Raw genomic sequence first — 70661 nt, 5'->3', positions numbered from 1 at the left:
GGCACAGAGGAACCAGATGAAGTTCAACAAGGACAAGTGCAGAGTCCTGCATCTGGGGAGGAATAATAAACTGCACTAGTACAGACTGGGAGGTGATCTGCTGGAGAGCAGCCCTGTGGAGAGGGACCTGGGGGTCCTGGTGGATACCAAGTTAACCATGGCACAGCAATGTGCCCTTGTGGCCAAGAAGGCCAATGGGATCCTGGGCTGTATTAGGAGCAGTGTGTTGAGCAGATCAAGGAAGGTTCTCCTCCCCCTCTACTCTGCTCTGGTAAGACCTCATCTTGAATACTGTGTTCAGTTTTGGGCTGCCCAGTTGAAGAGGGACAGGGATCTGCTGGAGAGGGTCCAGCAGAGGGCTATGAGGGTGATGAGGGGACTGGAGGGTATGGATGATGAGGAGGGGCAGAGGGACCTGGGTCTGTTTAGTCTGGAGAAGAGAAGACTTAGAGGGGGTTTGATAAATGTTTATAACTATGTGCAGGGTGGCCAGGAGTGCGGGGACAGGCTCTGCTCACTGCTCCCTGGGATAGGTCAAGGAGCAATGGGTGTAAGTTGCAGCACAAGAGGTTCCACCTCAACACAAGGGGAAACTTCTTTACTGTGAGGGTCACAGAGCACTGGAACAGCCTCCCCAGCAAGGTTCTGGAATCTCCTTCTCTGGAGACTTTCAGTGTTAGTGTGATCTGTGTTAGATAGTATTGTCCTGCTCTGGCAGGGGGGTTGGACTGGATCATCTCTTTGAGTTCCTTCTAACCCCTAACATCCTGTGAGCCTGTGAGCCTATGATTCTATGATCTTTTCTTGTGCAATACTTAGCAAGGTTAAATTTCATCTTCCCTTCCAATCCTTTTTACCTTCCCTCATCAAAGATGAAGTTTTGAAAACTTAGAAAAAGGAGAATCTAAATAAATAGGAAAACTCCCAGAGGGAGAGAATTATGTCTGTGATTGGAGTCCAGCAGTGCTGGCACCACCTCCATGGGACCTGAATGAAGACTGAGATGTTCTTTGTTTCCATCAGCTGATGAATACTACACTTCCATGAAAACATGGTTTTGCTTTTCCCTGGTCAACCATAGTTTGAAGGAAGATGTGGATTATTATGCATGGCTCCTAAGATCATTAAACCCTTCAGCTCCTGGCTAATGGTCATGCCAACACCCTCTGAACATAAGGAGTTTCCTGACTGACAAAGCCTTTGAAGATGTTCAAAGCTTTGAAGCTGCTTGGAGCTGGGATTCTTTAGCCTGGAGAAGAGGAGGCTCAGGGCAGACCTCTTTCCTGTCTACAACTACCTGAAGGGAGGCTGTAGCCAGGTGGGATTGGTCTCTTCTGCCAGGCAACCAGCAACAGAAGAAGGGGACACAGTCTCAAGTTGTCCAGGGGAGGTCTAGGCTGGATGTTAGGAGGAAGTTGTTGTCAGAGAGAGTGATTGGCATTGGAATGGGCTGCCCAGGTTGGTGGTGGAGTCACCATCCCTGGAGGTGTTCAAGCAAAGCCTGGATGAGGCACTTAGTGCCATGGTCTAGTTGACTGGACACGGCTGGGTGCTAGGCTGGCCTGGCTGATCTTGAAGGTCTTTTCCAACCTGGTTGATTCTCTGAGAATAAAGAACCATTTTTTAGCATCAGCATTAGGCACTAATCATCCCAGCACAGTCCTTGATCTGTCACACTCTTCCATGATAGTCTTGCCATGTCTCTGTTTTGGGCTTTTCCTGCAGGATTTTCTGTCAGAGTGCTGGGAAACCTTCTGACCCACAGTGGGGTCACTGGGAATAAGTATTTGATGCACACCTTTGAGCTCAGCTTATTTGTTCTGTGGCCTGTGGCTTGTAGAGGACTCATCTTGATGCTGAAGGTGACCTTTTCCAATCCCACACCACATTTTAAAGCACAACTTCTACTTCTCTTGTTTACAAAGTACTGTCCCCATTAATAAGGTTTTATAATACTTCCTTGGTGCCAAATATTGTGCAACGCATCACTGTGTAAGCAATCCCCAAAACACATTTTGCTTTCTTTAGGTCTTCAGCTAAAAGACTTTTATAACATTTGGGTTTTTTCTGATAACTCTGTTTCTTCACTTCAAAAAGCAACTTGGTTTACTCTACTGCCAGATTTCTTAATTCCCTCTCGTGCCAACTGAGATGATGCAGCATCTCTGGGCCAGTACCATGCTGCAGCCTGTCAAAATGTGATGGAAGATGGCCCCGAAGTCTTCCTTGACTTAAACTGCAGCTGTCATTTTCCATCAGTGCCCACTGTTGTAGCTTAGCTCCCGCTGGCACAGCACCCTACGCAGAGTTTAAGCTGTGCTTTTCGCTGCAGGTCTCCACTTTTCATGCAACTGACACTTTTAGCTCTCCCCCTACCACCCTTTCCCCCTCAAAAAAGCTTCCTCTTGCTCCTCTGACTTTTCTTCTCTGGCCCTGTTTCTTCTGTACCTAAGCACCCACAGAGTTCTCTCACCTCACTCACATTTTACTATCCATGCTTTCATTGCAGTATTAAGCCATCATGTGTGGGAGCAGAAAACAGAAGGATTCAGACAAACCTCTTCCTAGGCTCTCAGTATCAGATGAGGGTTATTTGCAACAGGGCAGGACAGCAGCAGCAGCTCCACACCACAAGCCCCCACTTTTAGGATGACACTTCTACAGTGACTGTGTAGCATCATCCCCAGAGATGTTCTTCTCCCCTTCTACTCTGTGCTAGTGAGACTACACCTGGAATAGTGTCCAATTTTGGGCTCCCCAGTTCAGGAGAGACAGGGACCTGCTGGAGAGAGGCCAGTGGAGAGCCATAAGGATGACTGGGGGACTTGAGCATCTCCCCTATGGAAAGAGACTGAGAGCCCTGGGGCTGTTTAGTCTGGAGAAGAGAAGACTGAGAGGGGATTTGATAAATGTGTACAGATATCTGAGGGATGGGTGCCAAGTGGATGGGGCCAACCTCTTTTTGGTGGTCAGCAGCAATATGACAAGAAGCAACAGCTACAAACTGGAACACAGAAGATTTCACCTCAACATGAGGGGAAACTTCTTTACAGTGAGAGTGACAGAGCCCTGGAACAGGCTGCCCAGAGAGGTTGTGGAGTCACCTCTGGAGACTTTCAAAACTTGCCTGGATGTGTTCCTGAGTGAACTACCCTAGGGGATCCTGCCTTGGCAGGGAGGTTTGACTCAATGATCTCTGGAGGTCCCTTTCAACCTCTATAGTTTTGTGAGTCTGTGATCCTGAATGGGGCTGGTAATCACAATCCAGGCTGCCATTATGGTGCAGGCCACACATGTAGCAGTACAATTGGAGGAAGCAGGTGGGACTGAACTGAAGGGCAGGGACCCCAGGGAAAAAAATTGGATGTTACCATTGAGTGTGCTAAGTGGTAAGCACAGGACACCAGATGCATTGCTGCTGCCAAGTTTCTGTAGGGATTGAGGAGGAGAAGAGCAGCATGGAGAAGTCTGGGTGTGATGGTTTGGGTGTTAGCCACTCACACACACTTTGGAAAATCACTCAGGCTAGACTCAGTGACTCTGGGAATTGAATGAAGCTTTATATTTACAGCTTAGCACAATAGACAAGCAGATATTTACAATATAGACAGCTATAGACAGAAATGTGCAAGTTAAAAAGTAATGCAGAAACACAGCAGCCCTCCCAGAAACCAGAGTCCCCAGGAGGGGCTCCCAAACACCCTTCCACCTTCTTCCCACCCCTCTACCTTACCCAAGATCTTGCCTTACATTTAAGGTAGTTTTGAGGATCGGCCAGGGAGGTTAGGAAGCAGATGGATTAGTCACACAGATAGCAGGTTAGAGAGAGAGAGAAGTTTAGCCCACAAAGCCCAGAGAGCAACTCTGTTATCTATTTTTATGTTCTTGTTCTTATACATCTCAAAAAGCCTATGAGTGCAGCAGACAGCACTGCTGTTTCCCTTCCACAACCTGTAATCTAATTCTTCCCACCAAAACATTCTAGCTAGCTTCAAACTAGCACACTGGGGGAAGATGAAGAGGTTCTAATACATTTTGGAGGGATCACTTTAGCTATGTAAAGCCCAGCAGAGGAGAAAGTGTGTGTTCATTGCAAAGAGCCAAGAGTGGACAAGTCGTGCCCCCCTCTACTGTACTACTTACCCCTCTACACTTCTTCTCATACCTTGCAGTTACATGTCCTGATCTCACTGCTAGGGTGAAAACAGGGAATAACTTTTCCAGAGCAAAACCTGCCACTCTGGCTTTGTGCCAGTCTTTGTGAGAGCTGCTTCAGAGTATTACTCTTTTTTTTTCCCCCCCCCAGCTGACTGCAAAATAAATATCTCTCAAATATGACTCTTCCACACAGGGCTGTAATGCACATAGAACCACACCAACACAGCAATGTGCCCTGTCAGGCTGAGATTTGCCCACGACTGGCTTCACTGGCTTAAGCTGTTAAAAATCATGTCAGATTTTTCACTCTGCCTTTCTATCTGCTCTAAGTACTTTGCATAACAGGTAAAGACCATGGAAGCTTTCCCATATTTCTCCTCACAGGTCTCTTTCTGCAAGGCAGGTGGACCACAGGTCTAAAACAACAGGGCTGACCTAAGAGAAGGTGGAGCTGAACCTTGTGTCCTTGCTGGCTACACATGGATGTGTGTCCCCAGGTGCATGGCACTGCACAAACACAAACCCACAGCGTGCTCTTTCCCCAACAACCTTGCAATACTACACTTAAGACAAAGGACAAGTGAAGTAAAGCAGGAAAAAATGGCACACAGCTGAGCCAGTTCAGACCAAAGATCCACCTAGCCCTGTACTTTCACTCCTGTTATTCCTAAATTTATTTTTATTGCCCTCCCCACCCTGGTTTGTTTTTTTTTTTTTTTTTTAATCCTGTTCTGGTATCAATCCTAAGTTTGGTGCTTCCCCCTGCCTCCCACCATGCTCACACCAGAGCCCACCACTGGCAGTGTCCCAAGCAGCTGTGACACAGGGATCTCTCAGGGAGGCTGAGCAGAACTGGGCATAACCCTTCTACCCTCCCTTGTCCATCTGTCTGCATATTCCTCCCCCAGTGCTAAGCCCACACTGCTTTCCTCAGCACACACAAATGTCCAAGCTGGCAAAGCCCCTTGCCAGAAGGGGCAAAGGGTGGCAAACTCTGTGCCAAACCCATCATGGTGCACTCTGGCTTTTCCCTTCACTCCTCAAGTAAGCCTCCTGCATTTTGCTTGGGGTGAGCCAGGCAGAGAACTATCCTTGGTGCCACTTTTTTTTTTTTTTTTTCATGTGTGTGGAAGAATTGCTTCAAGAATGGGGAAAAAAAAAAAAACATGGAAACAGGAAAAGCAAACAAATGTGCCCAGGGTCTGCAGGCAAAACACAGGGATGTAAGGAAACATGGAGGAGATGCAAGAACAGGACAAGTGGACATTATATTTCCCCATGTATGCTGCCATTTCCATCCCACTCAGGAGACAATGGCAGTCAGTGTGCCCAGCTGGGCCCAGCATCCTCTGCCTGCTGAACAGCTGGCAAAATCTACTGAATCGAACCCCAGAGCGTGCCTGGCATGGACATACATGGAGAGAACTCTGCCTGCTTTCCTGGTAGACAGAGAGAAGCTCTGTGATTTGCAAGTGTCAAAGACAGAACTATCCAGGAAGCTCTGACCCTCTCTTGAGCACTGACCACTCGAAACAGGGGCAACATCTGAGCTAAGCCTCAGACAGAAGTGTAAGCATTAGGCTGTGAGACAGCATTTCCCTTCCTGTCACATGAAAGATGAGTTCATTATAGAACATTCTCCCTCAAGCCTGTAGGGAAAAGCTTGGAGGCTCACAGATAAAACAGACTAAGTTATGTCTTCCCTCACTTTCAGTGAGTACAAGTACAAGGATTTTTATTGTTAGCAACATTGCACCGCCCAAAAGACCTTGTTCATTTATCAGCCTCCTTAAAAATCTTTTGTTCACAAGCTTGCCTGTGTGTGAACACAGAAGGGGAAAAAAATCAACTCTCTAGTATCAGCCTGCAGCTGTTCAGTGGCAGAAGGACTCAAAAGCTACGGATATGAACATGGGAAAATCCACCCAAAGCAGAAGGAAGATACAGCAAGCAACAGCTGCATGACAAGAATATGCTGTTTCTCTAGTTGGGAGGGAGGGGGTAAGGAAAGCTACAGTTACAGTAAGCATCAGAAAGTTGTCAGCAAATATTGTAATTCAGTTCAGAAGAGAAGAAAAATTACTTCTTCTCATTTTCTCTAGGTATCTGATGCTCTTCTAAATGACATGTTCTGAGCCAGGAGCTGGGCGGCGCATTGAAGCATCTTCTATGCAGTGGAGTCCACAGACCTGGATCTCTCCCTGACTTCAACAGGAAAAGCATAAAATGAGCAAAAAAGAAAATAAAAACCAACCCACAGTCCTCTAAACCTGCTAAATCCTTTCAAAACTCAACACACAATATTCTTATTACGCATAATAGAGTTGTGTTTGGGTCACAGCATGCTGGACCCACATGCTTTTTAGGCTTTCTTAAATCAAACAGACTCCAGACACATTAGATTTCTAAGCATGTTCTCAGGTCCTCCCTCCAGTACCTCTCTCTGAGCCCCCACAGCTGGAACTGCAGTCTAACACTAGCTTTCCCAGCTCTCCAGGAGTTTCAGCTTCTATTTCTGCACCCAACTCTTGTAGGCCTTCTGCCTTTACAATGTGCCACCTCAGGGCTAAACAGATGTTAAATGGCAGATCAACTGTGCAGTGTTTGCAAACGGTAACCACTACTTGAGACGTGAAAGCAAACACAATGCACTTCCCTGCATCTTCATCATCCTTTGTCAGCCCCTTTCCAGGTCCTCTCAAGAAGACTTTCTTTCACACAGGAGTGAAAGACACTGCCACATCCAATTGAAGCTTTTCTTCTGCTGCTCCCATTCACAGAATCACAGAGTCACAGAATCACAGTCACAGAATCACAGCCACAAAGTCACTGAATCACAGAGTCACAAAGTTACAGAATCAGTCACAGAGTCACTGAACCAGAGTCACAAGTCACAAAGTCCCAGAATCACACAGTCACTGAATCACGGAGTCGCAAACTCACAGAATCAGAGAGTCAGAGTCACAGAATCACGGAGCCACAGAGTGGCAGAAAACTAGGGGTTGGAAGGGAGCACGGAAAGCTAGGGGTTGGAAAGGACCTCCAGAGAACATGGAGTCCAACCCCCCTGTCAAGTACTGTCTCATTATAATAGACTTCTTTTTGCAGATGTTCTCTCTTGCTTTCTCCTCTTCCCAGGCTTTCTTTGCCTACAGCTTCTTAGCCCTGCTTCTAAAGGGATGCTTGTGCCTCAATCCTAGCCTGCTTCAGAGAAGATGGGTAGCCTGACCTTCTCCAGAATAGAGCAATTCCTTTGTTATCTGAAGATAACGAGCTCGTTCAGGTTTCTAATAGTCCCTCTATTCATAGACAGAGAAATCAGCTCCACTCCCTTTTTCCCTTGTGCAACGTTTATTTAGAGGTAAGGGTGCAGAAGATTACAGTAATAGAACATAAGGGTGGATTCTTTAAGAGCATTACCTGTCCTATCTTCTCTGATGAAGGAGATGTTTCTCTTCGGGTAGTGCTCTGCCATCACAAAGGCAGCACTGGTCCAAGATATATCGAGAAACTCGTGTAGGAGGTTGCTGCACATCACAGAATCATAGAATCAACCAGGTTGGAAGATACCTAGCATCCAGCCCTATCCAGTCAACTAGACCATGGCACTAAGTGCCTCATCCACCACTTCTCCGGGCAGCCCATTCCAATGCCAATCACTCTCTGTGAAGAACTTGCTCCTAACATTCAGCCTCAGCTTCTCATTTGTAAACCAGAACTTAGGCTTTCCTCATCTGTCAGTCATTGCAAAGCATCAGTTCTGAGGATGGCAGTTGCCACCAATGAACGTCATAAATAAAAATCTGAAACCCAAGAGTGGAGGAGCTCAAGTATGGGCATCAGAACAGCTTCTCAGTCAAAAGGTCCCCTAGCCCAGTGCCCTGACTGCCACAGGACACTATCTAGGGAAGAGTTGAAGATCAGGATGAGGAGTGGGCAACCTTGCCTGAGGAACTAACTCCTTCTTCAGAGCCTACTGCCACCTCAGGATGAGGTGAACACACAGGAGAGAGTTTAACACACAGAGAAACGAGGCAGAAGCACAAAGGAATTATTCCAGGGGTGCAGATTTGCAACATAAAGGATGAAGAAAGAGTCTACAACTCACAACCAGGAGTGGAGTCAAGGGAGGAGATGGTAGGGGATATCTGGAGGCTTTAATGAAAGTGAGCAGTGTGGGACATGTGCTAGCAATTTTCTTAGTTAATCATAGAATCATAGAATCATAGAATCAACCAGGTTGGAAGAGACCTCCAAGATCATGGAGTCCAACCTATCACCCAGCCCTAGCCAGTCAACTAGACCATGGCACTAAGTACCTCATCCAGTCTTTTCTTGAAGACCCCCAGGGACGGTGCCTCCACCACCTCCCTGGGCAGCCCATTCCAATGGGAAATCACTCTCTCTGTGAAGAACTTCTTCCTAACATCCAGCCTATACCTACCCTGGCACAACTTGAGACTGTGTCCCCTTGTTTTATTGCTGGTTACCTGGGAGAAGAGGCCACCCCCCACCTGGCTACAATGCCCCTTCAGGTAGTTGTAGACAGTAATAAGATCACCCCTGAGCCTCCTCTTCTCCAGGCTAAACAGGCCCAGTTCCCTCAACCTCTCCTCATAGGATTTGTGTTCCAGGCCCCTCACCAGCTTCGTTGCCCTTCTCTGGACATGTTCCAGCACCTCAACATCTTTCTTGAATTGAGGAGCCCAGAACTGGACACAGCACTCAAGGTGTGGCCTGACCAGTACTGAGTACAGGGGCAGAATAACCTCCCTTGTCCTACTGGCCACACTGTTCCTGATGCAGGCCAGGATGCCATTGGCTCTCTTGGCCACCTGGGCACACTGCTGGCTCATCTTCAGCTTACTGTCTATCAGTACCCCCAGGTCCCTTTCCTCCTGGCTGCTCTCCAGCCACTCAGTCCCCAGCCTGTAGCACTGCTTGGGGTTATTGTGGCCGAAGTGCAGAACCCTGCACTTGGCCTTGTTCAATCTCATCCCATTGGCCTCTGCCCACCCATCCAGCCTGTCCAGGTCCCTCTGCAGGGCTCTCCTACCTTCCAACAGATCAACACCCGCTCCTAGCTTGGTGTCATCTGCAAACTTACTGATGCTGGACTCAATGCCCTCGTCCAGATCATCAATAAAGATATTGAACAGGACTGGGCCCAGCACTGATCCTTGGGGAACACCACTTGTGACTGGCTGCCAACTGGATGTGGCACCATTCACCACCACTCTCTGAGCTCTGCCATCCAGCCAGTTCTTGATCCAGCACAGAGTGAATCAGTCCAAGCCATGAGCTGCCAGCTTGGCTAGGAGCTTCTTGTGGCAGGCAGTGTCAAAGGCTTTGCTGAAGTCCAAGTAGACTACATCCACAGCCTTCCCCACATTCACCAGGCGGGTAACCTGATCATAAAAGGAGATCAGGTTGGTGAGGCAGGACCTGCCCTTCCTAAACCCATGCTGGCTGGGCCTGATCCCTTGGCTATCCTGTAGGTGCTTTGTGATGGCACCCAAGATGACCTGTTCCATTACCTTGCCTGGCACTGAGGTCAGGCTCACAGGTCTGTAGTTTTCTGGCTCCTCCTTACGACCCTTCTTGTGTATGGGAATCACATTGGCCAGCTTCCAGTCTTCAGGGACCTCTCCAGTGAGCCAGGACTGCTGATAAATGATGGAGAGTGGCTTGGCCAGCTCAGCTGCCAGCTCTCTCAGCACCCTAGGGTGGATCCCATCCGGTCCCATGGACTTGTGAGGATCCAAGTGACTCAGCAGATCCCTTACTGCTTCCTCATGGATTAGAGGGGGACTGTACTGGTCCCTGACTCCATCCACCACTTCAGGAGTCCAGCTGTCCTGGAGACAACCTGTCCCACTAGTGAAGATTGAGGCAAAGAAGGTGTTAAGCACCTCTGCCTTTTCCTCATCCTTTGTCATTATGTTCCCATCTCTATCTAGTAAGGACTGGAGGTTGTCCTTGGCCCTTCTCTTGCCATTCATATATTTAAAGAAACACTTTTTATTTTCCTTGGCAGCCGTGGCCAGCCTGAGCTCCAAGTGGGCTTTTGCCTCTCTAATTTTTCCTCTACAAGACCTAGCAACCTCCTTGAACTTCTCCTGGGACACCTCCCCTCTTTTCCAAAGGTGATACACTCTCTTTTTAATCTTTAATTCCTTCAGCAGCTCCCTGCCCATCCAGCCTGGCTGCCTCCCTCGTCGGCTCATCTTCCGGCTCAGTGGCACTGCCTGCTCCTGTGCCTTCAGGAGTTCTTTCTTGAAGCAGGTCCAACCTTCCTGGACCCCTTTGTTTCTAAGGGCTATTTCCCAAGGAACTTTCTGAATTAGTTCCTTAAATAGGCTGAAGTCTGCCCTTCGGAAGTCCAGTGTGGAGGTTCTGTTGATGCCCCTCCTGGTTTCTCCATGTATTGAAAACTCTATAATTTCATGGTCACTGGACCCCAGGCAGCCTCCAACCACCACATCCCCTACCAGCCCCTCTCTATTTGTGAGCAGCAGGTCAAGCAGGGCTGCCCCCCTGGTAGGCTCACGTAACAGCTGGGATAGGAAGTTGTCTTCCACACATTGCAGAAACCTTCTAGCCTGCTTCTTCTCTGCAGTGTTTAAGTCCCAGCAGATGTCTGGTAGGTTAAAGTCGCCCACCAGAACAAGGGCAGGTGATCTTGAGGCAGCCTCCAGTTGCTTAAAGAGTAATAAATCAACCTCTTCTTCCTGGTTGGGTGGTCTGTAACAGACTCCAACCAGGATATCAGCCTTGTTGGCCTTCACCTTAAGTCTCACCCATAATGACTCAACTAGATCATCCTTGATTTCTACCTCCACGACATCCAGAGCATCCCTCATATACAGAGCCACTCCCCCGCCCTTTCTCCCTTGCCTGTCTCTCCTGAAGAGTCTGTAGCCATTGATTACAGTACTCCAATCATGTGAGCTATCCCACCACGTTTCAGTGATGGCAACAATATCATAGTTTTCCTCCAGCACCAGAGCTTCCAGCTCCTCTTGTTTGTTACCCATACTGCGTGCATTAGTGTACATGCACTTCAGCTGGGCTGCTGCTTTTACTCCTAGCTCTAGCCTACCATCCTCAATTCCCTTTGATTTATCTCTGGTGCTGTCATGTTTAACCCCCTCCCCCTTCCATTCTAGTTTAAAGCCCTCTCAACAAGCCCAGCCAGCTTATGTGCCAGGGTCCTTCTCCCCTTCTGTGATAGTTGTGTCCCATCTGCTGATTGCAGACCTGTGGCAAGATGAAGTTCCCCAATATCAAAGAATCCAAAGTTATGTTGGATGCACCAACCTCTGAGCCACTTGTTCATCAAATACGCTTTCCTATTCTTCTCTGTATTCCAGCCTGTAACTAAGGGTATAGATGAGAAGACTACCTGTGCCCCTGCTCCCTCAACTGCTTTCCCCAGTGTCTTAAAGTCCCTTTTGATAGCTTTTAGCCCTCTGTTATTAATCTCATCATTCCCTGCCTGTATAACTAATAAGGGATAATAATCAGAGGGCTGCACTACAGTAGGCAGCCTCCTGGTAACATCCCTGACCCAGGCCCCAGGGAGGCAGCAGAGCTCCCTGTGGAAGGGGTCTGGCCGGCATATGGGGCCCTCTGTTCCCTGCAGAAGGGAATCACCAATAACAATTACCCTCCTCTTTTTCTTCTGGGTACTCGTTCTGATGCGAGGGGGCAACTGATTTGTCTCGGTTGCCCTCCCAGCCGGTGATGCTTCTGCCTGCTCCAGGATCACCTCATCCTCAACCTCTAGTGCCCTATATCTGTTATGTAAGGGCAGCTGGGGATGTGAAGATGGCTGGAAGGGTTTTCCCTTGCCCCTTCTAGCAGGCACCTGCATCCATTCTTCTTGGTTGCTCTGTTCGTCTCCCTCTGGCAAGGGGGACTGCAGAGCATGTTGCTCTTTTGTACCTTCCCTTTCAGCCTTCAGTCGTTCCACCTCTCCCTTGAGTTCAGCCACCAGGTTAAGCAGACAATCAATCTGCTCACACCTAATGCAGCCATTGCCTGTGTCAAGTGCCAGGCTCCAGCACTCCTCACATCCAGACGTCTGGACGCCTGCACTCCTACAGGTGGGCTCTGTTTGGGTGCCCACAGTTTTACAAGTATTATACAGCTTGGACCTAGTTCGAACCATGTCTGCTATCCTGAAGGTCCGCTGCGAGTTGTTAGGTGTGGTGGGTTTGTTTTTTTTTTTGTTGTTGTTTTTTTTTTTCCCAGCGGCGCGCGCTGGGCTCAGCAGAGACAGCAGTGAGCTCCTCGTTTGAATGTGCCGCTCGCCAGGCACCGCCCTCTGACTCACCTCCCTGCGAGCACTTAGCGCCTGCTTGCCGCTCCCTCCCTCCCTCTGGGCTCCTCAGAGCGAGAGAGCCTCAAGAAAAGAGGAGAAAAAAGGCTGCGAGAAAGCGCGTTTCAGCTGAGCTAGCCTGGGTCCTGCTCTCTTGCCGAACCAGGCTGTTTAGTTTCACTTACCAATAAAGCTCACATCTACAGATCCTGCACACTCCATCCTGAGCTAGGTGTATGGGATTACTCCAGTGGACAGCAAGCACCTACCACTGCTTCTTCCTCTTTTTCAAGTGCTCAGGAAACTTCAAGATGAAGGACAAATGTTGCAGTCAGGCAAACCTGGATCTGGGATAAGGGAAAGGTTCTTCTTCCCTCAGAGTGGTGCAGCTCTGAAACAGATTACCTAGATCTCCATTCTTGGATGTTTTGACTGGACAAGGCCCCAAGCAAACCAATCTAACTCAGAAAGTGGCTCTAGTGTGAGCAGTGGATTGAACTAGATGACTTCTAACTTAACTCTTTCTGTGAGTAATGTTTCTCTCAGGCTTGTATATATTTACCTCCAGTAAGACAACTGGACGGCATCATCACCCTTTAGAGAACATCAAGTCATGTTTACACTTGTGAACATGAACTTCTGCATCGGGAAAAATAGCACTGATAAAAAATTCAGTTTCCTAGTCAAGTGCAAACCAAAATGGTGTAGAAGTGAGGTAGCAGAGCTGCAAAGAGGAGAGGACATTTCTTCTGACAACTCCAGGGGAGAGTTCACAGTATCACAGTATCACAGTATCATCAGGGTTGGAAGAGACCTCACAGATCATCAAGTCCAACCCTTTACCACAGAGCTCAAGGCTAGACCATGGCACCAAGTGCCACGTCCAACCTTGCCTTGAACTGCCCCAGGGACGGCGACTCCACCACCTCCCCGGGCAGCCCATTCCAGTGCCCAATGACTCTCTCAGTGAAGAACTTTCTCCTCACCTCAAGCCTAAATCTCCCCTGGTGTAGCCTGAGGCTGTGTCCTCTCGTTCTGGCGCTGGCCCTTGAGAAGTCACTCATCACCACCTAGCTGCTGTCACAGACTCACGGAGGCTGGAAAAGACCTCCGAGATCATCAAGCCTAGCCTATGACTTAACACCATGACATCAGCTAAACCATGCCACCAAGTGCCACATCCAATCTTTTCTTGAAGACTTCCAGGGATGGTAACTCCACCCCATCCCTGGGCAATCCATTCCAGCGCTTAATCACCCTTTCCATAACAAAGTGCTTCCAAACATCCAAGCTAAACCTCCCTCTTGTCCTCTCACAATCTGCCTGGGAGAAGAGCCCAAGTGTTTCACCTCTGTGGTGTGATTGAGTAGCTTTGGGAGCTCTTCAGGGGCAGCAGCAGAGACCTGTAACAGTTTCTTTCCACTCCAATAGGAGGGTAGCTTATTATTTCAGCTGCCTTTATGCCATGAGCTTTGCCCACAAGTGATCTTCTTGCCTCTGTAAGGAGTTTTGTCCAGCCCAGGTAGTAACCTCTTCAGACTTTGGATGCAACTCAAAGTAGACATGACTTTCACCATGCCTAGCAAGACACTCCAGTCAGTCAAAAACTACCTGCATGGAAGTTCTGGGAGCTTAGATCTGAACTGGCTGGGCAGCTACTCAAGCAAATCCCCAGCAAAGCCACAGGGGTAGCAATGCTGACCATGAAGGCTTGAGGTAGCAAGGAATGCTAAGGAGCTCACAGGCAAGAGGGGTTTCACATCACTCAGTTTCTTACTTCTCATGAAAAACATATCTTCAAAAGCCACATGGCACCTGCAGGTGACTGAAGACTCTGGCTGTAACTGCCACTGTGAAAAGGGGCACAACCTTTCAAAAGAATGTCATGAGTAACTTTCAAATGCACACTTCTTCATTTCAAGTGCACTGGTGCTGGGATGCTCTATTACAGGAACCAAAGAGTGAACTTCCAAAAGATAAGGAGAGGGGGGAAAAAAAAAGGAAATAATAGTTCAGAATTCAGCTGGGCATTAATACTGCATGCAATGGATTATTTTAGACTACTAATGTTTTTACAAGTAATTAATGATCACAAGTGTAAGTGCAAAATACCTCAACTACTTATCCACAGCTTCTAATTCAGCAGCTGTGGAAGAGGAAATTAACAAGTAAAATTGTTGACTTGAGTAGAGGGCATTTATTTATGCTGCTTTGTTTTAGTTTACTCTTGGTTTTGTTTTGTTGTGTCTTGTTTCATTTTGTTTGGTTTTGATGTGCTCCTCTGCTTGTCTTTCTTCATTCTATTTGTGTTTGACCACGAAAGATACAGTGAGTATTCTACAGACCCTGGTACACAAAGAGGATATCCAAAACATAGAACTGCTTGAGAATGTCAAGCACAGAGCCACAAGGGTGATTAAGGGAATGGAACATCTCTCTTACAAGGAGAGCCTGAGGAAACTGGGGATGTGCTGCTTGGTGAAGAGGAGACTGAGAGATTACCTCATCAGAGTATGTAAAGGGTGAGTGCCAGGAGGATGGAGCCAGGCTCTGCTTGGCGATGCAGGACAAGGGGCAATTTGTGGAAGCTGAGGCATAGAAGTTTCATGCAAATATGAGGAAGAATTTTTCCCTGTGAGGAAGACAGAATTCTGGAAGAGGCTGCCCAAGGGGGTTGTGGAGCCAATCTCTCTGGAGATACTCAAAACCCACCTGGATGTGTTCCTGTGTGATCTGGTATAGTAGATCCCGCTCTGGCAGGGGGGTGGACTGGATGAGTTTTGGAGGTCCCTTCTAGCCCCGGACATTCTGTGATTCTGTGATTCTATGAATACTGTATCAGCAGTTATCTAAGCCAGAAGACTTGTGAAACTTGTGTTTCTTTATGGACAGGATTTGATGCTTTAATAGAGGAAACAAGCCAAGCGCTGAGAGGGAACCTAACTTTCCTTCCCTTTAAAAGTTCACCTCTCTTCAGAACTTGGATGTGCACAACATGAGAAGTCCAGCTTGTCCGTATAGCAAGCTGCCGTTTAACACACTCATTCACATGGCTTCCAACCCAAAATCTCACACTGATGTAGCTCCACAAAAACTATCCCGCCCTTTGCCAGGCATATGTGCCTCATATGCTTCAGCAGACAGTGTGGGAAGCTGTAACAGGATAATTCTCTTACCACAGATTAACTGAATCATTACACTTACCTTTAAAACACAGCTGCTTCAGGGGATAAATATTGTGATTATTTAGCAGCTTGGAACAACGTTAAGACAACCAAGGCATGCAAAATCCATTCTCAACTCACCCTTCCCATAAAAGAAGCAATTTACTCTGAGGGTCTTCCTCCCCCCTTCCTCATTTGTATAGACTTGGGCATGCTACACACATATATTAAACATAGAATCTTAATGTAGAGAGGAGAAAAAATACCTATAATGGAATTTTGAGTTTATTTCAGTAAGAGCAAATCTCCATGCACAGGGTTAAGACTGAGAGACCACAAAGAACACTACTTTTAAAGGAAGGTGTGCGACAGCAAGATGCTTCAAAAATTGAAGATTAGCAGAAAGTTTGGTGACAGAGAGTCTTTTACAAATCTATTTTGGAAAGAAAAGGATTATGCACTTAATATCAATGCTGTCCTTAACTAAGGACTGATACAAACAACCCAGAGGAGCAGGAAAACCACACAGCAGAATGCAGGATATTAACAGCAAAGTCAGTTTGAAGCACAAAATCAACCTGGCTGAAAAGCAGACAAAAGAAATTAAATTTAAAAAAAATATTCTGCCACCTTCAGACCCTGTCACACTGGTAATGATGAATGAGATATTAGTTGTTCATATCTGTAGCTTAACAGAACTGTTCTTGTTCTTTCAAATATGGGTTCCAAATACCAGTTCCCTGCTCCCCCCCCCCCCGCCCCCCCCCCAACATCACTTAGCAAAGAAAGAACAGCAAAGTTTATGTGCAGTTCTGCATACCAGGGGCCAGATCCTATGCAAAATGTCAAGAGCTCTCGCTTTCAATCGACTCCCAAACGTGTGGGAGGCACCTGTTATGTGTTCCTGCTCCCTGTAAGTGAACGGCAGCCTTATCGCCCAGCTTACCAAAGAGAGAATCGAGACAGCAGCAGTCACTGCAAAGTATGTGGCACCCCTGCAAAAGATAAGGCTGTGGCACCAGGAGAGTTAAGTAACACAAAAATTTCTCTCTCTCTTATATAGCAAGAAAATTCCCAGTTCTAGACTTTCAGCTCTAGCAGAAACTTCTCAGCAGTTTCAATTCCTTTGCTGCAGGGCAAACTGCAAGCTCTCATCCTAATCCTGTGTGTGCTGATGTTAGCACAGGTTGTAGGTTCAAGGTATATTCATGGATTCAATAATTTTAAGGCCAGAACACATCCTAGATTACATATCTGTTTTTTTGGGGGGGTTTGTTTGATTGCTTTGGTTCATTCGTTTGTTTGTTTTATGTGACACTGGTCACAGAACCAGTCCTCCTTCAACTCTGCAACTGTGATTTGTGGTAGAATACACTCTTTAGGCTTTAATCTAACTTTAAAGACATACCCCTTAAATGAAATATCAAGGGATAAATTGAACTTGTAGTTGAACAGCTCATGTATTTGTTAGCTTGAATGTAATGCCACCACTTCTACCATCTTACATCTCTCAGAGCTTCTCTAGATATCTCTATCTCACATCAGCATCAAATCTGGGCTGTGATGAAATTATGAAAATGTCCAGCCTACAACATGAGTCCCAGGTACATGATCATTCTTGTAGCTCTTTTTTTAAGTCACTTTCCACCTCGTCTAATAAAGAACTCTAAGCAAAATTGTGGACTGCTTACACTGGGTACTGCATAAACATAGTTTCTAATTCCTGCTCTCACTAAGTTTAAGCTGAAGAATGAGAAGCAATCAAGAACTAACTTTGCATGAAATAGAAAAGAGTAAATAATTAAAAATACATTAAGCAATCAAAAAGAATTCATTAGTTAATGCTGTAACTTTTGTGACTGCCTAAAAACACTTTCTAAATGCAAGTATAGTTTTATTACAGGATGCATTTCATCCACTCAGTAATTATGTTGTTTAAGGTGCTTGTAAATGATAAAGGTGCCACTTCACTGGTATTCAGAGTTGAAATTTGCCTGTGCAATTAAAAACACTCAGGCAGTGTGCAGCAGTTCCTGTGGTATCCAAATCCTTTCTGGGTCTTTGATCAGAAATCAGAGGAAAAACTATTTTTATCATACTGTTCCTGTGTTGATGCATAGCTTGGAATGATGGAATTTACCTTTGAACAGATGAAAAACAGGTATGAGAAAGAAAGAAAGAAAGAAAGAAAGAAAGAAAGAAAGAAAGAAAGAAAGAAAGAAAGAAAGAAAGAAAGAAAGAAAGAAAGAAAGAAAGAAAGAAAGAAAGAAAGAAAGAAAGAAAAGAAAAAGAAAGAAGGCACGAAGACAGACTGCTTCGAGTGACTGAAGCTGAAATAATTTTATTTCGAATATCCCACACATTTTTTTTATTCCCGGTGTTTGTTTGCTTTCGGGGCTTTCCTCAGCTTGGACAGTGGAAACACATTCATCTGTTTCTTTTTTTGGCTTACAATCGGTTTCACTTTCAGATTCTCATATTTCACAGTCCAGCCTTCGGGTTTCAAGCGCTGCAAGGGAATACTTAACCTCATTTAAACAAACAAAAACCTGCGTCCGCCGGGCGCACACACAACCTGGTCGTTGGTCTGCGGTTCGAACGCAAAGCTTCATCCTTCGATGTCCCCTCAAGCATCTTCAAGACCGTTTTCTGGGATTCGCAAAGAAATTAAATAAATAGGAGCGACGACGAATTAAGGATCCAGTTTAAAAGGAAACAAGAGTCACCGCTTTTGCAGCGTTCTGGGACTCCCAACAGTGAAACACCATTACGTATCACCGATTTCATGATAACCGCGTGTCACATTGATGATAAGGCGCCGGGACATCCCGGGCTCCATGACCTGCAGCAGAAGGGCTCCTCCCAAGGCAAACCGCAGAGCCAGCGACATCGCCACCCGCGGTGGGGCTGGGAGCAGGGCTGCCCCCCTCCTGCATAGTTGCTGGAGGCGGGAGTCAGGGCGGCCGCGGTCCCGGCTGCGCGGGCCCCCCACGGCGGCGGCTCTGTGCGGGGCTGCGCACAGCGGCGCTCCCGGGGCAAGAACCATACACCGGCCACGTTTTATTTCATCCTTGAGGCTTTTGAACGGGCTAAGGGGCTCAGGGAAAGGAGGCGAAAGAATGCGAAATGTTGTGGATTATTTTTTCTTTTCCGGAGGGAGGGTGGTATTTAACATATGGCACTCTGTAATCTCTACACGGAGGCTGTTAAAACATCTGTTGCATCCGAACGCAGGCGGGCAGAGCCCGTAGGCACGGAGACAAGAGAAGGGGCAGATAGGGCACAATGGTATCCGCGGACGCGGATCCCCCGCCGGCCGCCCCGGATGCGTTTCACAGAACCGACGTTTCCCCGTTAGAAACGCGGTACCGCGTACATAAAACCCGCCGCACCGGGCAAAAGTGGTTTGGGTTTTGGTAGGTGTTTTATCTCTTCGCTACGTCCGCTGCAGATCGACGGCACCTCCTTGTGCAGAGCTGGCATGCTTCCATTCATTGATTTTGGGGGTCTGGGTTTGTTTGCTTGTTTGTTTTGTTTTTCCTAACGGCAGTCCCTCCTGCTCCAAGGAAGTGGCGGGGAGGCAACAGCCCGCCCGCGGCGCCCTTAGCTGCTCCCCCGGCAGCCGCCCCATCGCGGAGAGCGGGGCCCCCCGCATCCCTCCCACGGTCCCCGCGGCTCCCCGCCGCCAGCAGCCGCGCCGTGCCCCAGACATCACCCCACTTCGGAAAGTCGGTGCCGGACAATTAGGACACCCGTTGTCCTCCCCCCCGAAACCCACATAAATCACAATCGCTGCATTGTCGGGCTACAAAGCCAGACGGGCGCGCTTATGAATTTAAGTTTGGAGAAGGAAAACGTGCGCTGACACAACACGCTCCCTGTTCACAGGAGTAGCCAGGAAGGGGAAATGAATGGTGGAAGTTAAAGAGCCTTTCATTGCGGAGCACGCCGCAACGCAGCGGGTCACCGCTCGCCGCCCTCGACGTACGGCGGGGGGTGCCCTCTCCTCGCTCCCTTTCTTCGCCCTCCTGAAACGCCAGCCTTACCGAGCAAAGATACTGCCTAAATCCGCCTACGGCGGCCTCGGCCCCGGTAAGCTCCCGCCTGGGCGGGGAGAGGGGTCGAGGAGGAAGGGAGGCGAGGGGCCACACACAGTGGCTGGCAGCTCCCGAACCGCACCGCCACTTGCTTTCAGCTGTGGCCGAGAGCTGCGCGCTCCGTGGATGGGACGCGGGGAGCGCGGAAATTATTTTGTGGCCAGTGCTGCTGGCAATGCGCGGAGGGCTTGGCTGTCCCAGCCCGGCTCCGCGTTACTGGGGGTCGGAAGGGAAACGTAGTCCTGCTGGCTTTTTCGTGCTTAAGCAGCCATTGCCTCCGACGAGGTGGGTTACGTGCGGAGCCGTCCCAGCCGGTTTTGCAAAGGAACCCTTGCCGACGGATTCCAGAGAGATGCAACCCACGACAAAGCCGGTCTCATCCCTCTCATCCGTTTTGATACAGAGGGGCTAGAGATGGGGTGGGAGGGAACGCATTTGACCACTCGCGGGCAAAGGCAGTCGGTCACCCGCCTTCCTCGATGCCAGCAAGACCCGTACGGCTCCTGGAACCGGCGCTGAGGTTAGGTGAAGGGGTTCCACCTCGCCCCCTTCCTTCCCGAGTTGCTCTCGATGGCGGGCGGCATGCGTCCTTAAATTATAATCTGCCCGGTAACAATCAGCGCGCAGCGGCAAAAGCCCCAGAGCTATTGGCTATGCAAATAGAGGGAGGGGAAGCGGTGCCCCAAACTCCCCAGTCATAGTTTTAAGGCGGTATTTCTTTTCTCCCCACCACCACCCAGCGCAACTTCGCGGCGCCTGGGTTGGTGGGGGGCGGGGGGTGGGCCGGCCGGCGGCAGGAGGCTTCGGGGATCGTGCTCTTCGCATCCCCCCGCGGGGCGGCTTCCTGGCCGCGGTTGCCCGGTTAGCTCATCCCCGGGCACCTTCTTCCCCCGCTGGGGAGCCTCTGCTCTGCCGTAGCAGGCAACGGCAGAGACTTCGCAAAGTTGACACATTTTGCAGTCGGGGAGCAGCTGCGACACCGGTGAAGTGCAAGAAGGGTGGAAGTCACCTAGTGCGGGATGTAACTCCTTTCCCCCCCTCCCCCCCCAACCCCAGCCAACCTCCTTACCACCCCCGCTGCATTTCCTAGAAAGTTATATCATTGTGGCCATGCAGTGCTAAAACGGTTCGCCTGCTAGAAACGCGTGTGTCTGCCGGATGAAGTAGATTGGTGATTAGATTTACGCCCCGAAAACGCCGCGGAGCCCCCCCACCCTGCAAAGAGGTTTGAAGTCTTTTTTCGGGATTGCTGTTAATGCTGCAGTTAGCGGGGAACTCCGTCCCTCCCCGGGGGCAGATAAAGGGGGTGCCGGACGGGGGAATGGGTCAAGGGCTTGAGAGGCGTGGATCTGGCAGCTCGCTAAACCGCGACATTTCATCCTTTGCCCCTCGTCGGCTCGGTGGGTACCGGTGGGAGATTAGTTTCTTGCAAGAAGATACGGGGTTTGCGTAGGTTCAGACGGGCTGTTGGAAAAGGAAAGCGCGGAGCGCATTTCATTTGGTAGCTGGAAGGAAGAAAAAGAGAAGCTGTCATTTGTGTGTGTCCCTATACGAGGGCCTCCCGGTTCCTTGTTAGCTTATAGAGAGGAAAGGAAAAAAAAAAAACAACCGCGTTTGATGTTACGTCTGACCAGCTGCTGTTCTCCATAATAACAAGAGAGAGAGAGCTGCCTGCCCTGACGAGTTGCGTCACTTTGCTTCAACTTTAGGCTAGAAATCAAGCGAGAGAGAGAGAGAGAGAGACGAGTTTCAAGGGACGCAGGAGCGAGCTGGAAAGCCCTGCCGTCTTCTTCCCACCCACCTACCCCTCCTCCTTTCCCCTTCTCCTTTCCCCACCCCCTTCCCCCCCCTCCAAAAAAAAAAAAAAAAAGAAAAAAAAAGAAAAAAGAAACCACTTTTCCATCAGAGAAAGAAGATCTCTTTGGAAACATGGAGCTGCTGTGCTGTGAGGTGGATCCCATGAGGAGAGCACTGCCCGACCCAAACTTGCTCTACGATGACCGCATTTTGCACAACTTACTAACCATAGAGGAGAGGTATCTGCCCCAGTGCTCCTACTTCAAGTGCGTCCAGAAGGACATTCAGCCCTTCATGAGAAGGATGGTGGCCACTTGGATGCTGGAGGTTTGTGTCCCGGTGCCTTTCCCTGGCCCCTAAACGCGACGCCGGTCGGGGCAGGGGGAACATAAGTGCGGCCGCCTGTCCCTGCCGCAGACATCCCTTCCGCCTTGAATTGCTCCCCCCGCCACAGCATGCAGGCTTTCGCCCCTCCGGTCGCGGTGGGGGTTCTTGTCCATCCCCCTCCCCCGTCCTGAGCTCACCCGGTGCGGTGCGGTGGGGGAAGGGGCGCGGGGAGCAGCAACAGCCCGCGGGGGATTAAATAGCCTATCCTGGGGGGGCTGCTGCAAAGTGGGGAGTCGGGGGTAGGTGTGGAGCTGGAAAAGTGATTTGTGATTAAAAAGTAAGGAAAAACCGCCTGCGGCTGCGGGCGGCCGGGAGCGCTTAAGACTGAGGCTTTTCTGGGAAAAGGGAGCTGTGCCCGGGGCATGGTGAGGGATGAGGTTGCCCGGCGACCCCCGTGTTTTGCCCAGGGAGGGTTTCGTGCCCACGTATGCAGCGGTGAGGACGAGCCTTTTTTTCGCCATGTTGCGTTGCTTGCAACTCAGTTCGGAGGCGCCGAGCCCGTCTCTCCCTCCCATTGCAAGAAGGGGTTTGGAAATGCTCCTTTCCACTGCCCCCTAGTTTCTCCGGCCTGGCAGGGGGCTACCGGGGAGCCCGAGCGTGCAGCGAAACCCCGCGTCGCCCCCCGTAACTTCAGGCGGGGCGGCGGAGGGCCCAGATCCTTGCAGAGTTGCCTGCCTTGCCCTGGCCCCACCACCCATCATTTGCCCCTTCAGATCTCCTTTGGGAGGTGGCCGTAACCGGACCAAACCCAGTGGGTTGGAAAGCACAGACTCCCTGCTTAGTTTTAATGTGCGATTTGTGCATTTTCTCCTAGGCTCCGATTTTTGGTAAATTTTTGAAACAAATTTTTTCGCTCGCTGTAGCTGAAGGGCTCCAAGACTGCTCGGGCTCTCCCCACCCTACCTCACCCTTGCTGTCTCCCGTCCTCCGCCCCGTCAACGTTGTATTGGGGGGCTCGGGGCTGAGGAACACCCCCGGGAGAATTTTTGCAATTGTCGGAAAAGACAGGGGACCGACCCGGCATGCCACCGGCATCAAAACCAGGACCTCCAGGGTAGTTTTAATATTTTTTATCGATTTTTTGAAAATATGACGAAATCAAAGAGGAGGGAAAGGGGAAAAAAAAAAAAAGGTCGCAACGAGAAAAAAGTCGGAGGCTGCTCGCTTGCTGCTGGATGGGGGTTTTCGGCTCTCCCACACAGTGTCTTGAATTCATTTCTTACTGAATGAACTAAAGGAATGTGAAAGCGGATTGACAGCCTTCCCAGGCTCTCCACAGATCTCCCCCTCCCCCAAAATTTAGCTCCCCGGGAAACAAAAATAGCAGGAGACAGGGGCAGGGAGGCAGTGGTCTGTTTCGTGCGGGCACTCATTTATTTATTTTTCCTGTCTCTTTCTATCTGTCGTGTCCCCCACCGAACCCCCTCTCCCACTTCTCTCACCGCCCCATCCCCTCCTTCCCACTGCTCCACTCGCAGGTCTGTGAAGAACAGAAGTGTGAAGAAGAAGTTTTTCCTCTGGCTATGAATTACTTGGACAGATTCTTAGCTGTGGTGCCCACTCGAAAGTGCCATCTGCAGCTGCTGGGGGCGGTGTGCATGTTCCTGGCCTCCAAGCTGAAAGAGACAATCCCCCTCACAGCTGAGAAGCTGTGCATATACACGGACAATTCTATCAGACCCCAAGAGCTGCTGGTAAGCAGCAGCAGCCCACCCCTGCCATCTTCTCTCTTCACTGGCCGCCAGCTCCTTCCCCCTCCCTGGGTCGGGTTCCAGTAAAGCCGGCGTTCAGCCCCGCTCCCTGCCTCGTTCAGGGGCACGGCGCTGCGGTGGGCGCCCGCGGGGGCAGTGGCGCCTGGGGCTGTCCCGTATACCCACTGGCGAGCCGCGCGTGTGCCCACCACCCGCCGCGGGCGCGGGTCTGGGTCTCCCCGCGGGGGAACCTCGTCGGGAGGGAGGGGCTGCGCGCACGTGCGCCGGGTGGGCGCCGTGGGTCGGCGGCGCCACCTGGCGGCAGACACGCGGTGCCGTGCATGACTTCACCACTGGAAGGGCTGACGGGGGGGGCCGCCTTAGGGGGAGCCGCTTCAGGGGAAGCCGCTTCAGGGGCAGCCGCTTCAGGGGTGGCTGCCGCAAGCTGCCCAGCAGGCTGGTCTAGTGGAAGGTGTCCCTGTCCACGGCAGCGGGGTTAGAGCTAGATGTTCTTCAAGGTCCGTTGCGACCAGAACCGTGCTATGACTATCCGGGCAGCACTCCCACCGACTGAGGTACTGTTGGTGCCCAACGGAACCCCAGGACAGGGTGGGTTCCTCACCCAGGGTGGCTTTCACTGTCGAAGGCTAAGGTACCAACAGGGAGATGTTTGGGTGTGTAAATTGGGAAGCTGAGGCCTTGTCTCTGGCTTTTGGGAATGTGATTCCCTACTGGTTATCAGCGAGGCAGGTGTCAGGGTGAAAATCCAGCTGTGGGTAAAGAAGCCATGCTTGGTGCTTGTGGGAGAGTTCATTCCAGACACAGCGAAAGCAGAAACGAAGAGAACCAAAACTTGCTGAAGGGAATAATTAACATTTGCAGAGGCATTCGTGGTGTAGTGTGCTAGACACGTGTTGAAGCCTCTCAGCTGCATGAGCAGCCAGGTTGCTTAGTTTCTCGCAGTTCCTGGCAAATGCCCATAGCCAGCTGAATCCCAGGAGATCTTTCCTTGTGAATCACTGGGTGAAGGCAGTGGGAATTCCCCCTGGGAGGGGTTGGGAGCTCATGCTTCTGCAGAGTGAAAAGCTTTGCCCTGCGAACTCTTGCCGTGGCTGTCACAGACAGGAGGTGTCCCACTGGTGGTATGGACTGTTGGGGAAGTTCCGTGGTGGCACTTGGCATGAGAACACCTGGAGCGATGTGCCTGCCTCTTTGAGCATGTGTCTTAAGTGCTTCCCTGGATTCAGTCCTCTAGATTAAAGTGCTCTTCTGTATCAAAATCTGCCACATTAGTGGCAGAAGGGAAGTGCTGAGCTCCTTGGTTAACGTAGTGGTTATTTACAGTAAAACATCTTACAGATATTTTTTTTCCTTGAGAAAGAAAAAATACCCCAAACATCTGGTTTCAGAGGCCTTTTTACATACGTGAATGTGAGATTTTTTTTCAGGCTATGGAGAGGACCATGTCATAATCCAGTAGGAATGCCTGTAGGGAAGCAAGTTGCTGTCAGAGTGGGCATCTATTCAGAGAAACGACTGTAGAAATGGCATTGTGGGGTCCATGTTTATGGTTTCTCAGCAACGCTGGTTGACATCTCCTGGGCTGCAAAATTAAAGGACTCTTTTTTTATTATTGGGTTTTTTTTGGACTTTCCAGCTCTGCAAGCTTAGCTGGGGCTCCGCGCCACACTGGGCTCCATCAGGCTCACGTATCAGCAAGACTCAAGAACCAGTGCATGGAACTTAGTTAATAGCTAATAGTTGATGTATGAGACGGGAAGTGGAATCAGAGCCTGCACTTTTATTTGTTCTGCAGGGCACTGTGAGGTGTTCAAAACTGATTTTAAATGTTGAAGGCTGCAGGTTTAGCCCTGCTTGAACCCTGTGACTGGGATCTGTTGATCCGGTACCATTCCTACATGTAATGGCATTGCACGGAATGGCCAGTAGTTACATATGCACCAAAACTTTCCTTTGATTTCAGTAGGAGCTTTGGGCATGCAAAGAATGTGGGAATGGATCCTACATGATTTATTGGCAGATAATTTACACAGGCTACTTCTTGGCTGTGTTGTGTGCATTTCCTTTCTGCAGAGGCTATGTCGGAGTAGTTTAAGCACCGTCAGATTTATCTGCAGGAGCTTTTGAATTCAGTTTTGGGAGAGAATGCCATCAAGCTAACTTCCCCAGATTTGTGAAAAAGGAAAAAAAAAGTATATGTGTTATTTTTGTGCACAGTTATCCCTAGGGCTTTAAAAGGCTATAAAGTAAGGACCATAGCCATTTAAAAGAAGTTACTAGGAGAGGACCACAGTGACCTTGGCAATATCTAATTGCAGGCTAAACTTTCTGGGTGGGAATTCAGCACTGGATACAGAAAAAGTAAAAATCTTGGCAGGAGCTGCCAGGTCTCATTATTTTCAGTAGAGCTTGACATTTCCAGTGTTCAAAAAAAAAAAGGGGGGAAGAAAAAAGTCAACAACTTCAAAGCACTAAGGACATATGTGGGGAAAAAAAAGTTTGAGCCAAACCAATTTAGCAGTGGTATAATTAGAGAAATAAGTGAAGTGGATTGTTTTATTTCAGGTTTGCTTATGGTTTTTCTTCTTCCCTCTCCATCCCCCCCTCCATGCAGGAATGGGAGCTGGTGGTGTTGGGGAAGTTGAAGTGGAACCTTGCAGCTGTCACTCCGCATGATTTCATTGAACACATCCTAAGGAAGCTACCCCTACCTAAAGACAAGTTGCTTTTGATCCGGAAGCATGCACAAACATTCATTGCCCTTTGTGCTACAGGTAGGCCAGGGTGCTCTGGGTGTGCCTGCTGCTTGCCTTGTGGTTGACAGAGCAGAGTAGCGGACTGGTGGTACAAAGCGTTTTTGTCCCCTCCATTCTTCTGTGATGCAGGAAGAGGCACTGAAGCCGGTGGGTTTGCTTGCAAAAGGCGTTGTGAATCTGGGCTCCCAGGCTGCTATCAACAGAATTCTTGCAGTGCCACTTGCAATCCTGCTCCTAAGGCATGCTGTGTTGCAGTGAAGTCAGGAAGACTAAGTTAGAGCAAGTGATTTTCCTGCTTTGCTTCTTTTTTTCCAAGGGGCACAGATTGTTTGTGAGGGTGGTGTGGGACTGCTGAGATACCAGAAGCAGTTGTGGCACATTAGCCCTCCCTGCAAAATGCATCGACCCCAGTGCGTTAGATGAATGTGTACATACATCTTTTTATTAACTGGATGCCATCCAGGTGAAAGGTAAAAAAAATGTATTTTTGAGATGTATGTGATGCTACCATGTTATTGAAGCACAGAGAATGGCAATTACAAAATAATGAATTAAGCTCCCCCCCAGCATTGGGATGTTTTCTGTAGCTTCAAGAAGTTACATGCTCTATTGGGCATTTGAAAGTAAACCAGTAAGTTAGAGAGAAAAGGGATCATGTCACAAAATGTTCAAAGTGGGTAAATGAGAACTAAGGGTTAGTTCCTTTAAAGCAAAGGAATCAAGTCTACATGTAGATTTTGGGACATGGTTTAGTGGCCATGGTGGTCTTAGATTGAAGGTTGGACTTAATGATCTTAAAGGTCTCTTCCAACCGAAACAGTTGTCTGAGTCTGTGATTCCAAGAGTGTGTAGCTAGTATCATTGAGAGGACAAGGAGCAATGGGTGTAAGTTGCAGCAAAAGAGGTTCTGCCTCAACACAAAGGGGAACTTCTTTACTGTAAGGGTCGCAGAGCACTGGAACAGGCTCCCCAGGGAGGTTGTGGAGTCTCCTTTGGACACTTTCAAGGCCTGTCTGGATGTGTTCCTCTGTGATCTGTGTTCGATAGTGTTGTCTTGCTCTGTCAGGGTGGTTGGACTCCCTTGGGTCCCTTCCAACCCCTAACATCCTGTGATCCTGAGAAGAGGGAAATGTTAACACTCCCTTTTTGCTGTATGTGTAGCTGAAGGCAGTTTCTGAAGACTAGGATGAGAATAATTCCTTCTGTAGAAGAGAGGCTTTTAATTTATACCTGGTGTGGTAGTTGGGAGGGATCCTAGGTCCCCCTTAAACAAAACCATAGTGACAGAGGTCCATCTCCCTGGACCATTCCCCCTGCTCGTCCCAGGGCATTGTAATATTGTTATTCTGTGCTGTCTTCTGGTATCACAGCTTAAAAGATAGTGCCTGACTTGGTCCCTCCTTCTCTTCCCTGCCCTTCCTCCCTTCGTGCCTCTCTCAGAACAAGCACGCGTTCTTACCGCATGGTTTGTGGAGCAGTTGGCTGGCAGGGAATTGAGCCCCTGGGGACTTCTAGGCCCCAGCTGGGGAGGGCAGTTTCAGCCTACCCTCAGGCTGACTGAGGGTGGAAGGGATGGAGAATTCTTGAAGGCCAGTTTGAGTCTAGCAGGGTTTGGTACTTACTCCACCTGATTGCCTTGCACATATATACTCTTGTAAATAGAATTTCTCTTTAAACTTCCAGTCAGTGTGCAGTAGCCTCATTCTTACTCCCAGAAAGGGATGAGAGTCGTTTCTGTCCTCCAGTACTGGGTACGCTCTTGGTCCCAAACTGGGACCACTTTTCTTTTGTGTCTGAGTTTCTTTCTTCCCCAATGACCTTTAGAAAATCACTATGCTCGAAATGGTACCTAATAGAGTGATATTTTGATCGCTTCATAGAATCATAGAATCAGCCAGGTTGGTAGAGACTTCAAAGATCATCCAGTCCAACCTAGCACCCAGCCCTAGCCAGTCAACTAGACCATGTCACTAAGTGCCTCAGCCAGGCTTTTCTTGAACACCTCCAGGGATGGCAACTCCACCACCTCCCTGGGCAGCCCATTCCAATGCCAAGCACTCTCTCTGCCAACAGCTTCCTCCTAACATCCAGCCTAGACCTCCCCCAACACAACTTGAGGCTGTGTCCCCTTGTTCTGTTTCTGTTTGCCTGGCCGAAGAGACCAACCCCACCTGGCTATAGCCTCCCTTCAGGTAGTTGTAGACAGCAATGAGGTCTGCCCTGAGCCTCCTCTTCTGCAGGCTGCACACCCCCAGCTCCCTCAGCCTCTCCTCACAGGGCTTTGTTCCAGGCTTCTCACCAGCTTGATCGCCCTTCTCTGGACACATTCCAGTATCTCAACATCTCTCTTGAATTGAGGACACTTCTTAGAAGCTAGGCCCAGAAAAAATAAACAGCGTGCTGTGTTTTCCAGGGTTATTGTCAAGTAGCATGTGGCTCAGCATTTGAATTCACTGTGGCTTCATGCACCTATAGGAGCTGTTCTGTTTGTGTTTTTGCAGAGGGGAAAGGAAGACAGGGTGCAGGTTTTGGCTATGAATATCTCCTATGCCTGCATTTCAGTGTTTGAGACGTCATAGCTTTTACTGTGTAAGACAGTTCTTGTGATCTCAAGCAATTTGTTTTAGAGACTCTAATAAGGGATACATTAGGATCATTTGATTTTTGGTTGCCAAGATGTTCAAGCTTTCATAGAATCATAGAATTGTCAGAGTTGGAAGGGACCTCAAGGATCATCTAGTTGTGGCACACCTGCCATGGGCAAGGACACGTGCGCTAGATCAGGTTGCTCAGAGCCACATCCAGCCTGGCCTTAAAAACATCCAGAGATTGGGCTTCCACCACCTCCCTGGGCAACCTGTTCCAGTGTCTCTCAGCACCCTTATGGTGGAGAACGTCTTCCTAATGTTTGATCTAAATCTTCCCTCCTTAGCTTGGATCCGTTCTCCCCAGTCCTGTCCCTATCTGACACTCTAAAAAGTCCCTCACCAGCTTTCTTGTAGCGCCCTTCAGATACTGGAAGACCACAATAAGATGTCCTCAGTGCCTTCTCTTCTCCAGACTGAACAATCCCAACTCTCTCAGCCTGTCTTCATAGCAGAGGTGCTCAAGCCCTCTTATCATCCTTGTGGCCCTTCCCTTCCTTTTTCACTGCTGTTGTATAATGATTTGCAGGCAAAAGACTGCAAGACTCAATAGCTATTAAGTATAACTCTGTCCTAGGGTTTGCAGAGTCACTCTTGGTTATTCATCAGACATTTCTAGACTGATTACGTTACGATTATTCTTTGTCTTTTCACCTTAGCCAGCATTAACTCACATTTGTCTTCTGGGAAAGATGATCTTTCCCATGGACGTTTCTATGGATCCTCTCATCACCATGAACCTCCAATGTGTTGTCTTGCAACCCAGACCATTCTTTCCTCTCTTGTTGCTTTCACCTCCTGGGTTGTTCTGTTTCATTCAGGAGGACCTAGTCTTGTGTGGCCTACATTTCATTATGATTTAACTTTCCAAATTCTGATCTGTAATCCTTCACTCTTGAAGTTTTCCATATAACCAAACCATTGCAAGACTGAGGGCCTTGAAGGTGATTCCCAAGTCTATGACTTCACTGCATGAGGTTTGGTTTTATTTTCATGGTTAGCTCCATGCTTTATTAGTCTGTCCACTGAGATCCAGACCAGCATCTGCTTTCCAACTCTTAGCTCTGTAATGCACTTCTCTCACATGATTCCCTCATGTGGTCTGTTTCTTGTGTTATGTGTCTCCAGTGCATGATCCAAAATCCTTTACACAGAGTTTGGTTTTCTTGTGAGACACAACTGATGGCTTATGGAGTGTCTTGAAAGACAGGGCTGTAGATTTTCTTCTCATCTCGTTTTTCACAAAGCATTGTGTTGGCATTTGATTCTGAGGAGGACCCACAAGCCTTTGGAGTTTAAAAAGCAGAGCTCTTACCCAAGCACCCACTGCCAATTTTCTACCTCCATCATGGTTTACTAGCAAGCTACTATCACCATTTGCATTACAGAAATGTTGCTGTTACTTTATTTCCCTTTCACTGCCACTCTTCTCAAATGTATTCTCACCATCCTCAGTGAAAAAAAAAGTCCCTTCTCAGCAGACTTCCTTCCAGATCCAGTTGTCATTTCCTTTTCTTGTCCTTAATGGTTTCAGAGCTCTCATCATCTGCTCTGTTTCTTCTTTCCCTTTCTCCCTCAAAACTTCTGCTCTCCACCAGCTTGGGTTAAGCCTGGTATTTCATTTCCCCATTTGCCTTCTTTCAGCAGTATGACCTTCTTCAACATGTGGCTGCCTCTTCCATCAATGTTATTAGACTGGTTCTGAATCTTTTCTATTACCAGGCCTGACCACACTCTGGCTACCAACTCTGATCTGAAGCACAGCAATGAGTCTTCATTTGCAAATTCTTTTCTGTGCAGCTTTGTCTACTCTGACTTTTTATTCTTCTTCAGAGTATCATGCAAACTCTGGCATAGCTTGAACTTCTTTCCTTGAGCCTGAGTTCTTCTTCGTTGACTCTTTTTAATTCCTTAGCAAAAGTGTTATACTAGAAATTCCCAAATGTTCCCTACCTTTATGGAGCCAGCTGTGATCTTGATCCTGAAATGCTTTGTGTCAGCAAAGGGAAAGGGAAGAAAGCATTAACAGTGCTGGGTGTGTGGGATAAGGGATGTTAGGGTGCTGGGAACAAATTCTTTACCATGGTGGTGGTGGAACACTCCAACAGGTTGCCCAGGGACGTAGTTGAGGCCCTATCCTGGAGGTATTCATGGTGAGGCTTGACAGGGCTCTGGGCAACCTATCTAGTTGAGGATGCCCCTGCTGACTGCAGAAGGGGTTGGACTTGATGATCTTAAAGTTCAGTCCAATATGTGACTGGAAGACCTTTGGAGTTGCCTTCCAACCCAGACCATTCTGTGATTCTGTGATCACTTTGCTGTCCTTTCTGTTTGAGTATTATGCAGGAGTGGACGATACCCACTTCTTCCATATGTTCTTCTCAGCATCTTCTGTCATTTTGTCACTCTCTGCATTTCTCTGTCTTTATTTTGAGCCCAGTTTCTGAAACAATCTCTGTGGATCTAAATCCATGGCCACTTCCCAGCCCTTGCAGTGATTAATGATTCACGTGAGCGTGACTGAAACTGGAACGTAGCCCTCTGTGCCCTTGCTCCCACCTGAACGTACAGCTGCTGGGAAACACAAGCTTATTCCCTGAATAGAAAGTTTTCTCTTTCCTCTGCCCTCACGACACTTCCAGAGTACTCTTTCTGTAGTGAAAGAGGCCAGAAGCAGTGGGTGTGCAGCCTTGTACTGTCATAAAGTGAGAGCTTGATCTGTTGGCTCAGAGTTGCCCGTGTGTGCGCTGTCTTTCTTAAAGTGGCCTCACTTACTGTGTCCTCAGAGCATATAGATGGGCATGCACTGGCACAGCCTAGTCTGGCATGACGTTGTTTGTTTTCTCATCCTGCTGGTGGCTCCCCATGCAAGCTAAAATCTCCTTCAGGAGTTTTGTGGATTTGGAAGGCACTGAGGCTGCATCTGGAGCCCCCACCCTTGCAATGTAGCTTGGCAAAATGAATGCTTATGCTTTTTCAGCATGGGTGGATCCTGTTGATCTCTGAGCTCAGTGGAGATCATCCTTTTGCTCTCTGGGATCACCTTTTCTGCTTTGACCCCACCTCCATCTGTTGATTGCTCTGAACCTTTTGTTTCTCCTCTGTCTCCTCACACAGGGCTCTACAGTTCAGAAATGTTTTCTGGTGGCTTGCCTGTTTGCTTGTATGTGCTGTGTACCAAGGCAGGGAATTGTTCCTGGAGGATTGGGAGACAGGACTGGTTACAGAGCTGCAATGCAGAGCGTGCCATGGCGTTGATGAAAAGAGAACCACACAATGTTTCTTCAGCTTCAGCATGGTGCCCTTCATTTCTTCTTCCAGGCTGCTCAGAATCACAGATGCCCAGCTGCTTCCTTGCTTTTTTCACACTTTTTCCTTGAGGGCTGTTTGTGCTGCTGTTCTGGCACAGGATATCCCTTTTTATCTCATTGTCTATAGAAGGCAGGTTTTGGGGGAGGACAGGCTGTGCAAGCCAGCTTTCAGAAAAAGGAGCTGTGACTCTCTGAGCATCAGCTGCAATGAAGAGATTAATCTCAGTGAGGAGGTTTCAGTGTTTTGTTTAAAGGACTTGTAAAACTTCAGAGGAAAAAAGCTTCACAGGCTTCCAGAGACAGAGGGCAATTTGTGTAGATCCCTGGAGCCAGCTCTTTGCATGGTCAGCTTGGAGTCTGTGGCAGGTGAGATGTTCCCATGTCAGATACAAGGTAGCATTGCAGAGGCCAGTGGCTTTCAAGGCCTGTGCCTGAAAGAGGCTAGGAAAGAGGAGGAAAATTTCAGCTTGAAGTCAGTTTTTTGCAGTGTGCCAGACCTCTACCCGGTGTTTCTGGGACATTAATCACCTACATTTGAAAGCTGAGGAGGCTTTTTTTTTTTTTTTAAACTTCTGGCCAAATCCTGGGTCCTTACTCAGGCAGAAGTTCTGTGGAAGTCAATGGGAGTGTTGTCTGAGTAAAGACAGCAAGATGAGGCACAAGCTCTAGTAGTGATCTAGATGGTGACCACACAGAATGCTTTGTAGCACCAAGAGGCATGTTTGGCCCTCAGGACTCCTGCTGGTCAAATCCACTATGCTTTCCCCCTCAATGTATGAGTTATTTGGCTCAGTCCCTACAAAGCATGGTAGGAGTTTTATTTGGGACCTGGTGGGTTTTTTTTGCAGAGGGGCAGAAAGAAGTCCACAGAGGCTTTGTTGGGTGGATTAATCTCTTAGAAATAAAATACATATTGAAAAATGGCAGTGGTTGCACAAGCACTCCTTGCATGACAGAAGAAATAATAGTCCAAATGAATTTATTACCACAGAAAAGAAGGCTCTTGCCTGTTGACTGGGAGAGGCAGTATATTGAACTTCCCAGCAAAGCAAAGCCCAAGAACCATGTAAGTTCCATCAGCAAGTAAGCAGAGTCTGGTAAATGTCTTCTGCGAGCAGATTCATTCCTTAAGTTATAGGACTTGTCAGATCTGGGAAGATAGGGTGGAAGGAAATGGAGGAGAAGAGCCTTTGCTGATGCAAGCTGGTGTGGTCCCACTGCTACCAAGTAACTTGCCCTCCTTCCTACCTGCTGTAGATGTGATTTCAGGGTGGTTCGGGCACTACCATAATCCCAATCCTTGCTTGGGCTTCGTTAGGGAAAGGGGTAGAACAAGTGAAAATAATAATCAGTGCAAACAGTTGTTGAGAAATAATGTTTATGATCAGCTAATACACATTGTAGCTTTGAAGTTCTTCTCCCTCTCTGCTCTGCCTTAGTGAGACCACATCTGAAATACTGTGTCCAGTTTTGGCATCCCCAGTTCAGGAGAGGCAGGGATCTGCTGGAGAGAGGCCAGTGGAGAGCCATGAGGATGATCTGGGTACTTGAGCATCTCCCCTATGAAAAGAGACCGAGAAACTGGAGGCTGTTTAGTCTGGAGAGAAGACTGAGAGGAGAACTGATCAATGTGTATCAGTATGTGAGGGGTGGGTGTCAAGTGGCTGGGGCCAATCTCTTTTTGATGGTCAGCAGCAATAAGAAAGGAGCAACAGCTACAAACTGGAACACAGAAGGTTTCACCTCAACATGAGGAGAAACGTCTTCAACAGTGAGGGTGACAGAGCACTGGAACAGGCTGCCCAGAGAGGTTGTGGAGTCTCCTGCTCTGGAGACTTTCAAAACCTGCCTGGATGCATTCCTGTGTGAACTCCCCTGGGGGTTCCTGCTTTTGGCTGGGGGGTTGGACTGGATGATCTCTCGAGGTCCCTTCTAACCTCTAAGTTTCTGTAAGTCTGTGTGAACATACACTTGACATAAACTATTCAGCCTGTTTCCCTGTCTCTATCTCATGTGGGTGGTTGTGGTGGAGCATTAACATTTAGAAATGGGTCTAAAACTACCCTATAAAAACCAAATGCTTTTTACTTTACTGTAGCCCAGGAACAGAATTAGGTTTCTGCCCTCCTGACTACTCAAAAGAATAGAAGCAGATGTGCATCCTACTTTACTTGACAGATTTTTGTTTGGTCATACTTGGCGCTGCCATGCTGAAGAATCATCTGGCTTTGCCTTTGAAAGCTGAAATAGTTAACATGGGGGAAAATTTCAGTGTCTTGTATAGATACGACAGCAAGAGGAAAAAAAGTATGGCAAATATAGTTAAAACCCTACTGCTTTTGGGGAAAAAAATAGAATGCTGACACTGGAACTGCATTTGGACCAAAAGAGGCATGAAAGGAATTCGCTGTTTGCATTGTTTTCCTTAGATCTTTCTTTAAAACTCAGCTGGTTAAAGACAGATCCATGCTTGTATTTGTTGTGCAGTCGTTGGGTGAAGTTTGAGGCCGGGTGACATTTAACCATTATCTAAACAATTCTATAAACTGGTATTGGTGGCTGTCAAGATTCTGTTCTCCTGATGGCAGTAAAACTGCTTTTTTTTATCCCTACGTTGCTCAAGGTAGCAGTTTCCAATTCAGCTCTGAAAATAAACCTCTGTTAAGTTATAGAAATGAAAATTGGCTGTTGAAAAACTCAACCAGCAGCCAAAACATTAACAAGGGTCATTGTAAGAAGGTAGATTCATAGATTCATAGAATGATTGAAGTTGGAAGGGACCATAAAGATCATCCAGTTCTATCCCACCTGGCTTTGGCACACTGAGCACGTTCAGCCTGGGTATTTGTCAGTGCTCTTTTCCTTCCGCCAGTGCTCATTTATTGGCTGTGAGCAAGGGCTTCCCCTTGCAGGACCTCTCTGGGTTCCTGTGTCCAGTTCCCTCCTGTTTTAGACTAATTGTCAACCTTGCCTTTCTCTGGATCAGAGCTAGTGAAGCCCACTGGATCGGGAGCGAGCCAGCAGAAGAGCTTGGCTGCTGTACACAGGGTCTTAGAAGCTGAGCACGGCTGACGTGCTGGGTGGGCAGCAAGATGCCCTGAGCACATGTATGCAGTCATGCCCTGGCTGCCTCAGCTTCATCTAGTCTGAAAGCAGGGTGCTGATTCAGGGTACCCTGACTTTGTTTGTGACTCCAATCAGCCTTGTCCAGAGTCAGATGTGTTTCAAAGAGCAGCTTCTAGTGTCATTCTTTTTGGTTTCTAACAGTGACAGCAACAGGTTTGTGCAAGAATGGTCTCTTTGTTTTTAAGGTCCTTTTGGAAAAAGGAAATGGAGATGGGGATGGGACAGTTTCTAGTGTCCATTGCTTGGGAATAGAAGGTGAAACAAGTCCTCTTGAAGAAACCAGGATTTCCTCTTGACTTTGTTCATGTGCTCAGATTCTGGGAGGATCATAGGATCATAGGGTATTAGGGCTTGAAAGGGACCCAAAGAGATCAAGTCCAACCCCCTTGCTGGAGTAGGACAATACTAACTCAGATCACAGAGGAACACATCCAGACAGGCCTCAAAAGTCCCCAGAGAAGGAAACACCACAGCCTCTCTGGGGAGCCTGTTCCAGTGCTCTGCGGATTTGAGGGCAATCTGGCTGTGACATCTGTCACCCCATTGATCGCCAGGGTTGATTGGGCTGATCTGGCTGGCTAGGCAGGTGTCCCCTTCCTCCCTCACCACTCCATGTGTGTCCCTCCCGAAGCTGCATGCTTGGTCAAAGAGGACAACCTTCCCCGGTAGAGACGGTGCCGGTCATCGGTCAAGGGTATGCAGTAGCTGCACTCCCCGGCTAGAACCTCCAGACAAGCTCATGTTGTTGCACTCCTCCTTGGACTTTTAAGGAGGCTCTTTTTGTGCTTTCCCATGGAGTTGCGTAAATCACAACAAAGTCAGAGATAGAGCCACACCTTTGGTGCCATCTCTGGGTGCCCTTTAACTGAGGTTGCACGTAGGTCCAAGAGAAGGATTTAGCTTGTAGCCTTTCTTCAGGTGTTCAGAAAAGGGAGCTCTTTATAATTTCCCCTCTATACTCCTGGATGCGTTCCTGTGTGATCCTGCTCTGGCAGGGAGGTCGGACTGGATGAGCTTTCAAGGTCCCTTCCAGCCCCTGACATTCTGTGATTCTGTATTTCAGGTTTCATCATCTGCAACAAGAATTTGACATAAAAGCCCATGTTGCAGCTTCATATTTGGATTCTTTCCCTGTTATTTAGATTAATATAAGTAAATAAATAAAATCTTAGGGCATGTCTTTGACCTAACCCTGGGAGCAGTTTTACCCGGTTGAAAACTGAGAGAGGATGCTGGGACTTGTCTTGTTGGGGAAAGCAAAGGTGGAGGTTTATAAGTGAAAACAACCAATGTTAAAAAAAAAAAAAAAGGCTTGGTTTGAATTTCTCAGTGTAAGGTAAGAGACACACAAGGTGGGGAGTAGTTCTGCATCCCCTCAGCTATGGCCCTTAATATTTATACTTTTCTCTGCATCTTGACAAACATTTCAAGTAGTTATTGCTTTTCTTGAATATGGAAATATGCTAATTACAGCCTTTATCCCCCTGCCTGCTCTTTTCCTCAGCCTTTTCTATTCAACCCTCTAGGTGGCCCAGCACAATGTGGCTGCTTTTCTTTCAGTGAGCTCCTTCCACGCTAATAGGGTCCGGGGTGATGTGGAGAACCATGTGCACAAAATTGGTGCACCACCCCCCATCCCTTTGTGGGCATGTCAGGTTAAATTCATATCAGCAGGAGGGTCACTGCCATGATTTTCAATAGCGCAAGATGAGGTGATGACTTCAGACAATGGTGCCACACTCTCCAGTTGGAGACACTTGCCTCACCAGTTGCAGTAGTTAATTAATATGCTAAAAATAGAAGCCGGTGATACAAATCGCTGCCTGTTGTACAACAAAGCCTGGGCATGTGTAGCTTTGATAGCCAAGTTTATGGTGCTTGTTATGGAGGGAAGTTAGTTTAGAGCTAGAGGCGATGCAAGACTTTCTGGATGCTGAGCTTTAGTCACTCCGGGCCTCTGGCCATTTGCTGGCTGTCTCATTTGCATTATGAATGACATTAAGGGAGCTAACAAGGTTATTGGGCATAGAAACGTTCTCATGTGACCCCACGTGGAAGCAGACCTACAGCAGTGCTAGTTGGCAGGGGCACTGTGGCTCTTTATTCGGCTTCCTAGGAAGACGGTTTCTGGGAGTAGATCTGAAATCAACCACAAGAAGACCGACATGTAGACAATGTGAAGGTCTTGATGCAAGCCCCTAGGAGGGAAGGAAGTTCAGAGGGCAGGCTGGAGCTGTGTCCTTCACTCAGCCCACAGTGTCTGGCCAGTGCTGAGTGCAAGACATCTGCCTGTTGCTTGGATCTCCCCAGCAGCGGCTGGGGGCTGAGTGAAGCTGCACCCATAAGGACTCAGTGACCACATGTAGGGGTGTGAGCCCATTGGGGCCTCCAACTGTGTCCATTCTCCCTGCTGCTGGCTCTAACGATGAGTGGGAAGGGTAGGTTTTGCTTCTCACCCACTGTTTTATAGGTTCTGTAGGGACTGTCCATACACTGACAGAGTGTGAGAGGTTTCACATCATCTTTTTACTACATTTTCCCCAAAGCTCAAGACAAGAAGGTGTAAACTATGGAAAATCTGTTGCCAGCTATAGTTCCCTGGAGGTGTTCAAAAAAAGAGTGCGTGAGGCACTTAGTGCCATGGTGTAGTTGATTGGCTAGGGCTGGGTGCTAGGTTGGACTGGATGATCTTGGAGGTCTCTTCCAACCTGATTGATTCTATGATTCCCATGTGTACCTAGGAGATGTTTTGGGAAGTCCAGAGATTAAATGCAGGAGTTGCCTCCCGACTTAGGACCACGTTGGCTAAAATGCAGCCTGGTGCATGCCAAGGCAAGCACACAGGATTCACAAACCCAAGCAAATGCAGGAGAAAGAGACTCGTGGAGATGTAGTCTGCTTTAATTTATCCCTTTTCTAAATGAATTGGTGGGATTGCTGATGGCTCTGTAGATGAGAGAGCAAAGTCTTCTCCAGAAGTGTTTGAACATCCTTAAATTTTGCAGACATTTGTTATTTGCTCCAGGAGGAGTCTCTCGACACCCACACAAGCACATAAACATTTGCAACCTTTCTAAGAACGTCTCCTTACCAGAGCTCTTTAATCATTCGTGCTTTCCTGTTGGACTTTGTAAACTGGTGGCCCAGCAATCACACTTCTGTGGAGCCATGAGCTATGAGATCAACCCAAAGGAATGAACTACTGCAGCAGTCACGTGGAGTCAAGTCCTGGGGGCTCCTGTCAGTAGCAGTGAGTGAGAAGAGAGGCAAACTGGTTGTTTTGAGGGCTTAAAATCCCACTGCATTTATTATTGTCTGTTTTTGAGGTCTGTCTCGATGAGAAGTGCAGCCGCACTGGGGATGGGGCAGGCTCTGTGGGGAGTCCATGTGCTATGTTTCTGGTAGCCTTAACCCTTCTCATCTATTTACAGACTTGTCCTTGAATGCATGCTTATGAACCCACCTAACATAAATGTGAAAGCGATTTTGGTCATCAAAGAGCAGTTCCTGTTACCTTGACATGCACTGAGATCAGCATCCTCAGGGCTATTTCCTGCCCTGAGGCATGAAAAATAGGAGTCAAGGCTGATAAATAAGATTCAAGGCTCTTCTACTGTTAGCTCAGTCATTAGTAGGGGCAATGTGACTTAATTCCCAAGTTCACCAGCTTTCCAGCGCACAGTGGTTTCTTAAAGTAGTGCATAATTAATGAGTTTTATAATGATGACAGTCCTTATGAATTGCTTCAGTCAGTGGCAGTTTGCCCTTTCAGAAGCATTTGTGAGAGTCTGCTGAACTGCCCTGGTAGGAAGGACAGTGGGCTTCAGCAGTCTGCAGCAGTGGCTTTACAGGTGGTCACCTGCTGGTAACTTTGAGACACATAAATCCATCTCAGGGTTTTAACTCCCTCTTTTTTCTCTTGACTTCTAACATTCCACCTCCAGTCTTGTCTGGATGAATGTTGTGCCACGAGTCCACTCTTACTTGACTGCTCCTTTCCTTGTGAGACCCAGGGATGTTTTGCAGCTTGAAGAATCACAGAACATTAGAGGCTGGAAGGCACCTTCAGAGATCACTGAGTCCAACCCCCCGTGCCAAAAGCAGAATTACCTAGGGTAGTCTGCACAGGAATGCATCCAGGCAGACTTTGAAAGTTTCCAGAGAAGGAGACTCCACAGCTGCTCTGGGCAGCCTGTTCCAGGACTCTGTCACCTTCACTGTGAAGAAGTTTCTCCTCGTATTGAGGTGAAACCTTCAGTGTTCCAATTTGTATCCATTGCTCCTTGTCTTGTTACTGCACATCACTGAAACCCCCCTCTACTTGACACCCACCTCTCAGGTATTTGTAAATATTGATGAGATCCCTTCTCAGTCTTTCTCTTGTCAAGACCAGACAGAGGAGCCTGCCATCTCCACAGCTATTGCAGTATTTGCCAGCTCAGAGTCTGAGAGGCTAAAAACAACTCTGCATGTGTCTAAAACTTATCCTAGAATCAACCAGGTTGGAAGACACCTCCAAAATCATCCAGTCCAACCTAGCACCCAGCCCTAGCCAATCAACTAGACCATGGCACTAAGTGCTCCATCCAGGCTTTTCTTGAACATCTCCAGGAAACTTGAGCAGACATCAACAGGGTTACAGAATCTGAGTTAGCTGAGCAGAGAGAATGCGAGATCTGCTCTTAACAGACCTGTAACAATCTGTTTCTACAAATAGACTGTATGTGTTGACTGTGGTTTACTTTATAGTAAGTATTACCTGGGTTTTCTTTACCTTCATTCAGTTCTCCCAGCTGATAGAGAGGGGGTTTGTTGGTGAGTTATTCTGGAATCAAAAAACTTGTAAACCAAGTTTCATTTCAGAAAGACAGCAGTAACCTAGAAGACCTGGAAATTTAGTGAGACATGCTGATAAAACAATGCCTGTGGCAGCACCATAAACCATAGAAGTGTCTTATAAAGGTCACGAAAAAACATTCAGTTTTGTTTTCATTTCTTCTCTGGTCCCTGTGAGATGTGTGAGAGCAAGGTTTGAAATGCAGTTTCAGTTTGTTTATTAAGGCAATAGGAGTAATGACAAATGTGAGCATTGCTTTTTCTTTGGCTGCGTAGCTATAGGCTGTAAGTGTTCTCACTTCTAATTGCAAAGGTGGCAAAGATGAACTGCTCATTAAAATGTCTTTCCTGGGCAGGTCTTTAAATGTTCAAGTTAATTAAGTCTTTAAAAATTGACATGACTAAAAAAAAAGTCTCAGTTTGGTCCTTTGTGATGCCTTATCCCACTTAGTTTTCTGGTTATACAGAGAGTTCTGATGTGATCAAGGCCCAGATTTCTGACATAAATTGCAGAAAGCCTCCTTCTTCTCTTTCCTTTTCTTTAAAACTAAGGAAAGACTATTAAAAATTGTCCAGGTTTACTTTATGCATCAGTGAGAATAAAAGACTGAACTGCATTTCCATTTTAATTTGCAGATCTGTTACCCCTCCTTTGACCGCTTGTGATGAGCGGTGTGACTAATGAGCTCCACCAGACCCCAAAAGAGTGGCACTTTTCCCTTTCTTCTCCTTCCCAGTTTTTTATTCTTGGGTGTATTTTGGTTTTTTGTTGTTTTTTTTTTTTAATTGTGCTGGTTGCCTCTGATGTTTTGTAGCTTTTCTGGTCTGGGCTTGGACTAATGCCCAGATCTGTTCTTGCAGACTTTAACTTTGCCATGTACCCACCATCAATGATAGCAACTGGAAGTGTGGGAGCAGCCATCTGTGGCCTTCAGCTCGATGACGGGGACAGCCTCACAGACCTCTTGGCCAAGATCACAAACACAGATGTGGTGAGTGTCCCACATTCCTCTTCTCTTTTTGTGGTGTCGAACTGGGCTGTTAAACCCAGCCTGATCCTGAAAGACCAGTGGAGCAAAAGAGAGGGATGCTTCTGGAGTGAGTGGGTTGCAGGTGTGGAACCGGTGCCATGGTTGTGGTGGTTTGAATGTCTAAAGCTTCTCGGCCTGTTGGAGTCAATTTTCATTCACACTTTGTTCAGCAGCTTGCTGGAGAGAACCTGTTCTGCCCACTCAGGCATGCTATAGTGGGGAGCCACCTTGGGTACCATGATGGAGTTTGCAGGCAGATGGCATCCCCTTGGGCAAAAGGTACTCCAGCATGTGCACCGGACCTACATTCATGACCTTGAAATTGCTCTGTTGGCCCTCACTGAGGGATCACATCAAAACCCCTGCCTTGAAGAAGGTGAATAATGAGATGATCCTCCAGCAGTGGCACAACGCAAGGCACGTATCTTTTGTCTATAGCTTCTCTAAGCTCACTGCATGAAGTGCATATTTTGATGATCAGAAAATCCTGTTGGCAGGAGTGGAGAACCTGGTGGCATTTCAGTGGTGCTCAGACTCAGGCCAAAGTGAGTTTTCTTGTCTGAGGTCATCTCCTAGTGGAGACATAAACAAAGCCCAAACCTCACAGCAGTGCATGGCAGTCTTAGTGGAAAACAGGCAGGACTGAAAGGAGCACTCAGGGTGTCTTCCCTGAGTGGTGGTGCCTCTCCTGCTGCACCCCTGTGTCAGTGGAACACTGCAGGCAGAGCAAATCCAAGCTGCTCAGTCTGTGGGTAAAGAGGAGTTTCATCTCCTGTGAAGCTGACTTGTTTTGCAGCGATGAAATGTCTCGGGTTTGGCTGAGATGAAGTTAGCTCTCCCCATAGCATCTTTACACAGTGCTGTGTTTTGTAGTGGCAGCTAGAACATACCAGTGTTTTGGCTACTGCTGAGCAGTGCTTGCACAGTACCAAGGCTGTGCTTTTCCAGCGTTCTTCCTCCCAAGAGTAGGCTGAGGGGCGGGCAAGAGCTTGAGAGGGGACATGGCTGGGCCAGCTGATCCAAACTGACCAGAAGGGTATTCCATACTATATGATGCCAGCTCAGATATAAAAGCTGAGGCACAGAAGGCAGTGTGGGCACAGAAGGCAATGTGGAGGCATTTGTTGATGGAGTTTGTCCTCTGGAGCATCCACTGTGCCCTGCTTCCTGGGAAGCAGCCGGACAGCATCTGCTGGTGAGGAGGAGAGAATAACATCTTTGTTTGCTCTTGCTTCCACCCAAAGCCTTTGCTTTTGCTTCTGCCCTATTAAATTGCTTCTGTCTTGTACCACAGGCATCTGGTTTCCCTCTTCCTCTGTCCATCTAAGAAGGGGAGTGATAGAGTGGCATTGGTGGGCATTTGGCCCTCAACCAGGGCTGACCACCACAGGAAATTAATTCAGAAGGAAAGAAAATTAGTTGAGCCTTTCTGAAATGGAGGCCACTAATAAGATAATGCCTTTTTTTTTTTCATCCAAGTATCAGTTTCCAGTGCATCATCCTTAACATTCTTTTCTTTTTCAGAGTAAATGCACTGTGCAATTACTAAATCTGTGATAACATTGTCAAGAGGAAGTTTTCTTCACTTCATCCAGCAAATATGCTGTGTTTGGGTTAAAAAGGAATAGTGCAGTTTAACAAAAAGGGGAAAATTTGGCTATTTTTTTTGTTGTTGTTTCAGTCAGATTGATTCTAATTTTCCCGTGCAGTTCTGGGGCTTCCCATTTCTTTTGTTTTGGGCTGCGTTTTGCACAGAAAAAGAAACATTTCCAATTGTGAATGCTTATGGGGGTGCTAGTGGATGAGAAGCTGGACAGAAGCCAACAGTGTACGCTTGCAGCCCAGAAGGCCAGTGGCAGCCTGGGCTGCATCAAAAGAAACGTGGCCAGTATAAAAACAGGTGATGCTGCCACTTTGCTCTGGTCAGAGACCTCACTTGCAGTACTGTGTTCAGCTATGGGACCCCCAACACAGGAGGGACACAGACCTGCTGGAGCAGGTCCAGAAGAGAGCCACTGAGATGATCAGAGGGATGAAGCATCTCTCCTATGAAGACAGGATGAAAGAATTGGGAATGTTCAGCCTGGAGAAGTGAAGGCTCTGGGGAGACCTTAGAGCTGCATTTCAATATCTGAAACAGACCTACAGGAAGGCTGGGGGAAGGTTTGTTTAGAAGGGCCTGTAAAGATAGAACAAGGGACAATGGTTTGAAACTGGAGCAGGGTAGTGTTAGGTTGCACACCAAGAAGTTGTTCTTTACAATGAGAGTGGTAAAATACTGGAACAGGCTTCTTAGGGATATGGTTGAGACCTCATGCCTAGAAACATTCATGATCAAACTTGATGTGGTCCTGGGCAGCCTGATCTAGTTTAGTTGGATGTGTCCCTGTTGACTGCAAGGGGGGTTGGAGAAGATGACCTTTGAGGGTCCCTTCCAACCTAATGCGATCTGTGATGTAAATCAAGTAGGTGCAAAAAATGTAATGTTACTGCTCTTCTGTGTCTTGTTTTGTAAGCATGGAGAAAGAATGGTGACAGATTGCAGCAAGCAGCAGGAGCATGTAAGAAGAGTCCTGTCTAACAACTCAGCCTGCATGGCTTGGTGGGAGCATTGCACAAAGCTTATTTGTACAGTTGTTACAGTTTGAGTAAATCCATTACATTTAAGTCATCTGTGTGGGTAACAAGAACTATGTTGTTGGTGCTGATATTGGCAGTTACTGGTCGAACAAATTTTCATCTTGGAGGTTTTGGCTGGCTGGATGTAACATGCTGAGGCTTGTCTACTGCATCCAGCAAGTGGGTAGATGTAAGAAGGACATTAGAAACCATGCTGAGGAAGATGAGAGTTCAGAGATGCTAACAGCCTGTTAGCAAAGATCCTTTTGTCAGCCATGGCAGGGGATATTCTTAGAGTAAGGAAAACTTTGCTAGCCACCAAAGAGTTTGTTGCATAACCTCATGTCTTAACTTCATGGAATGTCTGGTTGTGCTTGTCTGTGATTTTCCTTGTCGTACAATGACACAAGATGAGTTGTTCCTGCTTAGCTGGTGCTCATTTTCGTGCTTGTTTTTAACTTGTGTACACCCACACAGCTGTTTCAGACCCATCCTAGAACTGATCCACCTTAAAGATGACAGGCAGGACCACTTCTTTTGGAGTTTAGGGGTCAGGAGGTCTTATTTAGTTTCTAACCCAGATCAGTTCACTGATAGACTTCTGAAAACAGCCTCACAAACAGCTGGGGGGGGCTGAGCCCTGTAGCACAGAGCAGATGAGGACAAAAAGAATTTCTGTAACCATCCTACCCTCTGGGCTGCTTGGACTACAGCTCTAGAAACTACAGCCTGGCAAACCACCATGGTCCTCACCAGGACCGGGGTAGCAATGAGAGTGAGGGAATGACAGAGTAAGGCGAGGAGCAGAAGGACAGATAGCGTGGGAGAGACAGGGAAGCTTGTGGATTGCAGGAGAATAGTTGGAGGGTTTAGAGGGAGCTTTCACAAGGTTGAAACTTTGTAGCTAAAATTTTTCATGATCCCACCTCAGCAGCTCTCTTCTGGAAAGCCAATGAGAAAATCTCAGTATCTGTTTCCACGCTGAGCAAGCACACACACACCTGCTGCTGGGAAGCATATCACTGCCCACGGATATCCCTGGCCAGTCCTTTTTGGGGGCAGAAGCAAGTGGTGCTTAAGTGCCACCGAAACCAGAACAATTACCCTTAGCAGAGCTCACTGCTTTGTTCCTGTGCTCTTTATGATTAACAGTGCACTGTTCCCATCACCAGACCATGCTCCCCATATTGGTAAGCTCCAGATAAACATCTGATAACTCTTTCCATGGTATTTTAGCACTTGCCACATGGGGGGTGCCGGATGCCAAGGCAGCTCTTGCTGATGTATTTGTATTTGAATTGTTTGGCAGGGCCGATCAACCATTGAGTAGCTTGGATCTGCCTTTCCAAAGATGCTAGGGAGATGTTCAGGATAGTTCCTCATCTCCTCCAAGATTTTCCAAGGTTCTTTTCCCTTCTTGTACTCTTTCAGCATGGACAGGAAATTCAGGTTGCAGTAACAGCACAGTGCTGACAATACTCAGCTGTTAGGTGAGGGCAAGCAAGCTCAACACATAGAACACACAAACTACCTCATCAGGACTTTGCAAGATACTTAGCTGTGCCTCGGTTCCCTGGTTACAGGGAAGAGCATTTTCTTCCCTCACATTATTTTTGCCAGCAAAGAGGTTTTGAGCATATCTTTTTGATGCAGCCCTCGCTGCAGTAATGTGCTCTGTGGTCAACTTTCAGTTATGTTGTTGCAGTCTGTGCTGCATGAGGTCGTGTTCAGGAGGCCCTGCAAGCTGCTTGCTTGTAAAGCCACTCCTCACAGTAGGGACTACACACATGGGGTTTTGTACAGCACTTGGCCATGTGTTTCTTTATGGTTGCTGGCTGGTGCCTTGCTGCTTCAACTGTGAAGCCACGTTTGAATTGGAATCTCAGCTCCCTCTTCCCAATCTGCTTACTGAAGATCATAGAATCATTGAATGGTTTGGGTTGGAAGGAACCTCCAGAGGTCACCTAGTCCATCTCCCCTGCCGTCAGCAGGGACATCCTACACTAGAGCAGGTTGCTCAGAGCCCTATCAAGCCTGACTTTGGATACCTCCAGGGATGGGGCTCCAGCCACCTCCCTGGGGAACCTGTTCCAGTGTTCCACCACCCTCATACTAAAGAACTTGTTCCTAACATCCAGTATAAATCTGTTCTTCTCCGGTTTAAAACCATTGCCCCTTGTCCTGTCACTGCAGGTGTTTGCGAACAGTCTCTCTACAGTGTTCCTGGAGGCTCCCATTCAGGTACTGGCAGGCTGCTATTAGGTCTGCCTGGAGCCTTCTCTTCTCCAGGCTGCACAACCCTAGCTCCCTCAGCCTGTCCTCATAGCAGAGTTCCTCCAGCCCCTGGGTCATCTTTGTGGCCCTTCTCTGGACTCTCTCTGCCAGCTCTGTGTCCTTACTTTACACTGGGGACACCAGAACTGGAGGCAGGATTGGAGGCAAGGTCTCAACAGAGCAGAGTCAAGGGGCAGAATCCCTTCTCTTACCCTGCCCACACTCTTCTGGATGCAGCCCAGCACAGGGCTGCCTTCTGGGCTGTGTGAGGGCACTGCTGGCTCCTGAGGAGCTTCTCGTGGATCAACACCCCCAGGTCTCTTTCTCAGAGGTACTCTCAACTCGCTCTGCACCCAGCTTGGATCTCTGCCTGTTTCTGCGGAAGTTGGTGGAGCTGCCATTCTTTCAGGGTGTTGCCACCATCATTGCAAAGGTGACCTGAATTCACAGTCTGTCCCCTGCAAGATTTGGAAGTCTCAGTGCAACCAGAAGTGATCAGAATTTGGAACTTGGGCAGGACAGTGTATTTTTCATTAGGCAGCTGTTTGGAAATGGGAAAAATGTTTTTGTAGAAACATCCTCTGTGACTCCTTCCTTGGAAAAATGCAAAAGGGAGGAGGACTGGAAACTTTCATCCTACATGTTAAATCTTGAGAGAGAGATAAGCAACTGAAAACAGGGTCTCAGAGGAGTAGGGGACAGTTGTAGTAATAAGCTTCATCCTTAAACTGTATTGTTGGAAAAAAATATAGTGGCTAGGTTGTGTAAGAGTTAGCCCAGGGCTGTGTTAATGAAGAGTGAATACTATTGTAATATATTTTATGTTGGGGCTTTAATTAAAATTGAATGAACAGCCTCGGTTCTTTCACTTCCTAATTTCTGATGCCCAAGAGCTGTTCCTGCAGGGACACAATTAATTCATCATCATTGTGTGAACGACTTTGTTTTCAAAGGGGAGGTTAGGAAAGAGGAAGAAATAAGAGGCCCTAGGATCCAGCAGCATCACGTGGTGGGAAGGCAAAGTGACTCACAGAAATTACAGCTTTGCAGAGGGAAAAATTCTTGCCCTCCCCACCTCATTCCTCCTGGTAGCTGACAGGAAATGGTAGAGAGCTGGAGGAGAGTCCTTCCCAACTGGAGACTCTCAAGGGCTTCTTTCCCTTTTGGGGTGTGTGTGCTTGCTAAGCATGGAAACAGATAATGAGACTTTCTCATTGGCTTTCCAGAAGAGAGTTGCTGAGGTGGGAGCATGAAAAATTTCAGCTACAAAGTTTCAGACATCTGAAAGTAGAGAAAGATAATGAAATCCTGATGCGACTTCAATGCAGTGAGCTTTGCTGAACTTTGATTGGTTTCTGATGATAATTTGCGGGTGTTGTTTGCTAGGAAACAGCAACCCCGCACCAAGAGGCTGAAATCTGTGGAGTTGCTTTCTGCTTACACTGGTGTAACTGAAATTGGGGGCTGGCATTTAGTGCTGTAGTATTTTACATAGATGTTTCATTAAAAATTAGACCCCAACTATGTTATACTTTTAATTATTAATAATATCTTTTTATAAATTTAGAAGCCATCTCTTGGGGTACAAGCAAACAGCCAGCAAACAAATGTTTCCTTCAAAACCACACTGGTGTCAGCTATCTTTGGATGAATCCAAAGCAGACTTTGGATGAGCTGGTACAAGACACTCTGCCAGTGTCACTCTAGGAATAGTGATTATTTCTGATAATGAGCTGCCCTGGGCTCCTTGGTGAAAGTTGAGTCACAGCTTAAAAAGTGACCACAAGGCCATGCAAACCTTGGTTTCATTGCTTCTTCCACCTACCAAAATAAACACCAGGGAATCTACTTGTGGAGAATCTATGAGTACAACAGGGAATCTACTCATCAGCCTGACGGTTGATCATAGTGCTTCTGTGTGGTACATCTGAATTGTTGTTTCTGGTTGTTACTGTCCCAAAGTTTCACGCAGCTCTGTAGCATCAGGGTAGCTGACAGAGTGTGGGACTGTTTCATTTGGGCTTGTTTGAAGAGGGAAAGCTAGTGAGCAAGGAGTTAACAGACTACTCACAGCAAACTGCTGAGCTCCCTGTGCATCTCCTTGTGGGTCATTGCAATGGAAAAATAAACAACTCAGGAAGTCAGGAATTTCCATAGCATCCCAGAGCAGCACTCCAGTGTGCGCAGTATCCTGTCCCTGATGGAGCCAGATGCTTCAGGGAAGGATATAGCATCTCTACTGCATACAGCTGTGGGGTATGAGGAAGGATGGCTGAATGGATAAGGCACATTTAATTAGACCTTACCATCAATATTCTGCTTTGTCACATATCTGTTTCAGGCAAATCTTACTTCTTGAAAGAGCAGCTGGCAGTTCACTGTGTCAGCTTATGAGCCATGGGTCTGGAAACTACTTCTCTGGCCATGCCTGGAAGCATTCTCATCTGTCATGAGCAGAGCATGCATGCCCTGGTCCAGTTACTGCTTGCATCTTCCTTGAATCTGTCCTAAGCCTTTCCCTTCTCTGGTACCCCAAGATCTCCTTGTGAAGGAGGAATACCCTGGGGTTTCTGAAGAGCTCAAGAAACTGCTGCAGTGTGAGCCAGATGTGGTCTTTACCTGTCACAAAGCACCTTGAGTCAAATATCTTGTAGGCTGAAGTCAGAATTAGGCACACAGCTGACCCTACTTCAAGCAGAAGGCTGTGTTAGGTGGCCTCCAAAGGTCCTTTCCAACTATGAGGCTGGGTGCACTGAAACAGACAAGTGATTATCTCATGTGTTCACAGTGGCTTACTGAGCTGACAAAATCTGGCAAAGCAAACTGGTTATTAGCCTTTGTGGCCACCAGGAAGGCCAGCCAGATTCACTGTGTGTGATAGGGTTAGGGTTGTATGTGTGTGTAAAGAGCATCTTCTTGTAAAGCCCAGCTCTCAAGGTTGTGTTCAGATGACTGAAGGAGTTGTTCTCATCAGCATCAACAGCAAGGGAAAAGGTTTTCAGGTGGAGTCAACATGTAGGCTTGTATGTGGTTACAAGTCCTTTTTGAAAGTGTGTTCCCAGATGGGAACTGGTGTGTATTGTGTGGGTTTGAAAATCCAAAGCATATTGAAGTGATGTAGAAAGGAAAAAAGTATCAAGCTTTGCTTAAAGTCTTGTCAAAACAGCTGGCTGTGAGCCCTTCAAAAGGTGGAGCCAGGCTGTTTTGAAGGCTGGATCTGTAATAAATGGCACTCAAAATACCTCCACTTAAATGTGCTGCATATGGCAGTACTGGGATTTTTGGTTTTTTTCATCCCAAGGTCTGGGAAGTCCCTTCCTAAAGATTCCTGTCAGTGGCTACACAGAGAGGATGACCAGAACCATCACACTCAAAAATTCAGCTTCTGTTCAGCCACAGTACAAACTCACGGAAACCTGTTTTGAATAGGTAGCATTTCAGTACTGTCCCTACAGCACATACACCATTTGTCCTCTCCTTTGTAGCATTCAGGGCCTGAGGTTTTGGAACCAAGCAACAGGACTCACTGTATCTTATCCTGCCTTATTTGTTGCAGACCGCATTTTGTATGCAAGGAAACAGCAGACCAAACAGCCTCCAAGAGAAAGGAAGAATGAGATAGTTTCCTAAGTTGTCTTTGCCTGAGTTGGCAGCTGCTCCACTTCATTCAGCTTTTTGTTCCCCAGTGAGTGCTGTGCGTGTGTAGCAACAATGGGGTGATGCAGTTACACCGCGGGCTCATGGTGGAGTTCCGTCAGATCCATTCATAAATTCAAGCCAGGCCCCCTGAGGGACCACAGAATCACAGAATCACAGAATTAATCAGGTTGGAAAAGACCTTTGAGATCATCAAGTCCAACCTATCACCCAGCATCATCTAACCAACTAAACCCTGGCACCAAGTGCCACATTCAGTCTTTCTTTAAACACTTCCAGGGACAGGGATTCCACCACCTCTCTGGGCAGCCTATTCTCATGCCAGTCACACTTTCTGTCAAGAGCATCCTCCTAACATCCAACCTAAACCTCTCCTGGCACAGCTTGAGACTCTGTCCCCTCGTTCTGTCACTGGTTGTCCCAAAGAAGAGACCAACCCCCACCTGGCCACAACCTCCTTTCAGGTAATTTTAGAGAGCAGTAAGGTCTCCTCTTCTCCAGACTGAACACCCCCAGCCCCCTCAGCCTCTCATCACAGGGCTAAGCTCCAGCCCCCTCACCAGCCTTGGTGCTCTTCTCTGGACATGTTCAAGCATCTCAAAATCTTCCTTAAATTGAGGGGCCCAGAACTGGACACAGTACTCAAAGTGTGTCCTAACCAGTGCTGAGTACAGGGGCAGAAAGGCTTCCCTGGTGCTGCTGGCCACCCTATTCCCAATACAGGCCAGGATGCCATTGGCCCTGGCCACCTAAGCAGCTCCACAGCCCAAGCGTGGCTGCTGGAGGAGTCGAGGGGTCAGCTGTAGATAGTCTGGTCAGAGGTTTGCCCCAGACTTCAGCAGGGCATCCTTGCTCAGGTCATGCAGCTCTGTGTTGTGCAGACAGGTTTGGCACAGCTCTTTCAAGTCCCCTCTTTCAGTAAAAGCTGGCAGGGTAAAATTCACAGCTTTTCACAGCTGCAGAGTGTAGCTGTTAGAGGTTAGCAGCTGGAAATCTCCAGGCACACCAAGCAGGGAGTATCATTTCAGGCATGGCATCTGCCCTTGGGTCACTGTGCCAGTGTTTTTGTCTTCATGCTCACTTTTTCCAGTTCTGACAGCACTGCTGTCTCCTGTTGCTATGAGAAACATCCACATGAGCAACAGGAAACCAACAAAATGACTGCTGAAGTGGAACTGAATCTAGAAAGCACACTGCTGAAAGTGCTAAAAAGACCAAATGATTGTCCCTGGAGGTGTTTAAAAAGACATGGGACGAGGCATTTGGCACCAGGGTTTAGTTAAGTAGAAGGTGTTAGGTGGTAGGTTGGACTCAGCGATCTCGAAGGTCTTTTCTAGCCTGGCTAATTCTGTGACTGGGGCAAGAAATGTGCCATCTTTCAGGTGTTTAATGTGAGGCATCTTCTAGATTGTGTTCTTCTAGTAAAGTAGCCACAGTCGGTGGAGAGATTCTGGCCCAGATGAGATACAAGTTTTCAGGCGTGATGTCCTTGTTAGCCTGCATGCAGTAGGTACCCTGTGAAACTGTAAGTTACTGCTTTCTTGCACTTGCAGATGGAAAAACAGAGACACAGGTCTTTAAGGTCTTTAATTGAGGCTCTTTATTGCAGTAGCAAAAATAGACACAATCTAGAGGGAAAATATTTCTGTTTTGAAACGGCGACATCCATGAGATGTGAGATCACCAAGATACAGTAAAGGGGAATGAATATTCCCACAGCAGCTTCTCAGGCTGTTTTGGAGAACATCAGGGAGCTGAAGGCCAGTGCTCAGCACAGGAAGGCTCTGCTTTGGGAAGGAATCCCTGTTTATGTCAACAGTGAGGCATGTGCTTTGGAGAGGTTTGAATTGGACCTTAAATATGAGCCAGTGGAGGAATCCAGCTGTCTTTTGTATCTAGGAGTAGACATATTCCATGCTAGAATTTATGTAAATCCCAACTCTTTAATGCATTTTTAGTTGCTCCTTTCTTAGATATCCATGCAGTGCATACAGTAGATGATAAGGGAGTGGAACACCTCCCTTATGGAGAAACGCTGAGGGACCTGGGTCTGTTTAGCTTGGAGAGGAGGAGCCTGAGAGGTGACCTCATTAATGTTTATAAAGATGTGTGGGTTAGTGTCAGGAGGACAAAGCCAGGATCTGCTCAGTGGTGTCCAAAGACAGGACAAGGGGCATTGGGTGCAAGCTGGAGCAGAGGAGGTTCCATGGGAACACAGGGAGAAACTTTTTCATTGTGAGAGTGACAGAGCCCTGTAGCAGACTGACCAGAGGGATTATGAAGTCTCCTTCTCTGGACACATTCAAAACCCACCTGGATGCATTCCTAGGTGACCCACTCTAGGTGGTTCTGCTCTGGCAGGAGGGTTGGAGTGGATGATCTTTTAATACCCCTTCCAATCCCTGACATTCTGTGATGACCAGTGAAGAGTATCTCCAGCATCTTTTCTGTTTATCATGCCAGGCCCTGCACCTTAAAAAAAAAGTTCTTTTCTGGTTTCTGCTTTGCCCTGGTGAGACCACACCTGGAATACTCTGTCCAGTTTTGGACTTCCCAGTTCAAGAGAGACCAGGGACCTGCTAGAGAGAGTCCAGTGGAGAGCCATGAGGGTGATTTGCGGGCTTGAGCATCTCCCCTACAAAAAGAGATTGAGAAACTGGTTGCTGTTTAGTCTAGAGAGGAGAACTGATCAATGTGTATCAGTATCTGAGGAGCAGGTGTCAAGTGGAGGGGGCCAATCTCTTTTCACTGGTCAGCAGCAATAAGACAAGGAGCAATGGATACAAACTGGAACACAGAAGGTTTTACCTCAACATGAGAAGAAACTTCTTCACAGTGAGAGTGACAGAGCTCTGGAACAGGCTGCCCAGAGAGGTTGTGCAGTCTCCTTCTCTGGAGACTTTCAAGACCTGTCTGGATGCATTCCTGTGCAGACTACCCTAGATTGGACTGGATGATCTCTGAAAGTCCCTTACAACCACTAATGTTCTGCAATTCTTCAAGCTGCAAAACGTCCCTAAGTCCTACAAAGAAAGAAGCAATCAAGTAAGAACGTTCTATGATTGTATGGATTAGTTATAAGACAGAGGAAGAGACAAGAGCCATTAATAGCAATTTGTGATGTAATTTGTGCATATGTGGGAACCCAACCAGCCTTTAACACCTAAGTTACACACAACAGCCCTACTGTCACTCTTCTGCAGCTGGTTGTAAGGGAGGGGCAGGGTTGTGGTTTGGCTTTGAAAAGCCCTTGGGAAATTTATTTACTCCATGGTTGCTGATGCACAACACCTCACCATAAGGCCAAGATGTTTTCAAGGCTTAAGCAATATTTAAACTTAACAGAATTAAAATGCAGCCTTGTCACAGAGAAATTTTTTTCAGTCTTTGGTTTCTCCCTTACATGCTGTCCTAGCACATTTTCTCTGGACTCTCCCAAATGAGTGCCATCTTGGATGGGCAAAATCTGGATGGCTGCAAGCCTCAAACCAGTTTCCATGTACCCAGATGTTTACCTAAGTTCAGTTTTTGATAAGTAGACAAGCATTAGGAGGCTCCTTGGCTAAGCTTTCTTCCTTCTTCTCCCAGGAAAGGCTGAAACTGAGTTGTAGAAAGGGAATCTATAAACAGTGGTACAAAAAGCACTGTGGAGCTAAGTTCACCACTTCTAACACACCTGGGTGTTGCATGACCAGTATATATAGGGGTGCACTCTGGGTTTTTTTGGTCTTACCTGGATGTGAAATGCAATCTGGAGGTTTAAATCTAGCTTCAAGTGGTTGGTGTCATGGGAGTAGGTGCAGTAAAAGGGAACTGCAGTAACCTTAGGTCACAGAAGCACTGAATTGATTCAAAACAGAGAAAGGAAGAAAATATGTGTGGTTTAAGTAGTTTACCTTCTTGTGATAGCCCTCTGCTGTCTACATTAGAAAGAAATTATACTTTTCTTTGTGGAGAAGATGGTGTGCTGCCACTCAGTTGTGGTGTGAGCTGATGCAGAAACAATTGGCACCTGTCATCATTGTCAACAAGATCTGGACAGGCTGAGAGCTGACTGAAGGAAAGATTGTGAAGTTTAGCAGCAACAGTTGCAGGGTCCTGCAGCTGGGGAGGAATAAACCCAGACACCAGCACAGGCTAAAGGCTGCCCTGCTGAAAAGCAACTCCGTGGAGAAAGACCTTAGACTGCTGGTGGGCAGCAAGTTCTGCATGGGACATAAGTGTGCCCTTGTGGCTGAGAGCCAATGGCATCTTGGGGCACATCAGGAAAAGTGTGGCCAGCAGGGCTGGGGAGGTTCTTCTCTCCCTCACCTCTGCCCTGGGGAGACTACACCTGGAATACTGCATCCAGTTTTGGACTCCCCAGTTCAAGGGAGAAAGGGACCTTCTGGAGAAAGTCCAGTGGAGAGCCACAAGGATGACTGGGGGACTTGAGCATCTCCCCCCTCGAAAGAGATTGAGAGCCCTGGGACTGTTTAGTCTGGAGAGAAGAGTGAGAGGGGATCTGATCAATGTGTACAAGTATCTGAAGGGTGGGTGTCAAGTGCCTGGGGCCAATCTCTTTTTGGTAGTCAGCAGCAATAACAGAAGGAGCAATGGATACAAACTGGAGCATAGAAGGTTTCATCTCTACATGAGGAAAAACTTCTTTACAGTGAGGGTGACAGAGCCCTGGAACAGGCTGCCCAGGGGAGTTGTGGATTTTCCTTCTCTGGAGACATTCGAAACCTGCCTGGATGTGTTCCTGTGTGAACTACCCTAGGGGATCCTGCTTTTGGCAGGGACATTGGACTCAGTCTCCAGAGGTCACTTCCAACCTCTGATGTTCTGTGATCTGAAAGGTGCCATGTCTCAGTTTGGGTGGGACATCAAGGAAGACTTTGAAAATGGCTAAAGTCTATGGCAGAAACCCAAGCCAAGTTACTAAAAGAGCTGTAGAATACCTTCTCAATACCTTCACCTTTTTAAAAATGAAAATAATTGTCCAGTCCAGTTGTGAACTTGCAAGCTGGAAAAGATGGCTTGCAGCTGTTTATGTAGAAGCACACAAAATGTCACAGGCCACAATGGAAGTGACCTCAGAAGATCATGCAGTTCAACCTCCCTGCCAGAAGAGGATCATGTAGAGTAGGCAGACACATCCAGGTGGGTCTGGAATGTCTCCAGAGAAGGAGACTCCACAACCTCTCTGGGCAGCCTGCTCCTGGGCTCTGGCACCCTCATAGTGAAAAAGTTGCTCCTTCTGTTCCCATGGCACCTCTTCTGCTCCAGCTTGTACCCATTGCCCCTTGTCCTGTCACTGGACATCCCTGAGCAGAGCCTGGCTCCCTGCTCCTGACACTGCCCTGTACATCTTTATAAATATGAATGAGGTCACCCCTAAGGCTCCTCTACCCCAAGCTCCAAGCCCCAGTTCCCTCAGTCTTGGTAGCTCTGCACTGGACTCTCTCAAGCAGTTCCCAGAGGTCCTTCTTGAGCTGAGGGACTCAGAACTGCACACAGTATTTCAGATGCAGCCAGGGACTCAGTAAAGCTGGAGCAATTGATGAAGTAGTTCCAGACATCAGAGCAGGACTGAAAATTCCACTGATCACCAGTGCAAGAACAGGCTGTTGGTTGAGTTGGATATTTCCTCTAACAGTTTGCCAATGCACCATGAACATTTTAAAGCTCAAAGCTGGGGGACAACAGTGGGCATATTTATTATGGAGGTGTTGAAAAATTCCAGGAAATCAATTATCTGTAATACTTTGCAGGATCTTTGAGTGCTTGAGTTTTCTTGTCATGAATGGATATTGACATGCTCAGATAAGTAGATCCTTGCCATAATGCTGCCGATTCTTCCTTCCAGTCATTTGCACTGCCAGCATTTCCATCCCAGCCCTGAGAGTACTTCTCATCAGACACACTCAAATGCACTTCAAGGGTGCTTGTAAAATCACCTATGGGATGAAGGGATGAAGAAATTCATGAAAAATAAAACAACCAACCAACCACCACCAAATAGAACCCCCCACAGTTCATTGCCTTCTTAGTTCTGTGGATGCTGAAGTAAAAATAAAACTATGGAATGGAAAGTACCTGAGCTATTTTAATCATTAAAACTACTAGCCTGTAGAGAGGAATGGGGAAGTTGATCCATGTGACACACACTTGAAAGACCTTATAAAACAGCAAAGGCAACCCAACAATATTCTGAAGGAATTGCCCAGTCCCTGTGTTGCAAAATCTAGGACCACTGCTTCAGTGCATTGCAGTCATGTCAAAGGACATTTGCTGGACATACTACAGATAAGTGAGGTTTGTTTAGAATCATAGAACAGTTTGGGTTAGAAGGGACCTCCAAAATGGACCTGCTCTGCAGTCAGAGGCATCCTCAACTAGATCTCAACTTGTCAAGCCTCACTTTTACTATCTCCAGGGATGGGGCCTTAACTACCTCCGTGGGCAACCTCTTCCAGTGTTCCACCACCCTCATGCTAAAGAACTTGTCCCTAACATCTAATCTAAATCTCTTTGGTTTACAACTGTTGCCCCTTGTCCTATCACTGGAGGCATCTGCAAACTGTCCCTCTACCGTATTCCTGGAGGCTCCCTTCAGGTACTGGCAGTCTGCTATTACGTCTGCCTGGAGTCTTCTCCAGGCTGAACAACCCCAGCTCCCTCAGCCTGTCCCCATAGCAGAGGTGCTTTAAGCACCTGATCATTTTTATGGCCCTCCTCTGGACCCATTCCAACAGGTCCATGTCCTTCCAGACTGGGGTGCAGCACTCCAGGTGGGATATCACCAGAGCACAGTAAAGTGGCATAATCCCCTCTCTAGATCTGGTGGGAATGCAACTTTTGATGCAGCCCAGGCTGCCATTGGCCTTCTGGGCTGCAAGCTCACACTGTCTGCCTGTGTCCAGCTTTTCATCCATCAGCACCCCCAGGTCCTTTCCCACAGGGCTGCTTACTTTTTACCACCTCCTCCCCCAGTCTGTATTGATAACAAGGATTGCTCTGGCCCTCATATTGACCACCAGGAGTCTGCAGAATAACATTGTAAGAAATCATCCATGAGGCCGTGTAGAAAAAGACAAAGTTGGCTCCGAATGCTCAAGTCTTACCTTCCGTGTGTCACCACCCTTCCTTCCCCGAGCCTGGCTGTAAGGAAATTGCCTCATTAAGTTCTCCAGTCTGAAGCTGCTTGGAAAATAGCTAGCTTAAAGACAGGCTGTTTTGGAATTGTGCACCACTGTGTTCTAAAGAAATTCTTACACCACCATCACCCTCCCCCCCAAAAAAAGGAGCACATTATGAATGTAGTCTGTTACAAGAGTCTCCAAACTGCTGTCCTTGGTCTTTCTCCCATTTGAAAATGTCTTGACACTTGAAGTGTGTCAACCCCTAGGGATCAGTAGATTGGGGACTGACCTGTTGGAAGACATTGAAGGAGAAAAGGATCTGGGGTCCTACTGGTTGGGAGGTTGACCATGAGCCAGAAATGTGCTCTAGTGGGCAGGAGGGGCAATGGAATTTTGGGGTGTATTAGAAGGGCTGAGGTTAGTAGGTCGAGAGAGTGTCTTCTTCCCCTCTACTCTGGTGAGGTCACATCTGGAGTACTGTGTCCAGTTCTGGGCCACTCAGTTCAGGAAGGACCTCAGGGAACTGCTTGAGGGAGTCGAGCACAGAACCACAAAGATGATGAAAGGAATGGAACATCTCTCTTTCAAGGAGAGCCTGAGGGAGCTGGGGCTATAGCCTGGAAAGGAGAAGCATGAGGGGTGACCTCATTCATGTTTATAAATGCATAAAGGGTGAGTGCCAAGAGCACGGAGCCAGGCTCTGCCGGGTGATGCCCAGTGACAGCACAAGGGGCAATGGGAGCAAGTTGAGGCATAGGAAGTTTCATGGAAACACAAGGAGGAGTTTTTTCACTGTGAGAGTGATAGAACAGGCTGCCCAGGGGGTTTATGGAGTCTGCCTCTCTGGAGATACTCAAAACCCACCTGGATGAGTTCTCTGTGATCTTCTCTAGGTGATCCTGCTCTGCAGGGGACGCTGGACTAGATGAGCTCTGAGGTCTCTTCCAGCCCCTGACATTCTGTGATTCTGTGAAGTAACTTGTTGCCACTGCCCTCTCACAAACAGGTGCATACTTACAGGAGACTTAAAACCTGCCCAGGACATTTTCTTCATTTGAGTTTCTGATTGGTTTTGCCAGATAGGAGCTTCAGAAGAAAGGCCATGAAATTAGTTCAGCTCTCCTCCTTAAATGAGCAATTCCAGGGTTGGAGAATTACTAAGCTCCCAATAATAGGAGAGCAAACTCCTGCTATAAGAAAACAAAACTAATTACCTAGCTACACAAAAGTACATATTTGCACCTTATTAAAACCAGCTTTGCTAGTGACAGCAGGAAAGTGGTGACAGAGAAGCCTTTCTCCTTACTTTTTTATTGCTGAAAGGGAAGAACTTCACAAAGTGAGGAAGGTTAAATTTTGCTTATCTGTCACAGGATCATAGGATGTTAATGGTGGAAGAGACCTTCATAGATGATTAAGTCCAGCCCCAATGCCAGAGCAGGGCCATAGAATCTAGCTCAGGTTGCACAGAAAGGCATCCAAGAGAAAGAGACTCCACAACCTCCCTGGGCAGCCTGTTCCAGTGCTCTGTGACCATCACAGTGAAGAATTCCTTCCCAGTATGGGTCTGCCCAGAGCTGCAGACTGGTGTCACGGAGGGGGATATTCTGCCCGTGCACTGGCTGTGGCAGAAGGGAGAAATCAATTAATGCGAGGGGATATTTATAAATCTATATATATATATATATATTTATTAACTTCCAATATTTTCAACTCTGGCCACCCCCAACCACTGAACTTTAATATTAAATTGTTCTTTACACAGTTATGAAGACATTATGGAAATATAAATCTACAGAAACTTATTAATTACTAGCAAACATTGAAACTATTAACACAGAGAGAGTGTGTTGCACTATAATCTGCTCTCTGCTTTCTGGAAGAGGTAATAGAAATTACAGAAGTATTTCAAGTATTTACTCACAATTTGGATAAGAAATCACCCTCCGGGGCTACGTCACAGCCTATTGCAAGTGTCCAATTCTTCAGGGTCTCTGTCTGTGGACTTTAAGGCTGGAATCCTCCGGTTTCAGGGGAAATGGCAGTCTCTGACCTTGCTGCTGGCTGCTCTCTCTCCAGGGGTACACAGGCAGGATCTCCAGGTGCAGAGGCAGGATTCTGTGCAGTCTGAGCATGGGTCTAACGCTGGCTAAAGGCAGGCAGGCAAGCAATGTGGCGGAGCAGCAGGTAATGTGGGGAAGGCTGCACCTGAGCCTGTGTACCCTATTTATTAACTGTGGGCTGAGAGTTAATGGTCTCATTGGCCACTCGAATGACCAGTCAGGTTGGCAGTCAGCCAAACCTTACCATGCTATGCAAAAGGCACTTGCCTGGACTATCCCAAATATGGGAATCACATGGGCTTACACCAGGGAGACACAAGCTGGGCATGTGGGGGCTTACACAGTCAGGTGTCCTGGGCAACTGACTTTATGGCCCCGGTCTGTTGTGCCCATTTGTGCTCATTTACCCCTGGTGCAGGCAGAGAGACATGTCCAGGCAGAGCAGGCATAAATAAGCCTGCTTTTGGGCCTACAGGCCCTCCACAACACCTGGGCACTGGGAGGAGCTACTGTCCTATCTCAGGGCAGGAGATGTAGGGGCCAGGCACAGAGACCACTGTTTTCCAGCACAGCCATGCTGCTGTTTTGAGTGGTTGTGTCTTCACTACACAGTTTATCTGCTTCCCACTGAGCTGACATGGCATTTCAGGTGCTCCATAGTTCTGAATGGAAATTGTTCATTGTTCTTTCACACATATTTACTTTTTTTTTTTTTCTTTCATCTTGCTACCATTACTGAGCAGTTTTTGATGGCTTCAGGAAGGTGTAGTGCTGTCTGCTTGTGCCTGTGCTCTTCACACTGTAATCCACAGCCAGCTCAAGGCTGGCATGTCTATCACAAGCCACTCACAACCCAAACTCATCAAGCCAATGAAATTGGCACCTGCTGCCTCATATAGGTGGTAGGGTCATCATAGAATCACCCAGGTTGGAACTGACCTCTGAAGATCACCTAGTCCAACTCTTCCTGCAGTCAGCAAGGACATGAGAGGATTTTGTCTCCAGCTCAGTGATGGAAAAAGCTGGTGTGGATTGAATGGGGCATTGGTTAATCATCCTACATGCAACTAGATCAAAACGCCATCAAGTCTCACTTTGAATGTCTCCAGGGAAGGGGCCTTAACCACCTGTCTAAGCAACTTGGTTCCACTTCTCAACCACCCTCAATATAAAGAACTTTTTCCTAAGATCCACACTAAATCTGCTCTTTTCTAGTTTCCCACCCTTGCCCCTTGTCCTATCGCTGCAGGTCTTCATAAGCAGTCCCTCTGCAGCCTTCTTGTTGGTCCCTTTCAGGTACTGGAAGGCTGCTTGCTATTAGATGTCCCTGGAGCCTTCTCTTCTCCAGGCTCAGCAACCCCAGCTCCCTCAGCCTGTCCTCGCAGCAGAGGTGTTCCAACCTCTGATCACTTTCATAAGCCTCCTCTGGACCTGCTCCATCAGGTCCATGTCCTTCCTGTGTTGAGGCCTCCAGAGCTGGACACAGTACTGCAGGTGAGGTCTCACCAGAGCAGAAGTGGCAGAGTCATTATGTTTTCCTCCTCAAAATTCAGCCTCTGCTTCAAGACAAAGAAGCCAACTAATTTAAAGCACACAGAACAGTGCACTACCTAGTCTTAACTTGGTTACAGAACAGGACAGAGTTTGAGCCATCCTGATATAAGAGAGCATCAAAGGGACTGGAGCTTTATTCCATGTTCCTCGTTAGGGATTCTCAGGCATTCTCTCCCTGCTCATTCAATGCTTCTCTAAACGTTTAACAGATTAATTCCTGCCATTGTTGCAGCTTTACAAGTGAGCAGAAAGCAGCAGCTAGACAGAGAGGAGTTCAGCCTAAGGAAGAAGGCTCAGCCAGCATCCATGGGTGATGTTAGAGTGATTATCAACTCACTATCCTGACTAACCTAGAGGGCCACCATTCACCCAGTGCACACCATGGAGATTCACCAATGATGGGAGGAGAAGGAGGATCCCTCTGCCCAGCTGGGCACAGCTTGAGGCTTCTGCCTTTCCTGGGGCCATTAAAAAGGGGAGTGTGGAGTGTGCAGGGAGGGCAAAGTAGTCACAGCTGGGATGGGAGGAGACTCACAACAAAACCCAGGTGCTCTGGGTTTGGGAGTAAGAAGAATCAGTCAGAGTCACAGAATGCTAGAAGCTGGAGGGGACTTTGGAAGCTCATCCAGTTCTATGCCCCTGCCAGAGCAGGACCACCTCTAGCAGATCACAAAGGAATGCATCCAGATGAGTTTTGAATATCTCTGGAGGGAGACTACACAACTCAGGGTTCCATCACCCTCACAGTGGAAAAAAAATCCTCCTCATGTTTCCATGGAACTTCCTATGCTTCAGCTTCCACCAATTGCCCCTTGTCCTGTCACTGGGCATCTTGGCAAAGCCTGGCTTCATCCTCTTGGCACTCTTTACATCTTTATCATCATGAATGAGGTCACCCCTCATGCTCCTCCTCTCTGAGCTAGAGAGTCTCAGCTGCCTCAGTCTGCCCTTGTAAGAGAGATGTTCCACTCCATCATCTTTGTGGCTCTGTGCTGGACTCTCTCAAGCAGTTCTAGTCTCCCCTAGTAACAGAGATGTTCCATTCCCTTAATCATCTCAGAGATGAGGAGCCTACAGCCAGTCCCCTGCATTCCATGCTCAGTGCTCTCCAGTCCACCTTAGCCAAACCTGTGTCCCAGCTTCCTTTGGAGTCATGCTCTGTTTGTGTTCTGGCTCTGTGCTAGTGCTATGGGACAGAAGTCCCATTTTTCCTATAACCTGATTTCCAGAGTAGGGAAATGTGGGTGCCTGGACTGGAAGGTGACTTTCGTGCCCTCCCTCTGCCAGGTCTCTTCTGTGCTCAGTCAGGCTTAGATGCAAATGGGGAAGGCAGCTGCCTTCCTCCGAAGCACAAACCTCCTTGATCATCAGGGCTCTGAATGAATGCAGGATTTCCTGACCCGTGTATCTTTGCTAGCCTCAGGCTGCATTTCTGCGGTCTCCCTCTACCTGAAGGGAGGTTGTAGCCAGGTGGAGGTTATTCTCTTCTCCCAGACAACCAGCAATAGAACAAGGGGGCACAGTCTCAAGTTGTGCCAGGGGAGGTCTAGGCTGGATGTTAGGAGAAAGTTCTTCACAGAGAGAGTGATTGGCATTGGAATGGGCTGCCCAGGGAGGTGGTGGAGTCACCATCCCTGGAGGTGTTCAGTAAAAGCCTGGCTGAGGCACTTAGTGCCATGGTTTAGTTGACTGGATAGGGCTGGATGATAGGTTGGGCTGGATGATCTTGGAGGTCTCTTCCAACCTGTTTGATTCTATCCTATTCTATTCTGTTCTATTCTTGAGGATATCAAAAGGCATCTGACCTACCTCTCCATCTGCCATGCCAAATTGTGATTACACTTCATCTTCTCCAAAAAATACAACAATTGGAGACTTCAGTTAAGAGCTGGCTAATGTTAGTGAAGTCACTTGCTCTCCTTAACTCTTTTCTTGGAAATAATAGCACTTAACTTCGTTGTGGTTTCTCCCCTTCCATGAAAAAGAAACAACCAAAGAAAACCCCACCAGTCTGAGGCAGAGGGCAAAGTGTGGGAAAGTTTAGCTCCAGTGATTTGAGACTTTGCTTAGAGTGGAGCTGTGCTGGGCTAGGTGTGCTGTGGCTGCAGGCCAGCTAACCTCACCACAGCAGCTTTTTCAGGGGCAGTCCTACAGTCCCCAGCTCTCTGAATCCAGCTCTCATGTCAGCTGTGTTGAGGGAACAGACTCAGGAGGTTTCAGTGACATCTCACTCTGGATTTAGCTGGCCTGATCCTGTGAATATTTTTGTCTTTATAAAGACAGGATTTCATCCAAGCTCCTTTCACTGAGTCTGAAAAGCCATCACTCGCAGCCTCTCTTTGGCAGATGCACCTTCATGGAAAGGTTGTGATGCTTCATTAATTTAAGCAGGACAGTTTTTCATGACAAGGAGAAGACATGATTTTGCAGGCAGCAGCTGCTGGCTAGTAGTCAAGAACAGTGGGTGTTCATGACCTACTGGAGCTAATTGCGTACATCACCAACGTCAATGTCACCGGCGGAACAGATACTCTGCATCTGACGTGTTTCCCCAGGCTGGCTCGGATGACAAATTAAAGCCTCCACTCATGATGACTATTTCAGACTCTTCTAAATTACCTGGTGTTGCTTGGAGAAAGTGGGCATTGCTAGGCAGAGCCCAGCTCCCCAGAGCTGCCCTCCTATCCCCTACTGGGACCTCAGGCTGACAAGCAGCTGCAGCATCCCATGAAAGGTGGCACCCAGCTCGGTTCTTAAGCTCCCCTGCCTGAAAAGTGTGGTGGTGGCACTGAGTCTCACTGCCCCTGCCACCTGCTGCCACAGCTCTGGTTGAGATACTCTGTTGTAAAACTCCTGCTGCCACAGCTGCACTTCTCTACCGTCTGAAGGCTTCAGAAGAGACCCAGCTCTTACACAGGGCAAGGCTTCAGTGACTTTACAGTATTGTTTTTTACTGTATTGTAGAAGGACTCCACAGGACTGCTTCTAGGAAAAAAAAACCCTACATTTGTCATAGCACCACCTGCCCACTTACACAGTATTGTATTGATACTCTCACAGTCCCAGTGTGCTGCAGGTTAATTGGTACTGTGTTTATACAGTCACAGCTTAGGTTTAGGTTTTCATTTTCTTTTATACCCAAGTGTTTGTCACTGCTTTCTCTCACATGAAAAAAAACAACACACCTCCATATGATTTAATCTTGCAGCAAACTATCAAGAGTATGGAACATCTTGTAATGATTTAATAGTCACCTTCTCTGTCGCTGTGTCTGTTTGAAGTGAGGTGAATCCTTCATATTTATTTGTATATTCATACATTGTGTTCCCCTGATGCACAGGGCTCCCAAATCTCTGTTGCTGTCCTGTATCCCGCCCTTTCTCCAAGTGCTGTGTAGTACAGTTTGTAATGGCAGCAATCTCTGAGGCTTGATTGTGTGTTTTTGAGTTGCATCTTTTTCTGGTATCTGCCTTTGCTTTAATATTGTCTGCAAACTCTTGCCAGGAGTGTTAAAATAGAGTCATAGAATCAAGCAGGTTGGAAGAGATCTCCAAGATCATCCAGGCCAACCTATCACCCAGCCCTATCCAGTCAACTAAACCATGGCACTAAGTGCCTCAGCCAGGCTTTGCTTCAACACCTCCAGGGACAGTGACTCCACCACCTCCCTGGGCAGCCCATTCCAATGCCAATCACTCTCTCTGCCAACAACTTCCTCCTGACATCCAACCTAGATCTCCTCCAGTATAACTTGAGACTGTGTCTCCTTGTTCTGTTGCTGGTTTCCTGGCAGAGGAGACCAACCCCACCTGGCTACAACCCCCTTTCAGGTAGTTGTAGACAGCACTGAGGTCACCCCTGAGCCTCCTCTTCTCCAGACTGCACACCCTCAGCTCCCTCAGCCTCTCCTCACAGGGTTTGTGTTCCAGGCTTTTCACCAGCATTGTTGCCCTTTTCTGGACGCACTCGAGTATCTCAACATCTCTTTGAATTGAGGGGTCCAGAACTGGACACAGTACTCAAGGTGTGTCTCAATAGTCCTGCTCTCAGACCAAAGACATGGGAGCCTACCCTGCACCTCCTCCACTGCTGCTGAAATCACTTTTCATCTCTGGAATGCTCTCAGAGAACAATGCTGTGGCTGTGTGTTAGGGGTTGCCATCGTTCCTTCCTCCCTTGCATAAATTTTCACAGAAAATCAGACTTTCTTTTTGCCTTTTATTTGGGGACCCAAATGTGTGACTGATAAAAACTCAGTGACAGAGCACTGCACTTTTTCAGGGACCTCAAAATTTCTCCTTCACCTTGATCTACTATCAGTTTACTTGACACTAAAACTGAAGTGCCTCTGTCTGGGTGACTTTGGTACAGCACATGTTGGATATTTTACAAGGCAAATTGCAGGTTTCTGTAGTGAAGACCCACCCAAGTCACTTAATCCTGCACAGAAAATGGCTCCAAGCTCTGCCAGGGGGGAAGTTCAGGCTGGATGCTAGGAAACAACTTCTTCACAGAGAGGGTTCTCAAAACACTGGAATGGTCTGCCTAGGGCAGTGCTGGAGTCACCATCTCTGGAGGTGTTTAAGCAGCCTGTGGACCTGGTGCTTAGGGACGTGGTTTAGTATTGACTCTTTAGTGCTGGATTGAGGGTTGGACTGGATAAGCCTGGAGGTCTCTTCCAAGCAGACATACTCTGTGATTCTGTGAATTCAAAAATTCCTATACCATGCCCTTTGCTTTTTGCATTAGTTTGGGTTCCTGCTCAAGAAGACCACACAAATGAGCAAGCACTGGTGAGATATTAAGAGTCTAATAAGTACAGCATTAGCGGTGTTTGACCCAGGGAGTTTGTGCACAGTGCTGGTGCCCCTGTACTCAGCTTGAGTGCTGGGTTCAGTTCTGGGCACCACAGTACAGGAAAGACACTGAGATGCTGGAGTGTGTCCAGCAACGAGGCTGGGGAGAGGTTTGGAGAGCATCATATGAACAGTGGCTGAGGGATCTGGGGTTGTTTAGTATGGCAAAGATAAGGCTGAGGGAAAATCTTACTGCTCTCTACAGCTGCCTGAAAGGAGGTTGGAGTAAGGCTGGTAGAAATTGATAGATTCAGATTGGATGTTAGGAAGAAGTTCTCCACCATGAGGGTGTTGAGAGCCTGGAATGGGTTGCTCAGGGAGATGGTCAAAGCCCAATCCTTGGAGGTGTTTTAAGGCCAGGATGGATGAGGCTCTAGACACCCTGATCTAGTGTGACATGTCCCTGCCCATGGCAGGGGGGTTGGAACTAGATGATCCTTGTGGTCCCTTCCAATCCTGACTGATTCTATGATTCTTTCCTGAGAGAGTGGTGAGAGGTTGAAACAGGCTGTCCAGGGAGGTGTTGGAGTTGCCATCCCTGGATGTGTTACAAGAAGCTGTAGATGTGATGCTTCAGGACATGGTTTAGTGGTCACGGTAGCTGGATTACAGCTGTACTCCATAATCTTGAAGGTCGTTTCCAACCTCAGTGATTCTGTATGTGGAACCCAATAATCACCATGGCTTAGAAAACTGGAATCAGCTCTTAGAATAAATGAGCTTTTAAGATTCAGTTTAGATACATTTAAGGAGGCTGGATGAGGCACTTGGTGCCATGGTTTAGTTAATTAGAAGGGCTAGGTGACAGGTTGGACTCAATGATCTCACAGGCCTTTTCCAGGCTGGTTCATTCTGTGATCATCTGTGAGAATTCAAGTTCATTTTTTATCAGAGCCAACACTCCTCATAGAATCATATCATAAAATCATAGAACCAACCAAGTTGGAAGAGACCTCCAAGATCATCCAGGCCAACCTAGCACCCAGCCCTATAAAGTCAACTAGACCATGGCACTAAGTGCCTCATTCAGGCTTTTCTTCAACACCTCCACCACCTCCCTGGGCAGCCCATTCCAATGCCAACCACTCTCTGCCAACAGCTTCCTCCTAACATCCAGCCTAGACCTCCCCTGGCACAACTTGAGACTGTGTCCCCTTGTTCTGTTGCTGGCTGCCTGCGAGAAGAGACCAACTCCCACCTGACTACAGCCTCCCTTCAGGTAGTTGTAGACAGCAATGAGGTCAGCCCTGAGCCTCCTCTTCTGCAGGCTGCACACCCCCAGCTCCCTCAGCCTCTCCTCATAGGGTTTGTGTTCCAGGTCCCTCACCAGCTTTGTTGCCCTTCTCTGGACATGTTCAGGATCTCAACATCTCTCTTGAATTGAGGAGTCCAGAACTGGACACAGGACTCAAGTTGTGGCCTGACCAGAGCTGAGTACAGGGGAAGAATAACTTCCCTTGTCCTCCTTGGGAATACCAGCTGGATGCTCTTCCAAGTTCTGCTTGCTCAATTAGGAGAAACAAAACCCCACCCTCTCCATTCTCCTCTAATAGAACACTTTGTTTTCTTGTCCTCTAGGACTGCCTTAAAGCTTGTCAAGAACAGATTGAGGCGGTGCTAGTAAACAGCCTCAGGCAAGTCCGGCAGCAGCAACAGCAAAGCAATCCTTCCAAGATGGTGGATGAACTGGACCAGGCCAGCACTCCCACAGACGTGAGAGACATCAACCTGTGAGGACATCAGCACAGAAAGTCACATTTTGTCCCCCAGCCCTTTTATTTTTGTTATTGGTTCTTTTTTTAAGAGTGATTTTTTTGTTTGTTCGTTTGTTTCTTTCGATCTGCTCCCACGTAGAACCTATTTAAAGCTCTTTTAGGTTAGAAAACGAAACAAAAACTGAAATAACGAAAGAAAAGAAACACCTTTGGTGCCTGCCACATTCTACAGAAGGGAATTCCCCACAATGTATCAGATAATTGCTGTTTGATTATGTTATCAATGATCATTAAATGCTTGTCAAAGCATTACAAAGTAGCTAGCTAAAATGCAAGCCTGCATTCGTGGGAAGAAAGCAGAGTTGTACCTGTCTGTGTGATTTTGACCTGGTGCCTACAACCCCTTTGGTTGCTCTTTAGGTGTAAGAAAGGAATCGTGTGCGCGATGTTACGGCTCGACAAGGTTGCCGAGCAAGAGAGGAAAGGGGATGTAGGGCAAAGCGGGCAAAGGTCCCCCGAAAGCAATTGAACCATTTTGAATGCAAAAGGATTTTTGCTGATCTGTCACCTCTGTTATTAGTCAGAAGTGTTTGTTGGATCTCTGTATGTTAGTTTTGTTTACTCTTGCTGTCTGTGGTAGCTGCTACCTAAGAAAGAAGATGCTTTATTTTGCCAGCCGGAAGAGCAGGTGGTGGTTTTTGGGGTTATTTTTTGTTTGGGTTTTTTTGGTTTAATTTGGTTTTTGGGGGTTATTTTTTTGAGGGGGGGAGGGGTGGTTGTGTGGAGGTTCTGTTGTTGTTGTTTATTTTTCTGATTTTTTTTTCCCAAATTCTCCTCTCCCTTCTTGACTTCCTTCTGTTTCTCCTTCAGAAATGATTCATTCTAAACACAGCAGCATCTTTGGCATAAGGGCAGTTGTGTTTTACCCAGCTGTGGGCCAAGCCAAAGTTAGCAAGTGTTACATGGCAGCAGTGGGGGTGGGGGATGGGGGGGTGGCAGGAAATGTGCCAATTAATGCTGACCAGTTGGGTTAATCAAACCTTTTGGATTGGGAGATGCAGTGAATGATCTGTGACAAGCATTCTGCTCTTTTACAGTGCTAACGCTTCACCTCAGTGTCAGCTTTTGGCAGCTCCTTAGCTTGGCCTTAAAAGACGTTTAAACCATGCTCTGTCCCATCTGCCTTTGTAACATAGCCTCACTGAGTTCAAGATGAGATTGGGTTTGATCCCTTTTCTACTTACCCCCTTCCTCCCCTCCTCCACCTTCCACACTTTTTTTTTGTTTCCCCCCCCCCCAGCATTTCATTAATTTTATTGATCCACAGTGAGCTCTTTTTTTTTTTGGTGTTTGTTTGTTTGTAAACCATTTCATTCGAGAAGCACTTTGATTAAAAAAAACAATAATGGTTCCTAAGGGATTAAATGAGATGGTTTATGATGATTTTTGCTGAAAAAAAAACCCCACACAAAAATGAAATAAACAGAAGAAAAAAAAAGAAAATATTTTTTAAAAAACGGTAAAAAATAAAAATTTCAAAAGAAATTTTTAAAAAAGAGAAAAATAAAAGGAAAAAAGAGGAAAAAGAGGGAAAAAAGAGGAAAAAGGTGGGAAAAAAGAGGAAAAAGATGGAAAAAAGAGGAAAAAGGTGGAAAAAAGAGGAAAAATGATAAAAGGAAAATAGAGGAAACATGGGAAATAGAGGGAAAAAGGAAAAAAAGAAAGAAGAAAAAAAATGAAAAAAATAAAAGAAAAAAGGGAAAAACAAAAAAAAAGAAGAAAAAAATGGAAAAAAAAAAGAAGCAAAAAGGAAAAAAAAAGTCACAAAAGCAGATAGCTTTTTATAGTCAATATTTTCCAGTATCTGGTGTACTTGGGTTAGTTGTGGTGTTGCTGGAAATACCAGCACCTGCTTCAGATGACATTCCTGTCACGACATTCCGGATTAAAAAAGCCTGACAATTTTTGTGTTGTTCAGTGTCAGAAGAAGGATCTTAAAAGACCACCTGCACGCCTTGTCTGTACAGAGCACGAAAGGAGAACTGCCGGTGCACAAGGACAAAACGAGCGGTAAACATCAGGGTGTGTGGCTCAAGAGATTTTATTACAAAGGTATATTCAGCATACTTGAATTTATTTTGTTTCCTGCTCCATCTGTAACCAAGAGGCATTTAAGAAGGCAAGCAAAACAAGAAAAAAAGAAGAGTTGGAGCAACTTTTGGGTTGTGTTTTGTTAGGGGTGTTTGATTTTTTTTGGGGGGGTGTTGTTGTTGAGGGGTTTTGGTTTTATTTTGGTTGGTTTGAGTTGTTTTGGGGTTTTTTTTTGTCTTGGTTTTGGGCTTTTTTCCTCATTTTTTTTTACTGTGCGAAACTGTCTTTAACGGTTTGCAAATCATTTCAGTGTGAAGCAGTTGGATGAAACGTTTAAAAGTTTGCATTTTTTTTTTATTAAAAGGCCAAAAAAAGAGAAAAGAAAAAAAGAGAGAAAGAGGGAAAAAAAGGAAAAATCCAGAAAGAATTCCAAGAATTATTCTATGAATGGACTCAGCCATATCAGGCCAGAGGAGAGTAGAGAACAGAAATAAGATTCTAAGGTGGCTTTTTTTTCTTTGGGTTATTTTATTTTTGGGGGTTATTTTATTTTGGGGTGATTTTTTGGGTGGTTTTGGTTTTGTTCTTTTTTTTTTTTTTGGGGGGGTGGGGAGAGCTTTGGGTTTGTTATTATTATTATTATTATTGTTATTATTATTATTATTATGGTCTCTCTCTTTTTTTTTTTGCGCTGCTAAGAAGCTATGATTTGTTTCATTCTTATTCACATTAACAGTACTTAGCTGTATTGTTTCACTGAGTGTGCTGCTATTTTATAAACATTTTTATAATATATTATTTTACTGCTTAAAAAAAAGTTTTCAAATCCTGAAGTAGATGGTTAAGTGGAGATAATGATTGAGTTTTTTTGATTTACTGGAAATGCCCTGTACAGTTTTTGGTTTGGTTTGGTTTTGGGTTTGTTTTTTTTCCCTCTTAGTGTGTTCATTATTTTTTTTATATATATATATATATAAATTCTATTTTATTTTTGTTTTTCTCCTTCTTTCTTCTTTTTTCTGTGTTTTATTTTTCGTCTTCCTTCCTTCCTGATCAAATCCTGCAAAGACAGTATGCTTACCTCAGGTTTACTGGATGAAACAGAAATGGTTCCTCTTTTCACAATACCTCACAACCTGACAGTTTGGGTTTGGTTTTTTTTTCCTCTCCCTAACTCCCGGGGCCCAGACCCTGGCTGTGCTGGGGAGAGGTTGCAGGCAGCCCGGGGCACCACCTCCCTTTCAGTCTTTGGTATCCTTTTCATAGTGGAAAAAATGCATTGACTCTCCACCAGTGGTTTCACCATTGCTGCTCCATCCTTCCCAAAACCAGGGGTGGGAACAGCCTTATTCTCATTGCCAC

At 47.2% G+C, this 70661-nt stretch overlaps 1 protein-coding gene across 7 annotated transcripts; it reads left to right on the top strand.

Moving 5' to 3' along the window:
* The first annotated feature begins 19557 nt into the window (after positions 1-19557).
* Positions 19558-67883, top strand: CCND2 (cyclin D2). 7 transcript variants are annotated; one of them, XM_064142350.1, is made up of 7 exons: positions 19558-19737; positions 21649-21866; positions 22741-22980; positions 23405-23620; positions 26253-26412; positions 41174-41304; positions 41517-42764. In XM_064142350.1, exons 2-7 carry the CDS (start codon positions 21672-21674, stop codon positions 41655-41657), a joined length of 1083 nt encoding a protein of 360 aa, XP_063998420.1. In that variant the 5' UTR covers positions 19558-19737; positions 21649-21671; the 3' UTR covers positions 41658-42764. The 7 variants fall into 7 exon arrangements, with proteins under 7 accessions (XP_063998420.1, XP_063998419.1, XP_063998421.1 ...); XM_064142349.1 differs by having other exon boundaries at positions 41514-42764; XM_064142351.1 differs by lacking the exon at positions 41517-42764 and adding an exon at positions 49793-50034 and having other exon boundaries at positions 19573-19737.
* Positions 67884-70661: the final 2778 nt, after the last annotated feature.

Source organism: Pogoniulus pusillus, chromosome 4 (genome assembly GCF_015220805.1).
Source record: "Pogoniulus pusillus isolate bPogPus1 chromosome 4, bPogPus1.pri, whole genome shotgun sequence".
NCBI lineage: Eukaryota > Metazoa > Chordata > Aves > Piciformes > Lybiidae > Pogoniulus > Pogoniulus pusillus.
Note: the sequence above shows the minus strand (reverse complement) of the source record. Positions and strands in the feature narration are given on the sequence as shown.

Excerpts from the sequence above, each read along its gene's own strand:
- CCND2 (XM_064142348.1), top strand. The coding sequence starts at position 21,672 with ATGGAGCTGCTGTGCTGTGAGGTGGATCCCATGAGGAGAGCACTGCCC. Across the intron at positions 21,867-22,740 it reads TGGCCACTTGGATGCTGGAG|GCTCCGATTTTTGGTAAATT; the intron begins GTTTGTGTCCCG and ends ATTTTCTCCTAG. Across the intron at positions 26,413-41,173 it reads CATTGCCCTTTGTGCTACAG|ACTTTAACTTTGCCATGTAC; the intron begins GTAGGCCAGGGT and ends CTGTTCTTGCAG.